The 68,999-nt window shown below is 31.8% G+C and overlaps 1 protein-coding gene and 1 long non-coding RNA gene across 2 annotated transcripts; both read left to right on the forward strand.

Annotated features, from left to right (window-relative positions):
• Positions 1 to 21,859: 21,859 nt before the first annotated feature.
• On the forward strand, positions 21,860 to 23,497 carry LOC143069412 (silk gland factor 1-like). Its single transcript, XM_076244026.1, has one exon. The coding sequence runs from the start codon at positions 21,909 to 21,911 to the stop codon at positions 23,130 to 23,132; it is 1,224 nt and encodes a 407-aa protein (XP_076100141.1). The 5' UTR covers positions 21,860 to 21,908; the 3' UTR covers positions 23,133 to 23,497.
• Positions 23,498 to 30,346: 6,849 nt separating this feature from the next.
• Positions 30,347 to 45,486, forward strand: LOC143069413 (uncharacterized). The gene is made up of 4 exons (XR_012976390.1): positions 30,347 to 30,665; positions 39,449 to 39,529; positions 39,927 to 39,998; positions 45,303 to 45,486. It is a non-coding gene; the product is annotated as an uncharacterized LOC143069413 (long non-coding RNA).
• The last annotated feature ends 23,513 nt before the right edge of the window (positions 45,487 to 68,999 follow it).

Raw genomic sequence — 68,999 nt, forward strand, 5'->3', positions numbered from 1 at the left:
ACATGAGTTTTACATGGTATTAAGCAATGTCAAGCTTAAAATAACAAGTTGTCAATTTTGGCCGTTCCCTATATTTCCATATTTAATTGCATATAAATGATATTGGAGATGAAAATATGCTTCTTTTTGCCAAAATTCTTGCTGAGATATGATTAAATTTGAAGCCTGGATGTAACAAGACTGTTGCTTTTAATTGTATATGTAGAAAGTATGGTCTGATGCAAAGTTTTTTCAATTTACTGTTTAAAACCTGCATGGAATTTCAGTCTTAAAATGCCAATATTTTAACCACCAGCCATCCAACAGAAGAAAATAAAGGTATTCTGTGAAACAGACAAGTTTAAACAACCAGTAATAAGTTCTTTTCATATAGATTCAGTGCAATCTGTTTAAAGAAATACAATTTTAAAGTGCATAGAACTTCATATTTCACTTGCTTCGTACGGACCGCTAGACCTAGACTATTAAAACAGCTCATTTTATACTCTTTTTATGCTTTTATCCACTTTTCTTTGTGTTCAGAGTTCACAAATGAGTAAAGCACATGAAATAAATACCACAAACACAAATAGATATCAGAAAAAAATTGTCAGAGAAAAATTAAGGATGCTGATTTTGCAAAAATATTGAAAAAAGTGAAAAAGCTACTTTTTGGGCATATTGGCTGAAAAGTGACTTTTTTTTACAAATTTCTATCAAATAAAAGTGGAAATCATTTCTTCTCCTATAGTTTGACAAATCAATACCAATGGATCATTCAGAGAAGTTGTCAAAATATAAATTCAAAATTTGCTGAAATGCACCTCTTAGGCCCGAGACCACAATTAATTCCTCTATTAGTTCTTTATAACGTTTTGTCTCATAAAAAAAAATTGAACTGTTCTTTTTGGCAGATCTTTTGTGTGTGTAATGTACAGTACAAGTCCAAAAATATGTCCAAGTTTCAGAAACATTGCATGTTTACAACTTACAAATTTAGCCAATACACATCCATACCCCTATGGACAAGTCAAGAGATGTTCCGAAAACTGTAAATATCACCTTTTTGCACCTGACCTAATCACTCTTTCCATATCAAAATCAGTTAAAATAAAACATCTAAAAAATTATTTCACCTCTCTTCTTTCATTTCCACCTTATAAAAGCTAAGAAATGTTTGAGAAAAGGAAAGAAAAAAATTTAAGAAGAAATACACTTAAATTAAAGGGAACTATATTCGTGAACAACGAAAAGCGGGGTCATTAATTGTGGTCTTGGGCCAGATGAATTATCACGTTGTGATTGGTTAAACGCCGTCACGTGGTGACCCCCTATGAGACCGTATGGGGTTAGTAAGTTTCATATGGGGTTCATGACGCGTTAATGGCGACTTCATCTATTAATGTTGTTGTGTTTCTTTGTTTATTTTTCAACAAAACGCCGCAGAAAAAGTCCAGCGTCCGATAAATTCGTTATACTGTTAACTGTTGACCCCCTACGGATCCATAGAGGGTGAATAAAATTCATAGGGGACTTGGCCTCCGGCCTCACCCCCTATGGATTTTACTAACCCTCTATGGATCCGTATGGGATCAGTAGCGAACCATATAACTTATAATAGTCGACACAACATGCAAACCGCAGAACAACAACGAACACACTCTGGTCAACGACAAACACCTCATGATATCAAAAACAGTGACGCGCTTACGTAACTTACATGCAATCTCGAAAATTATACAATTATTTTCACAATGCTCGTCCACACATGACAATATTGTTATGAAAGGGAAACTTTATAATAATTTGGACTACAAACGATAAAACATAACAGATTATCCAACCGAAACCATAACAAATCATAACAGAAACATCAAAAATGAATACGTAAGTGTTGGATGTACAAAATACCGAAACACGTCGTATAGCAATGCAAATTCAAACTCGGTATATAGTGCGGTGACTGAAGGCCGATTTTTTTTTAATTTAATCTCCCCACCGAACACACACCTATATAATATATCATTGGAAAGAGGAAATCGTGTACTATAATAATATGCCTGTCGTCAAGACTTGATATGGTCACATTTTTTTAAAATTGAGGTCAAAGGTCATATGTAAAAATCTGTGAAAATTTGAGAGGGTTTCAATTTTGACATTTTTTTATATTTCTAAACTCTACCTAAATACAAATGATACTGTTTTGGATTTAGTAATGTTTGTTATTATACATAAACCTTAATCATTGAGATTTTTTTTATCAATAAAATCGTAAAACGACGTTTTATAAACAAAACTTCAAAAATCAAGTTTTCTACCTATAAAATGTTTAGAGCACCTTAACCTTCTGACAAATTTCAATTTCAGGTAAACATCAAGTGTCATGCAGGACAAAACTTTAAAATTATTTTTTAATTTATCATATTGGGTGAGGTATCAAACCAAAGCAATAGAACACTACAGTCAAATATGACCTAAAATTGAATTTGTGGATACTTCAGGTTTTCTTATAGACTACTCGTTGCTTTTGTGTTTTTCACAGTTATTATTGCTTCCATAGTATTATCTGTTGTTGTGTATTTTACTCTGGTTAAAATCTATTACATTATATGGTTTGTACCTATATCCCCCCTTTTTTTCCTTGCAACGTACCACAAACTTCAAAAGTATTCCATATAAAAAAAGAAGATGTGATATGATTGCAAATGAGACATACATTAACTTACAGTTATAGGTCCCGTACGGCCTTCAACAATGAGTAAAATTCATACTGCATAGTCTTCAATTCCCGAAATAAATAATGTAAAACAAACAAAAATTTAACAGCCCGATTAATGTACAAAATAAATAAGAAACACACAAATATAGTATATAGAAACAAAAACAAACACTGCATTACCGTCTCGTGACTTGAAACTGACACATACAAAATGTGGCGGGGTTTAACTTTTTTCTCTAAGGGTGCGCCAACACTCTCCTAACTTGGGTGTACCAGTGCAACAAGCTTGATACCAAATCAACCATTATCTTCATCATCTTCATTTTCATCAACCGTCACAAGACATGACAAGACACATGAAAGGTTCTGCTCAAAGCAAACACGTTATTTTGAGGTTTTTTTTACAAGTATAGACAAGGTATTGTAGGAAGTCCGAAGACATTTGTTCCTAAAAAAAAAACCAGCTTCAAGCTTAGGAAGGTGTGATGACATCCATATGCGTGTCTGCAAAGATGCTGAGGAAACAAATATACGAGATGTACACACTATCTTGAATTCGCTCATTTTCATGGTTGGCAACACATTAGATAGCGTCGCACTTTACTTTAAGAAGCATAAAATCCATTGGCATTCAATGTTTCAACAAGGTGTTTTGAACCAAACTCATGGTACATTTGTAAAACCAATCATAAACAAGTGAAACTGCGAGCTACTGCTCACTGATGATACCCCCGCCGCAAGTGGATAATATTAATAGTGTAAAAATATGCAAGTGTTCGGTAAACAGGAAGTTGTCGAGTGATGAATCTGAAAACGCATCACACGGTATAGCTGACTTATATAAATCCTGAAACCAAATTTCAGAAATCCTTGTATTGTAGTTCCTGAGAAAAATGTGACGAAAATTTTCAACTTGGCTATCATGTGTAAAATCATACAAGTGTTCGGTAAACAGGAAGTTGTCAAGTGATCAATCTGAAAACGCATCACACGGTATAGCTGACTTAAATAAACCCTGAAACCAAATTTCAGAAATCCTTGTATTGTAGTTCCTGAGAAAAATGCGACGAAAGTTTCATGGGACGGACTGACTGACGGACGGACGGACAGACAGAGGTAAAACAGTATACCCCCCTTTTTTAAAGCGGGGGTATAATGAAAAAGAGTAAAACAAAATTGGCCACACAAACGATTGACTTAACAATTGCTTAGCATTTACGCAATTTCTCTGGTGCCATTTCCTGAGAATAGTCTTGGCTATATGCAGTTTCATCAAGTAACTATGAAATGAATTGTAATAAATACGAAGACATTGACTGAATTGAAGAAGGAAGAGACAATTTATCCGAAGTTGGGTATTCATCTTTAGAGTTTCGATGTGTTTTCTAAGTATACTTGCAGCGGAATGAAATATCTGTCCGTTATTTGTGCCTATTACCGTTGACATTGAGATTTTGAGGTCAGTTTTCAATTGCCTAGCAGCTGATATGGCATCTGAAATAGTTATTTTGCTACTATATATTATGTTATATTTGCCTTGAACTTGTTGAAGTTGTTTGACAACTGAATTTCTATAGAAATCAATAAGTTTAGACCGTATGTTACAAGTAGAATATTTTAAATTAGAGTCAGTCGGAAGAAAAGATCTATATTTATCAAGTAACGGTGTCATGAGGAATGACCATTAAATCGTTGTCAATAGCCAACATAAAATTAGTAAAAGCAGTATCGTGATCTGAGATATCTGCTTCCACGGGTTTGGATTTTTTTTGGGTCTTTTTTCGTTTTTAGCAAATGATTTGTAATGCAACCAAAATGACAGAGTGCTTGAAGTTTAAAAGATGGACGGAAAAACTATTTCAATTTTAACTTTATCTGACACGGATAAAACATTCTTCATACGCTCATCTGATTCAAACTTGAGTAGTTTTTGATATTTCTAAAATGTTTTGTTGCAACAAAAGATACAAGCGCTCCAATTGAACGACTGCATTCTAGAACGCATACAAATACTCGAAACTGAGGGACAACAGTCCGATAATTGTATGTTGTCATTAAATATCAGATAAGAAGCTTTCTCGCTCTTAAAGGGGGCACAAATATGTTAACTTGTGTAACTTTCGTAGCATGAACGATGATAAACTGCCTGCACGGAGTTCTTCGAATTAACAGCTATCGCATGAAATCACAGGCACTTGTTTCTGTCAATATGGGGTTTACTATCCATACCCGTACGGAAAATCACAAGGGTGATTTTTCGTACGGGTATGGATAGTAAACCCATATTGACAGAAAAGCATAAAATTGAACGACTTTTGTCTTTTCTTTGGACTTATTGGAGCAAGTTGCAACGGACTTGACATATCACGGAATATTTACTGAAACTATCCGTCAATTATTTTGATTTTACAATAAGACTTTTCTGACAAAGTATATTTAATGTTTTATAACAAAAAAAATAGAATATAAACATATACAAACAAAGTATGTTGCTTATACGTGCACTTTAATTGAAAATATGTGTATATAATAGCGAAAAAGATAGTAATTTCATATATCAGTTGAGAGTAAATTGTTGACTAATACACAAAATGTGACGGAAGGCAAGTGATTGAGTTCCGTGTTGAAATTGAAGTTTTTAATCCATTCTTTTTCCATTGATTTCTTATGTTTTTTTTCATATTTTAGTTCCGAAATTTTTATCACTAATTAGTTTTATGAAATACTATATGCTTAAAATATTATGGGATAATTTTTATTACTAATATGAAGAAGAAACTGAAGTTTGTGTCTGAATTTGCAATTAAATTACCTCAATTTTAAACAGTCCAAACTTCGCAAATTTTATAGATTAGAAGAAAATAAAATACTGAATAGAATATTTTGACATATAAAAATGGCTTCAGGAAAAACTATTTCAATTAAATGTAAGCAAACGTACACAATTTTTCATTTTGAAAAAGGGGGGTTGAAACTCTCCAATATACTACTAGTCATTAAAACGACTTTTTAGAAAAATGTGACCGTACGAAATTCTGACGACAGGGCAAAAACTAAAGAAGAAATATTTGTCTTTAAGTTAAAACCATTTTTAGCCGTGTGTTATTTGGGGAGATTAAACTCGCGATCTAGACGACTTTTTACACTTCTGTCACCGCACTAATACCAGCATAGGCGGATTTAGGGGGGGGCCAGGGGGCCCTGGTCCCCCCTTTTTGGGAAAAAATTTGGTTGCTTATATAGGGAATCACTGAAGCGTGACTGGAGCGGGCCCCCTCTTAGGTCAGTCAGTGGGCCCCCACTTATGAAAATTTCTGGATCCGCCACTGACCAGTCATATTCGGGAATATGACAATGGTGGTATTGAAAGGTTGAGAAGAATTTCAATAACGACTGGGTATCAGTCTATTTAAAACTCGGTATAACAGTCATATTCGGGAATAGGTCACTTTCAGTACTAAGCAGACACACGACAATGATGTTTAACTACCTCAGTGTTAATGGTAATCTAACCATTCGGTTCCAGTATTTAAAATCTTTCAATACTTTATGGGAGGATTTAACATACATAAATGAAATACAAAAATAAGAAAGCAATGAATTAGGTTGTTAAATTTGAAATATGCCTTTTTGTACTTCTTTGTTTAAAATTTGTTTGTTTTGATTGTTTTTAAGATTATAACACAATATCCTAATTTTGACTTTTTAACCCATTATTTCTGTTTGTTTTGTTCACGCATCATTGTCAATATAATGGAATTTGATGGAACTGTCGTACTAGTGAGAGGTTTGGCGCTATAAAACCAGGTTCTAGCTTTATAAGAAAATGTAAGTACCAAGTCAGGAATATGACAGTTGTTATCCATTCGTTTGATGTGTTTGAGCTTTTGATTTTGCTATTTGAGTTGGGACTTTCCGTTTTGAATTTTCCTCGGAGTTCTGTATTTTTGTGGTACTGTTTATCATTATTCAATACCTGTATAGCTACTAATTTTATCAATTCAGTTCTGATTTTTTTCAGTTCCGTAGTGATTTCGGCAGAATTGTTTCAGTATGGATTGCATAGGTACTGTCTCGGTACTGAACATTTAATTTAAACATATTAATTTATAGTGGATTAGGAAACAAGTTTTGCAACTTATATTAATCCCTTTCCACTTTGTGGGTCCGAGTGCTGCTTTGTAGCGGCATTAGCCTGCTTTTTTTTTCGAAATCTATAAGGGTGTCTTTATCGTGCAAGAGATATGGCTCTCCCTTAACACGGGTCAGCCATTTATATATCGTACCCTTCCGACGGACTATCATCGTTTCCTCAAGACCATACCCGCAAATGGTGCCAAGAGAGATCCGAAAATTCAGTCCCTGAAATTTTCATCCTGGTACAGGAATTGAACCAGGAACCTTTGTGTTAGTAGTCCGATGCACTAACCACTACACCACGGCTCACGGTTTCAGTACTGTTTCAGTACTGATTTCACCAGTAATGGTTCAGTACAGATTTTGTCAGTACTGTTAGTGTATCAATTTTATTTGAACTGTTTATGTACTGATTTTTTTCATTTACTGTTTTAAGTAAATACTTACTTTTTAGTGCGCACCATATATCTGTATCAAAAATAGTTGTTTTATATATATGTATAGCTGCAGCAGTTGATTTGGTGTTGTTTATTTTTATTAATGTGTATGCATATTATTAAAAATATTGGGAACTGAAAACTAATGAACTAGGTAAGTATACATGTAGTATCGTATATTGTGACCTACTATAGCGTATGACGCTTATTTATATTTTTTGAATTTTGTATATTGTGTAAAAATCTCTGATTCTGTGTTGTCCTCAAATAATTACATTAGATGTATGTTTCATTATAATATTTTATTCTGATTGGCTAACTGCACATCACGTGTTATTCCGTAAGCAGTTGTAATGCTCAATACAACTTTTCATTCATGATAACACGTGCTCCAACAATAAAGTGCACAGGTGAATTAAATAATAAAATATATAAAATTCGTGTTTTCGTGATCATAGCTAAAAAATGTAATTATAAGTATTGAATGCTTCTTTTTGTAACTTTATAGGGTTGTAAAAGCGTTGACCGTGCGTACATTTTTAGAATGAAGCGCTTCCGCGCTTCATACAAAATGTACTTCGGTCAACGCTTTTACACCCCAATAAATTTACAAAAAGAAGCATTCAATTCTTAAATGATTAACGGGTCTAAAAGTGTCTACTGTTTCAAGATTATTGCGATAGATAAGGCTCAGGTTGTTTTTAGTGTCACTTATGTATTTGGAATCGAAAACCCTCCAGGAGAACCCGAGTCCGACGGTTTTAGGTGGGGTTCATGGTGTTCACGATTTATTTTTCAATGTCATTATTTTGTTGTCTTTCTTCGACAATGTTTTTTTAAGTTCAAGGGCATCTTCCTAATTTTTTTTGATAATTTCATAGTTTTTCAATAGTCGCATTTCGATTTAAGACATATTCAATTACTCCAGCTTTTCTCTTACTATCAATACAAAAAAAAAACATTTCTAGATATTCAGTTCAATTTCAACCATCCTAAAATAAACCCTTTGAATATTACATCGGTAAAACGAAAGCTTAATTAAAAATAACAGTTAATATGTCACTAAAGGACAATTATTATCAATACCGCTTAGACCCTGAATAAAAAATCATTTTCAATCCAGTTGACAAGATCAAATGAATTATGAATTTTGCAATTTGAGCAAAATACAGTTGAAGTGGTTAATTGAAACGTCAGAGAAAAGAGAACCGATATATTCAATATCCGAGGTACTTCTACGTGCAGGTGTTTAATGCGGTCCGCCCTCTCGGGTGCATTATATCACAGATATCAGCCCTGTATTGATTTTGACCTTATTTTTCATAATTTTTTTTACATTGAGTTTTTTTCGGTGGCAGGAGATCAAAGCCCGATAGAATTATATTGTAAGGCTCAATTTGTCAACTTCAATAGCTCAAAACTGTAGGCAGGCTATACCTTTAATTTTTACCACCACGCCTCGTTTTAAAATAGGTATACATTTATGATTTAAGAAAAGTAATTATTGAGTTTGAAGTATTCCATATGATCTTTACAAAATTTTCTTGTACGTGAACACAAATAATAATTGTAAAACGATGTTCTCCATTGAAGTAAACGGCGGCTCGTATTGAATAGAAAAACGAGAAACCCGAGAAAAAAAACTTAAATCCTTTTTATTCACAACTGTCTATTTAAATATAATATAAATTTTCTATACAATAAGTCATACTATTAAGAGAATTGTTCAAATAAAATCGTGAACATAGTGTAAATACATGTATACAATCTGGAGTGAAGATCGTCAAAAGCCATCTTTATTAGGCTGTACAAGTCACCAGGGAAAACACTGTTTATTCTCAAAGTACCAATTTGTTTTCAATGCTTGGTCTAAAAAACTTATTTCTTATTATGGACAAGTATGGTTTAGTCTTAAAACTCTTGGTTGTCGTTATAGACAAGTGCTGATTGGTCTATGACTGTTTAGTTCTGGCGTCGTAGTGATGCTTGGTCTTAAAACCTTGTTTGTTCATATATGGACAAGAGCCGATTGGTGTAAAAATCTGTATTTAAACATCATGATTATGGACAAGTGCTGCTATGTCTAAACATTTAGTTTGTTATGACGTCGGATGTTTGGTCTAAATACCTAATATGTAATAAAGAACCAGTGCTGGTTGGTCAAAAAACCCAATTTACCACTATAGACACGCTCTGAATGTTCAAGGTCTAAAACATTAGGAAAACGTCGCATATAAGGCAGCAGTCCTTTTGCGGCATTAACTGTTTTTCAGGGGTATCATTTGCGCCAAATTCTGTTTTCCAAATGTATCATTTGCGCCAAGTTACCTGTATACACACATATATCATAAATATTAATGATTAATATTTATTCGCATTTTTGTCTTAAAATGTATCATATGTTCGGAGATATTTCCCCATGAAGATGACCATCTGGAGAGAAATGACTTGAAATGCATAAGTCCATGTACAGAGAGAGAGGAGAAAACTTATTGCTTTGCTGAATATTTATTGCAAGATATACCAAAAGAGAAGAAAAAAGAAGTTTTTGCTGATTATATTTTAGTCTCATATGTTGATGACACAGTGCATTGTTCCCGCCATCCGTGTGGGCTGAAACTCTATCTACTGCAAGACGTACCAGTGATGGAGCAGTAGCATTCCACGGGAATTATTATGAACTGGTGTGTGCATTTCATCCTTCAATGTTTGTCTTATTGGACTATAAAGTGAAGTTACAAGCTACTACATACATTGAATTGGGAAATGCCAATGCAACAGCAGTAAGAAGAAAGTATGTTTCAGAAAAGAAGTAAACTGCCGGTTCCAAGTCCGAATAAAGGAATAGGGAAGTCATTTTTCTTCTAATTGACGCAATCGTATGTTTTATTTTTGGCGCAAATGATACCGTGTAATTTTAAAAAAGGTGGCGCAAACGTTGCATTGGAGAAAAAAGTTGTGGCGCAAAAGGACGCATTTTCGGCGCAAACGGATCTCTCCCGCATAGGCATGGAAAACAAACCACTTTTATTACACGGTTCTTACAAAAGTCCAGTTAACCAGACTAATACAAAGACATACAGAACAGAGGACAATTATATCATTTGATATTATAATAGGAAGATGTATACTTCATTATTTGAATAAAAAAAAAATCTGTTTAGTCCTTTATGACAATTATTCTATTTAAAACCGATTGTGTTGTTACTGAGATGTACATTTTGCTATATAAATCTACATCATTTGAACTTTGGTTGATACTTGTCTAATTGGCAATCATACCATGGGTTGAAGTCATAAAACTTTGCTCAGTGTTCGGAGCACAAAAATCATGCTCGAAACATGAAATCAAGCATTTTGATTGGTTGATTCTCGAGTCTGAGTACAAAAATCGTGCTCGAAAGTTTTATGACCGCAAGCCCTGATCTCCTTTTTTATATAGATTTCGAAAATAAGAGGCAAATGCATATCAATAGTCTAAATCAAGATTAGACAATCTGGACCTAATTTTGCCACATGGTCCTAAAGCAACTTTTTTGTTATATTGGACAAATTTACTGTTACAACACAACGTCCATGATTTTGCATGGCACGTGTCACGAATTTATATCATAATTGTTTTCCTAAAGCTCGTAGTATTTCATCAGAAAACAAACATAAAAATTATTCCTCGATCTGTAATGCATATTGCAGTGCTTATCGGACAGTTTTCACATATTTACATTGGGGATTTTTATAATGCAGACACCATATTAATCAAATGGCTGAAATGGTTTTATATAGAACAGAATGGCCGGCGGAGGATAAAAACTCTTGTAGATATTTATATTTTAATAAAATCCTGATTAATTCCAATAATGAGACAATAACGCTTTGGCTTTAATTTCTGTTTTGGTTGGCGTTTAATCTGCAGAAATATTTAAATTTAATTAAACAGTTTAGTTGAGCATCAATCACACTGTTAACAACACCAGATAATGAGATCTAAAGAATTCTCGTCGCCGCCATAAAGGAATAGAGATACTCCTCAGCAAGATTTATTCGTGTTGACAAACTTTCCACAAACCATTTCGTCATGCAAAGGAAAAACTCCACACCGTCGCAGATTGTTTATTATTCGTTTATTTCAGCAATAAAGCAATTAAAGCTGTCAACAAGATTAAAGCCAACCGAAGGCGCAATCTTCAAATATCATATTTGTTTGATACAAAAAGAACTTGGAAATCTACCCTTAAGTATCTTCCCTCGTTAACAATTTGTCAAATTTTAAGTAAATATATACAAAAATATACATCAATATTTTTTTTATAATTCTAACACATATTTTTAACTACTTATACACTCAAGTGTGTTGTGCATTATTATAATATGACTGACGGATATGAATGAAATTGTAGTTACTTGTTTCGTATCATGTTATTTAATGTAATTTTTAATATGTACACAAAATTAAATATTATTTTCCTTTTTCTTATTGACCTATTCAAGCAAATAGAATTGAGTGTATTTGAACTGAGTTAGGAAAAAATTGATATGCAAATGTTTATTTCATGTCGACTTGAAGAACGCTTACGGGATGTAGAACATGTTTTTTTTCTCTGTATAATGACGAATATTTACATAGTCTTCTCATTACATGACAAGTCTGGTAACTTTAATTGTGAGAGTATATCGACTTGATGTAGAATGTGTTTACCGTTCTTTTCTGCTCCACTTGTAAGCAAACATGGCGGACAAAAGGACCGCACATGAAAAGGTATTACATTGTCAACATCAGGATTGTTTATTGTCGTAATAGTCAACAATATTAAATAACTTGAAATTGGAGTGAATTTCAATGCCAATATTTATTTCACAATACAAAATATATACAAGAAGACAAGATAAAATTGAATCGAGAAAGATATCATAATGAGAATAAAACCCGCTTTATTAGGCCATGTTACTTTGGTTTTGATCTCTATATGTTGTACTCCTGATTGCAAGGACATTTGAACGGAATGAACAAATGTTGTGTTTTTTTTTTGTGGATTGGAAAATACTATAAAGCACTTTTTGTTTCAAATTTTTTTCATGAAATTTTGCCTCTTAAAAGTCAAATTATGTTCTGTCTATATAAAATTACCACAGAAAATTGGAGGGAAAAACACACTATTCAATTTAGGGAGCTGAATGTCTTTCCCTTTACTGATCACTTTTGTAACTGTAACTTATAATATAACGGGATATGTGATTGAGGTATAAAGTCACTTATAAGATCATGTTTTATGAAATGATATTCAATAAAAACTTAATAAAACTCGCCCATTTTTCCCTCCGATTAATTTAACAAGAGTTTTCGTCTATTTCACAGCGAGAACAAGCCGCTATACGTCCACAAGATGGTAGTGTTTTCACTTGGTGCGCTGAGGCGCACAGATTTGATTTCATGCTAAATAAAGCAATCATTTCTGCTCAATTTAATCTTAATCCTATTTAGAGTGTTGTAACAATGAAGGAGTGATTTAATTTGAACGTTATTTTAGCATGTTCTTTCCTGATTATTTAATGATTTCTGACCAGAAAACAAAATACGGCAATAATTAGAGAACTGATGGCTCTTGTTTTACAACGTTAAATGAAAACTTAAGTTCAACAACCCATCTGTTAAAACGGAAAAAAGGGAATATTAAATCGAAACCATTCTTTCATTGAGAATTTGCGTTTTAAAATAGGTTTTAAATCTGCCAAAAGATGGAGTGGTTTACACGCTGCACCTGAACGTGTCTGACCCGAGAAGAGAAAGCGAGCAACTGTCGACAGACCATGATGAATATCCTTACAATAGATGTCTTAAGAAGTGTTATAAATGTGATCCATGCTAATGAAAAAACCTGCTTGAATTATAAAGATGTTTTAACGAACGCGGCACTTCAAATCACCAGCTTGAGCGGTACGGTCAGACTAACCGTGAGAAATTACTAGTTTATCCCCAAATTGAAAGCTTAAGATTTCTTTACATTGCTAATTCATTACGAAAGAGGAATGCTCATTTGCTGTGAAGAGGAAATTATACTTCAAGTCTCTATTTTAATGATTTATTTTGAAAAAAAAGATACAAGCAAAAACTATCACGAGAAGAAAACCAGGAAAGCTTACCAAATTGGTGCCATGTAAAACATCAGATTAGTACCATCTTGCCTCTTGACCATAAGAATTTATGGTACAAAAATGTGAAATTAAGAACGTTTCATTCACTACTTTCCACGATAACTCATTGGGCCAAAAACAAAATTCTTGTATCGTGTCCAAATATTCAAACCGCCAACATTTGCCGTTTATGCTGATGCGGCTAACAGCAGATCAAATGTTTCACATTCTCAGAATGATAATATGGTTGTTCTTAAGTCAAATATATCATTCTGGATACATTTTTATATAGTCAATGTAGGCAGTTTGCGCACACTTTAAACTGGTTTACCCCAACTACGTTGTACAAATTTAGGCTTTCTGGATCAGTATTGTTCGTTCTAATTTGTCTGTATGAAAATAAGAAGATGTTGTATATTTGCCACTGCACTATTTGTTAATATGTTTTTTTTCGCAGATTTTTGTTTTAAAAAGTATAGTAAGTTTTGTCAGTTTAAATATTCAATTATGTGTTTGTAATTTCTGTTATTCTTTATATGCATTATATCCATTGAATTTAAGCTATGACAGCATTGAGTTGTATTGTTGTCAGGAAGCTGATGTGTCTTCCGCAGCTTGTTTTTGGAATTTTATGCTTTGCTACGTTGTTTTTTTTTTTAGATAACTGGTTCATCTGTTCATAAAAAAATGATCGTGTATATGTTCACTCTCCAGACTTCATGTGACTTACACCTATGCTTTTTTTAATCATATACCCCCGCTTAAAAAAAGTGGGGATATACTGTTTGACCTCAGTCTATCCGTCAGTCCGTCTGTTGGACCGTCCGTCCGTCCCATGAATATTTTCTTCGCATCTTTCTCAGCAACTGCATTACAAGGATTTCTGAAATTTGGTTTCATGCATGGTTAATATAAGTCAGCTATACCGTGTGAAGCGTATTTAGATTCATCACTCAACAACTTTCTGTTTACCGAACACTTGTTCATTTTACACATGATAGCCCAAATTGAAAATTTCGTCACATTTTTCTCAGGAATTACAATACAAGGATTTCTGAAATTTGGTTTCAGGGTTTTTCTGAAATTTGGTTTCAGGGTTTATATATAAGTCAGTTGTGCCGTGTGATTAGTTTTCAGATTCATCACTTAACAACTTCCTGTTTACTGAAACATGTTGGCGGGGTATCATCAGTGAGCAGTAGCTCGCAGTTTCACTTGTTAATTTTAAAAAGACTTTTATCTGTTTTTTTGCATGGACGTATTTACTTGTACATTCTTTCAGAATATACATGCAATAAACAATATGAATGTATATAATATATATAATATATAATATAATAATGTACTTACAAAAAGTTCTCAGATACTTATGATGAAAGAAGAAAACCTTTAATACAAGAAAGATGGACAATAGCAGTGCCAATGAAAAGAAAAACAAAAACAGTGCAAACAGAACACACACAAAAAATAGTGCAAACAAAACAAAAAACAGTACAAACAAAACACAAAAAAAAACATGCAATGCAAGCAGAACACACAAAAAAATAAGTGAGACGAACTGTATCATCAGCATTATGTAGTAAGTGCTTCGGTACTGCCGTGATATTTATAAATAACCTTTTTGAAATAGTCTGTTTAAGAAAATGAAATAATTAAGAAACTAAGGTTCCATATCCATCTGGTAAAGTTGACCTAAAATGAATTTGGGTAGTATTTTTAGCTTCCTTAGAGGTCTGCACAAGTTTCGGTACTTATAAATCCTTGGCTTTCGTTCTTTGTTTTGCTTTAAGCGTTTCAATATAGGTTGAAGATAAAAAGTGCTTCGGACGGATAGCACTTATAAAATGTTATTTTGAATTCTTTAACCTCTCTCTAATCAATAATCGTCAGTAACTTCATGTACGCTTGAAGAGTAAGCTATCTTGTTCAACTTGTGGTACCCTTAGTGTTGCTAATTTCGATGTAAAAATTCGTTGGTGACGCCGTACTAAAAAAGGGTAGTAGTAAAGTAGCTGCTGTGTATTGGTGCATGTTTTTTGGCCCATGTTAAGTTATGGTCTTCTTTTTAAAAAAATGGGTGCTTGATTAAGTCCATAACCAGAAACAATTGATTTGATATATATATATATACATGCATAATTTTTTCGTTATGGGACCAATAAATCATGTTTTAATCCAATTTTTACATATATACATTTTTAATATCTTTAGCATGGCGCTTATTGTAAGAGATGCATGGCATTTTGTTAAATTCTTTCTGTTTTTCGCGTTCAACTGTTATTCATCATTTATCAAGGTTTTTTTTAGATATAAATTGTACAATATGATCTAATGTTTGTCGGACAAGGGTATATAGTTACACTTTCATTTTTTAATTTGTGTATGTCATTTATAACAAATCAATATTAAATATCTTTATTGTCATTTAAACACGTTGAATGTTCGAAACAGATTATTTATTCAACAAAAAACAAACATGAATTATTGTATAAATACATAGAAATGAAGAGAAAAAAAAACAATCGCAAATTCAGCTGTTTCTGTCCCCATGCAGTTCTAATTGGAGCCGATTAATTTCACGTGATTTTTTAATTAAATTTAATATATTTTGCAACAGAAATATGCAATACATTTATCAAATGCATATATGGTTAAAACGTTTAGGTGCCTGCAGAAAAGTACAATAACAAAATGATAATATATATCTTAGGTGCTTGTTAATTGAAATTTTGAAAAGATTTCCTGTTTTGAAAATAAAATATAAAATGGAAAGGCTACGCGGAAGGGATTTGTCCACACTTAGCACGTGTCAGCTTGCGATCAAGATGTCAAAATTCGTCAATGGTGCTCTAAAACTTCTCCAATTTTATTTTTTATATATAATCCGTTACTTCATACCACCTAAGATAAACTTTGAGACCCTAAGGTATTAAATGTGTCAGTACCTATAATATTTTAACACGGTATAAATGGACGAGTAAAGTGGCTTGTAATAGCCCCATTGTTCCCTTTATTGGGTACACACGGTACAGTTAAGCTGACACTGTAACCTCAAATTGATTTTATTGTTTAATATTTTAGACATTTCTATAACTAAATCAGTGAGGATGTTTACATTGACAGTCAGCATATAGTTGTTTATTTTGTTCTCTTTCTGTCTTTTGTTGTGATCAATTAAGTTTAAACAAGCATAATGTTTAAGTATTAAACTATAATAACAATAACTGCTCCCTGGTTAGGCCTGAATCGTGGCTTTGCTCGTTTCTGGAGATGCAACATATGAAAAGAACAATGAAATATAAACATAAACAAACCATATGAAATACACTGCAAACATTCGAACGCAGTAACTAATCATATGAAATACACAGCAAACATTCGAACGCAGACGATGTTGAAATAGTGGGAGCAATGTAAATAAGAATGTTCGAAATCTGATTTTTTACAACTCTTCACTGTTTAGTATTTGAACAAGTTCAATTTTATTTATTCGGATTACGGAAAGAGACTTGATAACACATATAATTTCTTCAATTTTGTAGCTTAAGAATATCATAATCATTATCATCAATTTTGATTCATTAATTAATAAATAAATATTTATTTTTATTTATTTATTAATTTATCTATTTTTATTTATTTATTTATTTATTTATTTATTTATTTATTTATTTATTTATTTATTTATTTTTATTTTATTTTATTTTATTTTTTTTTTATTTTAATTTTTATTTATAACTCTTTTTTGATATTAAGATCAGATATAACTTCCTAATTTTCCTTTTTGCATTGATGTTAATGATGATGGTAATGCAAAAAACAAAACAAAGGGGCGCCCACATTCGTGCAAAATTAGCATAATATTTTATTTTCCAAGACATTGTTTGCTTAATCAAATCATATACTCAATAACTGTCGAAATGTGATTTAAGAACATCATAATCCATTGCAATATGTTGAGTGAATGTTTATGAATTACTAAAATTAAACTTAACAACCATTAAATTCTAAGTAACAGATGTCGTATCTCGCTCTAATCTCTTAAGAAGGTTTTTATCTTTTAATTATTGTTTATCATTTTATAACACATATTGAGATTTTTATTAAATTTTATCTTGTTGAAATCTACTGGTCAATATCTATAGTGATATTGGCAGAATTTTATACTCTTGCATGGTCATAAATATGAAAATATTGAATAATTCTGTGGGGTAATTTAATGTCTCGATCATTTAGTGAAACTACAGAAAGAATATAAGAATGTGTTTTTATAATATATCTCATATTTGGGTATTTTGAACTGCTAAAGACTCTTGTTCTCTATCCTTTTTGATGCCTTTTCTCTCTCGCATTGATAACAGATGGTTTTTTTTTGTTGTTGCATTTTATCGCTTTCGTTTTCTTTCTTTTTAAAAAGAAACTTGACAAAACAAATTAAGACTGACACTCGTTTGCATGTTATAATTCCTTGTACAATTTATTTTAACATACATTTTTATTTCAGTTGTATATTTCAATAAAATCGTGTTACAACACTTAGCCGTTATTGTTACTTTCTTCCGTTTTAACAGAAAATGTAACAGTTTCGCAAGTAAAGTGAAGTGTTGACACTTTGTCCTTGGTGTTAAATCAAGCCCAAAGCTTCATAACGGTTTCCTATCTATAATGTTTTAACAGACTTCTAAAAAAATAAATGCATGCAATAAAGTTCAATCCATGTTAGGCAATCTAAATTGTTTGACAATAAAACTTGTTTTTCGACACAAACTGAAAAAGCATGTCCTTCATAACCTATCCTTTAAAATGTTCTATGGACTTCTATTGCTCAATCCCAGGTGCTTATGTTTTGTAATTTCACCTAAATTTGTTGCCAAGGATACGTCTTAATTTTAAAAAGGAATGGAAAATAACAAGAATTGTAGAAACGAAGGAATACCTGAAAGTTTTGGGCATTGTTATTAGTCCTTGGCCAGGTGTGCTTTGCTATTGTTATATCTGGGTGGTATTTGGACACATCAATTTGTATGCCATAATCACATGACGTGATGTAAAATGTCATTCATACTCCACCAACAAACATACGTATCGGAGACTTTTTTTTATAATGTTAACGTGATTGACAAGAATCCCATTAGCAACTTGAATGTACAAAAATTCGAACAAAATACTATTCTGTCTTCATAAGTCTTGGGTAAACAGTAAATTAGATTTTTCTATCTCAAAACTAAGTGTCTGAGGATAGGGGGATAGTGTCTGACACCAGCATAGAAGGATGATCTAAGACTATGTAAACAGTTGATGACATCGGACTTGTGGCTGAGGTTCAAATTAACAATTTTATTTATAAATAATGAATATGGGACTAATTTGTTTCTTTTTAGTTTAGTTATGGCACGTGAACTTTAAAATCTCTTTACTGGAGAGCTGTGGACCGGGCTTTGGAACCAATTCTATATGCGTGCCATCATATGCTGACGGATGGCATAGTTGCTTTGTATAAACCAATAAGATTTTCCTGTGTTAGATTGTATATATTTTTTGTATTTTGTTTCAGCTAAAGAGATTTACGTCTACTACAGTTGAACGTTTTGGGAGGGAAATTCTTTATCACATAAATCTTCTATAGCTGAAACTGTTTGAAAATTGGGGGGGGGGGAATATGTGCTAATATGTATGTTGGAGCTAACCCTTTTATATCTACGAGTAAAACAACACAAACAAACAAGCTGTCAACAAATCTCTCTTTTTACTTTTTGTTTACTCAGGGTTTCGAATATTAGGTATACAAACAAGATGGCCTCAGAAAACTGTTTTCCTGTATGTTTACCAAGTTTGAATGACTGTTTACCTTACTGTTTGACTATGATTATAGTGGTGTTAATAACTTTCTCTCTTTCTTTCTTTCTTTCTCTCTCTTTGACTTTCTCTTTTCTATCTCCCATAGATGTTCGATGCATGTTTTTTCAAGAGAAGTTGATTTTTATTTGTTTGCCTACGAAACCTTTTCAAACTAAATTAATGATTGGGACCAATAAAAAACATATAACAGGAACTCATATTCTGAAATTTATTCATTTCAGTGAATCTTCATTGACGTGTAAAAATCACATCGTCCTACAATCAGATTACCTGTACATCAGGGACCGCAGGTAAACGGCGTGATTTTTCATTATCGTCTGCTCGATGGCATACGTTTCATTTGTTCCATCCCAAGGGTTTATCGGCACTTGTAGAAATATGCTTCATGACAATTTTATATTAAGTAAATTTCATTTATTAAAACTCTCTAGAGAGGTACCGAGAAGAAGTTGCAATAATCTACCTGTCTATATTCCTCCTATTTCGGCATCTCTCTTTGAAGTTCTTAATTGCATTTGTCACAATCATCAGATCGTACTTTTGTTGATTAAAAGTTATAATAAAAGTGATGCGAAAGCAATAATGCATAATAATTGTTAAAAAAGCACGTTATATTATCAGGATAAATAAATACTGCTTTGCACTAATTGCCCAAATGCTGTCTGCTTTTGTTTATTTTTACGGTGTTTGGACATCGTTTAGAACATTGCATTGTGTGTTAATTTCTGCTGTAAAATAAAGAAAATTTACCACATAAGTGGTGATTAATAAAGATAAAAGAAGGGGGATTTATAACAACCCTCATAAAGAAATTGACTAGTTTATAGATGCCGACTAATTAACACTGTGAAGATAAGTAGGACTGGTATGTGTATATCTGTAACACAGGTGTGTGTTTATATTTGGCACCTTTACTGGTTCTGGGAACTTTGTTGTGCCCCTTTGTTTCAAGTTCTTATTTATTGTTTGTTTAAAGTTATAGAATTTATTTAAAGGAATGCAATTCTTATGCAAAGAAATCAAGAAAATGAATTCAAAGCAACTTTAATAATTAAAATGACTGTGTCTAGTGTGCAGATATGTCTTGGTGACTTCATATAGTTTCCCCAAACCATTGAAGTACTAGTACTATTTTCAATATAATACTTCTTCGGTCAAAAATGACGGTTATTTTTGAATTTCTGTTAAAAAAAAAGAAAAAAGAAAAAAAGGATACGTATTTAAAAAAAAAAAGAATAGAAAAATTTACAAATATATTAGAAAAAATAACTTCTTTTTAATTCTTAAATAATCTTTAAGGAGATTGGAATATTAGATATATGCTGATTAATATATTGCCCCCCCCCCCTTTTTTTAAACTACCCGGTGTATTTTTGATTATATCATTCTTTGGCAATTTACATATTTATTCGTTCTGAAAATCTCAGCAATGAAATCCTCTAAACAAAATCAGTTTAGTTCCAGGACAATTTACCAATATTTCTGGGAAAACTGTGACAATCAAAAATGATGGAAGACCTATAATTTTTGCTTTATTTGGAATGTAAATGAATTTAACTGACAAGATAAGAGCGTAGCACCTGGACAATCTACAAGGCTACCTAGAAACCGTTTCATCAAGTTCTAATTGATTACAATATTTCATAAATGATCAGATTAGAATAAAAGCCTTTTCCGTACCATAATGCTCTCGGCCTTCATTTATATTTTTAATCGGAAATCGTTTGCATTGAGTAAAAAAGTGTATTAAATTACTCTTTTACACTGTATTAAAATCCTAGAGATGAAATTTTACATGTTAATTGACTAATGAATTAATTAAATCATTAACTAGCTCCCGTGCGGTAACTTATATTTTTTCGTAAATTGCCCTAAAGAAACCTACCTGTGCTTATCATATTTTTATCATTGTTTTATTGAAAACGTCAGGGAAATTTCACTTTTTATATTTTTCTTATCGTTAAATTATTTACTGATGATCAAATTTTATTTTTTTATTGATGAATACAATATTTTATCAAGGTGTTAAAGTTGTAAAACCCTTGTGTCCGAACCATAAAAGGTAAATTCTGCATAATCCCAGGTGCAGCACTTGAAATGTTTAACAATCACATTCAATTTATTGATAAGCGATGAGTAAACTGATAGATTAACATGATATTAAAAAAAACTATTTACAACAATTAAAATAAACTTTGTAACAATTAAAATCTATAATTCTACTTATAAAAATAATTCATTAAAGAATAAGTAAATTCACCTTACTCAAACCAAATATTTAATTAAAATTTTTTGTCTATAGAAAATATACAATTCAAAAAATTTGAAGCGATTTTAGTACTTTTTGAATTTTATTTTTTAGCATCGGTTAAACAAAAATATACTTTACCTGAACAAAGATTGGTCGCGAGACATTGTTAATATTTTTCCACTAAAATAGATGATGGACATTTTCGAGTGATAAGAACCAATATAGAGTTCAATAAGTGGGCGGGGCTTATAACGTTCCTCTATAACAGTTGACACTTATCAACTAATTTGCATAAGTGGGCGTTGTGGAAATTTGACTAGAACCAGGTATATTTACCCAGGGTCAATTCAGTTTACAGATATAACCAAGAGTGTTTTACAACTATTTGTTGGTAATTATGTACGAGAAACAAAGTTTGGATTGCCCGCAGTCGGGAGACTATTTGACAATGTTGTCAACTAAGTCTCCATACGACCCCAGTTGCAGCAGTGGATATACTATGACATCTATGCCGAATATGAACAGTTATGGGACAATGGGATCTATGGCTATGAGCAATATGAACTATTCTCCTCCGAACATGGGAGGTATGCCGCCACAAGCAATGTCCAGCATGGGTATGGGTATGCATGCAGCATCCATGCCACCCGGTATGAATTCTATGAATTCAATTGCTTCAGTGAATGGAATGGGAAGTCTACCACCAATGAATGGCATGTCGAGCCCTATGAGAATGGAATCGTTTAACAGGGCCCAGGCTATTAACAGGGCACGGGACAAAACGTATCGCAGAAGTTATACACATGCAAAGCCGCCATATTCTTACATATCACTTATCACTATGGCTATTCAACAGTCACCGAACAAAATGTGTACGCTTAGTGAAATATACCAGTTTATTATGGACTTATTTCCGTTTTACCGTCAGAATCAACAAAGATGGCAGAATTCTATCAGACATAGTTTATCTTTTAATGACTGTTTTGTTAAAGTTCCGAGAACACCCGACCGTCCTGGAAAAGGCAGCTACTGGGCTCTTCATCCCGACTCCGGTAATATGTTCGAAAATGGATGTTACCTACGACGACAGAAACGCTTCAAATGTGTAAAGAAAGAAATGATGAGGCAGTCATGTTCCGGAGATGACGATGATAGTTGTAAGTCACCCGACAGTAGAGATGGATGTTCCCCATCACCGCCACCACCACCACCACAAAATCACGTGCCGTCAGGACATGAGATTCCGGAAACTAAATCGGAACCATTAAGTAATGAACACAGTGCGCCAACACCCGTCCAGCAACATGAACGCCACGATATGACCCCGAACATTCGACATATGCAGCATGATATAGTTTCGCAGGGTTACAATCACCCCGCTGGTCATCCCGCCGGACACTTAAATCATCCTCACTCATTTAATCATCCGTTCTCTATAAATAGTTTAATCACAGACAGTGCCAAAATGGACATGAAAATGTACGAAATGCAGGGATACGGAGGTTACAATCCCCATGCTATGGCGCTACCGCCAATGTCTAAAGACTTATCACATATGCCAGTACCGGACAATAATGGCTATTACAAAACATATGCACCTCATAGTGTTGGTAGTTTATAGAGAAAAACATTCAATTTTATAGCTGTAAACCAAAGATTTATCAATAATTTGTGTTCTGCGTTAGCGATGTGTGCTTCGTGTTTTTTCTTGAACATAGCGAGCCGCCGGTGAACAAAAGTTTGTATATTTTTGCTTTTTGTCCTTTAAGAAGTAGAGGAACTATTCAGAGACAAAAGAGATAGAGTGCTTTTTCTCTTAACTATAAATAACTATTTGATGGAAAAGTGATATTTTTATTAATGTAGAAAATGATATTATTTATTGAACAGTACACAGAATATCGTTTCGTAAGTTATTTTGTAAAATTATTAAATGTAGAAAAAGATATTTTCATGTAGATGTTGAAATATATTATTGAAACTTGATTGCTATTTATTTATTTGAAACAAACTCATATATATATCAAGTTGGGAAGATATGGAAATATTTCTTGAAGACTACAGAGAAATTAAAACGTTTTGATAAAGAAAATAAATAATAACTTTATTCGAAATTATATTTCGTAGGTTATTGATAAAAAGATTGAATAGAAAGGAAATTATCATTGGGAATTTATCTGTTAACTTCCTGTTTACAAATTATTTCAAATTTTACAACTTTAGAAATATTTCAATTTCTTTCCACCGAAAAACTTCACAGAATGGCGCCACTTTGTGTGAATCCAAGCTATGTCCAAGGCCTATCTATCCACGCTACGATTTGTCATGTACCCGTCCGTAATATCAGTTACTGGCGACTAGCGGGATATCGTTGCTACGCACACTAAGACGTTTGATATTTTATCTCCGTTAGAAGGAGATAGGAGTTTCGTCATTAATTCACGTACCTGCCACAAGTTTTAAATTTAATCATTTTGTTGTTAAAAAACGGGAAAATATTTTCGTCTTATTCAACATCTCCCACTTAAGAGAAAGCAAACTCTGTCATACTTCTATTTCCATTCGGAAAAAGGTATTTGATATGTTTTGAATTTTCGACAATACAAGAAATTTCTTTCCAATTAGATAAGTATTTTCTCACATCTGCATCGGAACATAGGGCCTTTACCATTAGTTTTAAGCTGTTTTAATGTACTGTTTACTTTAAAATTACTTAAGTTGCCGTACACCTGGTCAAACTGTAGAAGTATACATAGAAAAAACTAACTTCAGGGTACTATGGGCGGATTTTCGGTCTTTACTTAGATTTTACAGGTGTTGAATGTATAAAATGAGGTGTGATTAGGTGAAAGTTTTTGTATGTGTTATACTTTAATGTTGTCAAAACTATCATTCTTCTTTTAAATGACATTGGAAATTTAATCATTTATTTGACAATAAAATAATTCTCTAATTTCACGATGTTTATATTAAAATTTAAACTTTAACCACGATGAGAAACCGATTTTTTCTGTGACTTAAAATTTCTTAAAGAAATATTTATAAAAATCTAAACATGTTTTATTTTGATATAATGTTACAGGAAATTGTAGCTCCAATCCTGATTAAGTGAAAAGCAACTTTTTATTTTTATAGAAACAAAATTCTTGTTTTGATTCTATTTTATTCAGAAGTTCGATTATTAATTCAAATATGGACAGTGTTAAAATACAATTTTGTATAAACTAAATTTTGAAGATATTCAATTTTTTTTTACTGAATATTGCATATATAATAATTTAATTTCAAACTAGATCTACCAGTAAGAAAATGAAACAGCAAATAAAAACAAAAATCTCGAAGCGGTTACATAAATGAATATATTTTCAGTTTCATGCACTTTTAAAAAATTAAGATATTATTTAAACTGAAAATTGATTCTCTCAAATTTCAAAATATGGATTTATAAAGCTTAATTCACAACAGTTTTGCATTTTAAAAATATCAATTTTATAAGCGATTATTTTACCATGTAAATGTAAATTAAAATTTTCTAAGTAATTTGATAGATAGGTTGACATTGATATTTCAATCCTTGTATGCAGTTCACAATGGAAATGTAACTGTATACACTTATACAAATCTCAATATGATTATAAGAAATGCTGCATTGATGACGTAGCAACACAGCTACACAAACAAAAAACCAAGATATATCTATATTTCAACATGCAATCTTCAACAAAAAAACTATTATGATTTCCAGAGACTGGTTTCGAGATGGGTTTTTTTCTCGTTTGTCATTTGGTTTTCTATATTTTGAAGATACGCGTTGTTTGTGTTTCCGTCCTACATTGTAGTTGGAAAAAAATGTTTTTTACTCTAGAGGTGTTTGTTTGTGGCATTGTTGATTTGTTTCCTTTTCATTCGTGTATTCCTCAATATGTCTGAAGATGGAGTGTATTATATTATTTTAAAAGGGAAATGCAAACAGTAAGACGTCGGTGGCTGCTATGTATCGAATGCTGCAATTATAAAAAGAAATTGTCTGAAATTGATAACGTACATACGAAATTCAGACAACTAAGAATAATATTCTAAAACAACACTAATCAGAAAAGGGATATACATGTACAATAACAAAAATGAACTACGAAATGATATATAATTATTAAATACATCATATCCAACTACAAAAATAAGTCAAAGACTTTAGAACACATTCAAGTTTATTCATTTACTATACCTGACGAAAATTCATGTAACAAAGAACAATTAGCAAGACTAAGTCTATAAGAAAAATGTGTAATACAAAATTTGTGTATGTGTCTTATGTTTGTTTTTGTCGTTGGGTTGCTGACTTATTGTCGTATTCTTACATTTTTCAATTCTTGTTTTGATTCTATTTCATCGTGTCTATGTTATTGTCGCGTTTGTAGATACAGCATGTTTACAAGGACCATTCCGGACTCGTACATGTTATAGATAGGGACAAATCTGGACCCAATCCTTTTCACAGATTACCACAATTTCTGTTCTTTATAGTTGTGCCCGTCACTAATAAGATAACGTTAAATTTATTGACATTTTACAACTAATGGTCATTGTATCTGATAAATAAATGCAAGATAATCTCACGGGGTCCAAATCATGACAACGTTCAAAAGGACATAATGCTAGCCAAAAAATAAAAATATAAAATCTTAAATTGAGAATTGAAATGGGGAATATGTCAAAGAGACAACAAACCATCCAAAGAACAGACATCAAGTATGATCAAAATAGTCAGATAACTAAATTGTTGTTTTTATTCATGATGCCTAAGTTTTCAAGTTTCAAGATCTAAATTGTCTCAATATTATAAAATGAAATCAAATTACACTTGCATCTTGCTGTTTTATGGTCATATAAAAAAGTTAGGCTGTATAAAGAAAAACACAAAACAAAATACATTAATCCTTGAATATGACATCACGAGAAGATGACGGAGCACGAACATAAGTTTCAGTGAGAGTTAGAAAATTCTATACTGCATATTATGAAGGAATTGTATATTTAGATATTTAATTCCTTGATATAATATGCAAAATGTCTTTACAAAATTTTCAAAAGTAAAAGAAAAGTAGTACCAATATCGGAATCAACTATCAAAACTTCCGGCCTTCCATTTCTCCATTATATATTAGTTATATAAAGGTATATGGTTAAACACTTTGACAGTTTGGTTGCATCACTCAGTCACGTTTTTGTTGTAGAAATTTTGGTCAGGCGTTCCCTTATATTAAAGTTAAGAAGAAAACAAAGATATACCATGACAACGGCCATTTTTACTTCTCCTGTATTTATATTTTCATACTGAAGTTTTAGCTAGTAATCATCATACAAACTGATTGCGAAATTCATATTAAATGCTGTCGCATTACTTTTAATTTTTGAAGGGTTCAAAATCTGGAACATTGAATTGAAAATCAATTGACGTGTTTCTGAACAGGTTTTATTCCAGGTATAGAACATTCATCAATAATGACATTCTAGAGAATAAAAATTTCATTCAAAAACTTTGTAGTTTAAAAATCGAAAAGGATTTTTTTTAGATCCCAAAATTAAGACATGATAATGATTTAGGTGTTGGTACATATATATTGACGATTTATCCTCTCTTTTTTTTTTTTAAATTGCATGATTAATAACGCTTATGTCCCATATTTTACACTGCGTGGGAACAGCTTCAAAATGATTAATATAAAAAGGCGTGTAATACTTCAAAAATGGCAAAGCTGAAAGGAGTTATAACACGGTTATTTATAAAAAAAAAATGAAAATGGATTCTCGAACATTCTCTGCAATTTGTAACATTCATCAGAGGCAACACACAAGGAATACAAAATCTCCCAATTTCTGTTCTTTTTTTTTCTTCAAAACAATTATTTTGACCTTCAAGTGGTGCCGATAGAATTGACATCAGTTCCGGTTATGTATGTGTTTTTCATATGTAACCGGAAGTGATTTTTTTAGATGAGGTTAGGATGTGTTTCTAAAATGCTTTTTGGATTGTAATTTTTTTTTTCTTATATATCATTTATTGATATCATAATACGGTTGAACATACTGTCATTTAAAGAGAAATAAGATACCAAGCGACAAACAAAAACAATAAGTCATACGGAGACAGGCAACACCGTGAAGAAGAAGAAAAAAGAACACCGGAACCATCAAAAGAAAGGGACGTCCTTGTTTCTCACTTTCGGCCAAAATTGCAGGATTTCCCTATTTTGTTCTATTGGTTTTATAATACTTAAAACCATTTTTTATCGTCAACATACACCCGGATAAAGCGAAGACTGTCGTTAGGAAGTATAGCTTGTCGTATACCCGTATAGAGCACATCTTTGGGTGTTTAGACTGTGCAATTTAACTGAGTTTTCATTATGTAAATATAGTTTTTTTCACGGAAGCATTCCATATAATATTCAAACATTTATGTATACATTAGAATGATCTGTGTATATATAATTTGTGTTTGCATGTTTAATATGATTGTGTGAACAAGATATCGTTGTATTTGTATTTAGTTTAAAATATCTTTTCTGTTGACGTTTTGATTTTCACCTGTTTAAGACAGCTAAACATTGTAAATCAAATGAGAAAACTTTGCACAAACTGTTTTTGTATTTATTCTATCTTATCTGTTCAGAGCACACATCTCACTGTTTATATGTATAATTTAACTTGGATTAATAGCAAAAAGTCAATAATTTCGCGTGACGAGTATTTGTTAACTAGAATACACAAAAACGGCGATAATTCTGTGGATTTAGGGAATAGGAGCAAACATTTTACAACAGAATAACCGTCAAAGGTCATATTGAAGCAATCTTAAATAAATTTGTTGTTTCGATAAAAAATAGACAAATTAATAATTTGCGATATGATGAAACAGCTTGGTGCAAACAGCCCTTGAAACCCTATGTACATAACAACGTGAAGATTTTCAGTATTTACAATAGACAAACAATCAGAGAAGCACATTACTAGAAGTACGCTTGTGTCAATCGTGTAATCTCGAACTTCATCAATTAATATTTTAAGGTTAGCAGAGTGGCTCTACCACGTCATATTGAATAGACAAAACGTTTCAGGAACGACGATGGCACGAGTTCCGTTTTACGCTAACATTGTGCATGATATTGGAATCATTTTATAATCGGATGAAGCTATTCTATTTTTACATAATAAATCTGCGGCGGATAGAACGAACAGAATAGTCGTAAAATCTTTTTGTGTGTTTTTCTGTTATGTTCTTAAAATGTATTTTACCGTCAGCCATGTTGTTTCATTGAGACTTGTGATTCATTTGGGAAGGATTTATTTAATCATGAAAAAGGGATAAAAATCACGTTATAGACCAAGCCTGAGAAAATTTTAAAATTTCTATTTTTGTGAAGTTTGAACTCGTTTATATCTGTGTACTTTAGACGGAGTATTAACTAATTTACAACATGGACTTCAGCCGGGTGGTTCTGTAATCTCAGTCTACGTTAAGATAGCAGTAAAACTTTGCTCTCGTGATAAATCTTTACTGATAATGTCTTCCTCCTATAATACCGCTGTTTAGATTTTGTCCCAATTTTCTCCATTTAAATCCGTTTGAACGTTATACTGGCCCTTCCCTGGGTAATAAATTCATTGCTATACCCTTGACTTATATTACCCGCGCGATCATAACTACGTGAGTTATACTGCCAAGCAACGTGTCAGTGATATTATTACAATATGGCTGTTATAAACTATATCTACATAGACTTAATTTCCGTTCACAAAACCACGCTATCTAAGGGTATATAAAATGCATTGAGAACAGAGTTGATATGCCATATCTATTTGGCAGGTTTCTAATCTGCACCTTTATACAAAGTTCACGTCTTGGTTATATGATAACAGAGTTACTACATTTTAAATAGACAATCAGAAATATATTAATTACTAAGGATTATCAACTTTTTGAAAGCACAACCAAGAAATTTAGACGACTGAATTCAAGTTAAAGTTTTCTTTCTGCAATATCATGATTGACGAGTTGAGGTTTCCACACCCATCTGACTAACAGAAATGCGAAACTTAAAATATTTCTTATTTTTTGTAATATTTGCCGTAAAAAAAACTTCGAGAATGACGCGCATTAAATAATGATTGCAGACCTCCTTATGTGAAACAATATTGTAAAACACGAATTCTTAACAAGAAACAAAGATTTTTAAAGTCTTTTTAATATTCTAATATTTATTACCTAAGCGTCAGATGATAAGATGTTGTAAACCAAAGACGGCAATAAACAAACAATAAACAAGAACGGACAATATTTACACCGTGGTTTTATGGTGGATTTTACAAGATCTCAAGTACTGCCTTTATTGGAAGGGATATATAACTTGTCAAATGACATATGGGCTCTATATCCGTGACAGGAAATCTCAAAAACTTATAAAAAGCAGGCAGCTCATGGTTTCAGAGTAATTTAGAATTTTTATATCGGTCATATCTAAGTCTCCATCCGGTGTCCCTGGGTTGGTCGGACATGGGTAATCCTTTGTGAAGGGGTAGTAAGGTTAGTTATAGGACTATGTCGTTATCTCCGTACTCAACATACCACATTCTCTAACTTCTCTATCTTTGCCGAGGTGCGTCTATAATAAATTTATTGTCAGATCAATATAGTTAGTCAATATTTTGTGTGTATATAAACATTGTTTTACAAATAAAACCTCTACATTTGACTGGCTGTGATTTTTGTCTTAGTTTGTTTTGTATATAATTTTATCGCCCCTCTCCTATGCTATCCTTATGTAGTCTGTTTAACTCATTCAGTTGTTTAAGTTTGACTCTTTGGGGAATTATACTGATATCTGTCTTTTATTCTTCAATTTCTTAAAATGTTTCCTTGGATTTAAGATTTAAGATTGTGGGAATATATATCATATTATGCCTCTGTCCGTTAGAAAGTCTGACAATCAGCAACTTTGCTATAGAATGTTCGAAGGATTATTTCAATTTGTATGGTATTAAAACGGGTGCAATGTGAAGAACAGACAGCGACCAGATCAAACAGCAATGCTTAGTGACACCCTCAAGCGGGAAGTGAATATAAAGTTTTCACAGTTGTTATTGAATAAACAAGGTTAGAAGTCTAATAAAATTGCTCGAGAAGAGGGGAAATTGCTGTTTAAATTAATGAATTCATTTGACCTTTTATGCGATTTTTTACAAGATTATTAAATTGGTGAGACGAACCACGATCCTCAATAATATTGCTGTCGCTCTAATTAAATAGCCCACAAACAATTCCGTGTTTAACATGTGACAAATTGGCTTAAGTCAGATTATAGAAATTTTGACATTTTATTTTTATTATATTATGTGTATTGCTTTTTCTCTGGAATAATTTGATAATAATACCCAATGGGATGTTTTCTAGAAACAATTGCACTGGAAATTACAAGCGGAAGTTGTTTTTTTTTATTATTATCCAAACAAAATTGCTTTGTCGTTTCTGTTATGGCTTTGTCTGCTCAAAACTAGAAACCACATCTGAAAAAACTGGTAGCTTTTTCTGTTGTACATAGAAATTATATGCACGTTATCTTAAGGAAATCCATGTTCAAATATTAATTTGTTTTCAATTTTTCTGGAACAAAATAATAATTAGTTGTTGGGGAAACGTTCGTACGATTATCGGAGAAAAAAGGAGTTGAAAACAGACTAGAACTCAACACATGGTCTTAAGATTAAGATATGGCAATGCAGAGAGCTCAATTAATATTAAAACAAGTGAGAAAAGCTCAAATAAAGTAAATTATGGAAATAACCTTTAACGAAATTTATAAATTATAAAAAAAAAATGGGACTTCTAATTCCGGGCTTCGTCTCGTGGCAATCCGACAGGGTAAACGTGATAGAGCCCTGTTATGTATTTTTTCGAAGAACAGTCTTGACACGCTGAAATGAACCAATTTGTACAGAAATATATTTGTTATATGCAAAACTTACAATATGTAACTTTTATTTAGGAGTGTAATGCATAAGAATTTGTGAACAATTCTTTAAAACTGAAGTGCAATAGTATAAGAAAATGCAAGCTCACTATGGTAAATCAAGCCACTCATCCCTAAAATTCCTGTTGTATCAATGTGTTTCTCGGCTTTTAGCATGCATAAAAGTACAAGTAAAATTGTATAAAGAACTATCCTTTTATGTTTAATGGAAAAGTTTAATGGAATGCTAAATGTTATGCGTCATTCTGTTTTATCACGATACCAGTTATGGTGTAAACAACAATAAATGAATAAATTCCACCCTTCTTCTTATTTTCGTATGCTGCTGTAGTTGCTCGTCCAACTCCCATCCGTGTTTTGTATGAAACAATTTATTTTTAAACAAGATGTAATTTATCATTTTTGATTTACCTTAAATATCTATGTTTGTAAACATCATGCACTTTTGTACAAACACGGAACTCGTACATCCCTTTATGTGGTTTTGATTTGTGTATTTCAGAACTATTTAGAACTTGTACATCCCTTGTGTGGTATTGATTTGTGTACTTTTAGAACTATTTAGTGCTTATAGTTGCCTTTACACAAAACCGCCTGCAATCAGTTAACTGCAATACCATGCATATATTTTTTAATTCTGTAACTACTACTTATCAGTAGTGTATTACTAAAAAGATAAATACCATGCTTAAAAACTGTTAAAGTGCGTTTGTTACACTGCATAAAATTCTTATTTGTCTAACACGGATGCGTTTTCGGTTTTTTGTACTTCGGAATTACTTGATTTTTTTTTATACAAATGAATGTTAGAAATATTGTCTTTTATTTTTTTGTTAAAATAGAGTAGAGGCTTTTTCTAACTGTCTTTTTTTAAACTTTGCTTTTGTGTTGTTTCTCATACATTTGTTCCAGGTTCGGGAGAGGATTGAGCGCTCGCACGAATGTTAGATTATGCCACATCCTTGATGTGCCTGACTTAAGCCAGGAGCCTGTAGGTCAGAGGTTGGTGTCGGTTGCTGTCTACCATATATTGTCTTTGGGTTTTTTTTTATCATAAACTAAAACGCCAGTATTCTCCTTTGTAAATGGTCCATTTTGGTGGTTTGTGTTGGTTGCTGTCTTTCATCTTCTGTTTTTTTTTTGTTTTTTTTTTTTATCATAAACCAAGCCCTCAGTTTTCTCCTTTCAACGGTAAATGTTTCCATTTTGACGTTACAGTCTAGTTTCTTTACAAAGAATTCGTGGTGGTCTTTTGCACTTGCCAATGCACGGTCTGTCTAATAGACCGGTCTTCCCTTTTCTCTCACCAAAGAATACAGTGATATGAAACGGTGAAAAACCAAAGCAAACGGGCGATAAAAGTAAAAAGTACAATGACCTTTAGCCAGGTGAGAGAAACCTACGCTATATTCATCTGTCAAACCTAAGTACTCCACTTAACCGCCATTAACGGATGAATCTATACGATAGGATGATTGGACTCAATAAGTTTGTTTTCATTTTAACAATAACAGTTTACATGGTTACCATTAAAACTTGTCAGATGCATTTTAATAATGACATTTCGTCCTACTTTAAGTTCAAGTGCCCTCGGCCATTGCGATTTGACAAGCATGTTCTTTCTTCAACATCCCACAATAAATGTGAATGTAAACTCCAATTTTGAGATTTAAACCATGACAAAAATTCAGTCTGAGATCAACTTTTTTTAAAATAAGAACAGGGTTTCTATCTCTTTTATGGGAATGAGAAAAAAAAATTATAAGTTATCCATATCCGGTATCAAACTGAAACGGTTACAAGGTTTTTCGATATGCTTCGACCTTGACCCACTTGTTTTTTCAGTTACTAGTAACTATAATTGTTGCGTTTTCGATATGATGTCCAATTTTCAAATTCTTTTAGTGCATAGTCGGTAAGATTTTCGATTTTTTTTTTAATGAATTAAAAGTATAAGCCACTGCATTTGCATTGATATACGGGTATTATTTTTAGAAAACGAACACTTTTCAATCAATGGAACACGACATCTGATTATCCAGTTTTACATCATGCATTACAATTACATGGGTTTTCAATAAAAGATGAGGTATAAGGTCGTCAAGTTTTTATCCAAAGAAATATATGGATATCTTTAAATATTCATAATATTACTTTTTCATTAATTTCTTCATTCGCAATTTTTAAGGTTTCAAATTCATTAAATATGAAAAAGTAATTCTGATATTTCTTAGTTATTCATTACTGTATTACTTTCAAAAGATTCAAGTGGAAAATTGGAAGAAAAAAACTAGAATAATGATAAAACTTATAAGAAAGTGAAGCATGTGGATGCTAGCAATTTGTGCACGTGACACATACCTTGAAATGAGAGTATCTAATTGGATGAAGAAATGAAACAAAGACAATGTTCAATTTTGATTGGCAGTCGGCAATTGTAGGGAATCTGCTTTGTGCATATATTTCCTAAAGATAGACCTCTACTTTTTAAATATATTTGAATAGCACATGTCACCAACTACAAAAAAAAACAGTTAATGATTTGTTGTGGTCAACAAAAGCAATTCGGTTAAAATGAGTAAAACCTAGCGTACCATGATTATTTCTCCATGTTTAGAAGCATGTATCATCACTCAATCGTCAAACAATCAGCAAAACAGACTTTAACGAGAGCAAAACAAAACTATACAACTATTTCACGAGAAGAAAAATAAAACAAAAATGTTTTAAAATATTATCGATCAACAAAGATACCGGAAAATCTTCGTGATAATGTTAAAATTACCAAGTTTACAAATGAGGAACGCCATTAAAAGTCTGTTCTTCAATCAAGCTAATATCATCGCACAATCACAATAACACTCAACGATAATTAAATAGCTTTAGACTAAACACGAAGTTTTCTCGGGTTCGTGACGGGAAATACGGATAATTCGTTGTCAGTGATTAGATCGTAGGAAGCTTAACATCGCCATCTTTGTTATGTCGGAAATGTAAAGTCACTCAAAACATTTATCTAAATGTGATAAATTATGCAGAAACTAATAAGTCTTAACACAGACTGAAACCCCATTAAAGCGTTTTTAATCAAATTTGCCATCTGAGATATGACAATGCGGCATGGCAATGTTATCGCTCCAAACATCGTGTACTGTGTAAATCTATAGGGTTACCGAAGCGGCTCTGTTGCAAGATTATAAAAAATATGAGATACCCTTTAAAACAGATACCCTAATATGAATTAGAACATTGGGATAAACGTAAACATGAGATAGCTACCCAACAAAAAACATACAATACTGACAATAAGTTTTGAATAGAACGAACTCCAATAAACCACGAGAACAACATAAGATGTCGAAAGTCAGAGATACATTTTAGAACTAGAGAAATATAAACCATTAAGACTTGAAGCATTTGCATTTATTCCTGAGTTTTATTTGTTCATTATTGAGTGTTTTAAGATTAGTCACGTTGTTTGTCTTTTCGTCTTTGTTTTTTTTAATTTGCCGTCTTTCGCCTTAACAATATGTAAACAACACAACGTAGTGAACTTATAAGTAAAATGACCATATAGAACTCGCCATTTTAATCGATTTACTGCTATTTGGTGTGTTTAAGTAGACGTTTTTATTCGCGAAGCTTTACATCTAGTCAGTCAGTGATAGTTTTCTTCTTTTCGGAGTCGTTTATGTCTGACATCCAAGCTATTTAAAACTTGAAACAATACATTCATAAAAGAATCTCTGTTTTCCAGGTAGAAGAAGTATTTATCTAGAGAAATTAGAAACACCTGATCGTTGTAAATCTAAGTTTGACCCTATTTTGTAAAGATATGAAGACGTATTTGTGTTGTCTTGTTTCAAGTGTTCGGTATATATCATTTTAAATAACAAGTTTATCAATTGGACTCGCTTTACCTGGGCGTTTAATCAAACGATGACAGCGATCGGAAGTGAGGTCTCATGTACAGATAATCTGGTTCCTCTGCTTACTTAACGGGGAACCATGTCAAAAATATGACAGGAACCGGTAGTGATGACTTGTTACTATTTATCTGGTTCTGATCGTTTAATTCATATTATTGTTCGATGATATAAAACAGGAACCAGATCAATGTATGTTCGATTTGAATTGACTGCCGATGTTGTGCGCACGTGCGATCGTTTAATTTCACGGAACGTCGATTCCCATACACGTGTATGGAGTGAGTTAACCAACAAATCTGAAAGAAATGATCTTTTATATTTATAATGTGGCTAAAATTAGTAATTACAAAATAGAAAGGATGAATTAATATACTTTATAACACGGCATAGGGTTGAGGTGAACGAAGTTAAAATAATATTTAATCTAATTCCATTCTTTTATCCATTAAAGACTAAAAGGCACCAGCCGTTTTATAGTTGGTGATTTTATGTTGATTGAGTTTTTTTTCTTCATTCAAGCTCAAACGTACTTTTTCTTTAATTGCATTTTTTCTATAACATATACGAGTGATGTTATGCGGGTAATGTTAAAAATATCTTTCCCAAGTGTAGGACAATTTTCTTCAAAATATAGTAATCCCTACTGTTTAAACTTGCGCCATCCATTCAACCTATATGCGACCTGCGCTTACTTACAAAATTGTGAGTATAAAACCCTATGTAAATTGTAAGATTTATCATGTGCAGGGGCAAAAGTGTTCACCAGACGTGAATGCTTTTTGACTATTTTGTAACCATCGCACACATAGTAATTGCATGTTTCTCATAGGCTCAGCACCAACAGTTCGGAAAGCAAAAGTCTATTATGTAAACACACGTTTAGAATTTGTCTTTATTTCGCAACAGACGTTTATTAATGAGTCAATTATCAGGAAATTAACTTAATGGATTAAAATAAAAAAATAAGTCTTACAGTTCAATATATTATTGTTATTTGAACGCTAAAAAAAAGACTGTCGAAATATACTTTAAAAAAAAATGTTACCGAAACATAATTATATATGAGACGTTAAAGTTATGCCTCAGTAGTATTGATATGTTTGTTTCTGAAAAAGATAAAAGATAATAATAGACGTTGATGACCATTTAAGCACAAAGAAGAAATGAATTTTATTCACGTAGAAAATGTCAGATTTTCAATAATGTATTTTTAAGGAGAGATGGTCAACATGAAAGACCTGCATAAAAATAAACTATTAAGTATTGCCAACTGCATTGTAATTTTTTCGTTAACAACATTTGTGAATAGGCGAATTATGGGGCATCTTCGGTTTTAAACCTCAACGGTCATTGCAAGTCACGAATCGTCAGCTTTCAAATATCTTGGCAATTGTTTTACTTTAAGGATGTTAGCACCTTCCAGATGCTCATGTTTGACAGGACGAATTTGGAGTTAAATCTATCTCGTTAAAGTTTTATTCTAAATCATTGGATTAAATATTAAAATAAAAAGTTATTTAATTTAAACATTTGATTAAATTTTGCCCTGAAAAAAAAATGATTAGGGTCAGATTCCATTCCATTAATATTTGTTCATTTCAAGTCATTGTACATCAATATGTATAATAGTAACGAACGGGTAAAACCTCCCCACTCCTCCACAAAGAAAATGGTTGTGGAATTTTAACTCATACCACTTTTTAGCAACCAGGACAAACGCGTCGGGTGTCTTTAGTGAAAGTTTGCTCGTCACGAGTCTAGGAGGAATCCGATCCTTGCATGGTCGACCCAAACAGCATGGAAAGTCATAAAATTAGTATGTTCTTCTTCCTTTCTTCAACAAATACGTTGCATTTAGCATTGACAGCACAGTCTGTACGACTCGAAGTCAGAATAAAGTCTCCGTGTAGGTAACTTCACTATTTAAATAAATTACCCCAAAGTATGCCAATTGCCGCCTGATAGACAAGATTTGATGGTTTTCCAGTCTTACTGGACATTAGCATTTATGGACAATGAACAAATCTAACAACAACGCAACATATAAAACAAAATATTTTTCACACTATATCGACAGAATCGTAGTCTGAAATTATCAATCAACTTATAAGCTTATATGAAATAAACATTTCTTGTTACATCTCGTTTAGAACGAGATTATACTTATGATAGCAAACACGTTAAAGTTACATGATACAGGGTAATAAGATTTTGTTATTAACCCATAAAGACCTATTATCACCTTTGATTTGATCTTTATCTTATTTTGAAAATAACGGTTCTGATATATAAACAGTGATTTATCCGTGTCCCATTCAACATGGCGGTTCCTTTGGTTGATGACCTTTATTCATTTAAAAGTATTAAATCTGCCTTTTTATTATCCAAATAACGCATTAATAAATAGAAGAAAATAATTATTTGTATAATAGATCAGTTAAATGTTTTTCTAATGACTTTCACAAGAATAGTATATCTCGCCACTACGGTACAATACAGTCAAAATAAAAGAAAACAAAAAGTAAAATGATTTTAGCTATTTGTTCTTCATATACACTTACAACTGTAAATATTATCAATATAACAGGACAATTATATGTATAAAGAGAAAATGCACAATTGAAAGAATTATTAAATACGTAATGTCGTCTGCGTTCTGGTTGTTTTCGTGATCATAAGGATTACCACTTGAGCACTCGTAGACTATTTAAACTGAAAAGACAGAAAATGGTCCTTGTCGCTAACATGTAAAACTGCTTTGATATTTTGGGAATTGATTGACTTTTCATTTTAAAAAGGGAATATGGACACTGTTAGAATTGCCTGTTGTTTTTTTATTGATACCACGTTGCACATTTTTGATTTTAACCTCGAAACTTAATATATTCTCGTAATTTTTTACAGCTTTGAAAGAAATTTGGGACAGTTCTAGAGGCGTTCGTCCATTATTGACACAATTCATTGTCAGTTTAGCCACCCTGTCCAATCTCCTTGCACCATTTTTTGTCTGTCAAGCCATCCTGTCCAATCTTCATATTTAAACGATATAACATGCAAGTGCTTGTTCCAGATGGGTGTTCCGGGGATAGAAACCCCCCCCTTTTTCGAACGATCAATGCACATTTGAATGGGAACACACGGTTGGAACACCCACCCCCCCCCCCACCCCCTCCCCATTTATCCCCCTTTTGAAAATGACTAGATTCGCCCATGCCATGTTACCATATAAACAAAGATGTAACGGTTGTATATGTGCACTTATAGTTGCACGTATTACCACAACATTTGTGCGCATTATCATTACATTTAAGCGAACTACTATCGCATTTGCGCATTAAATTATCTTATAATTTGCGCACATACTGTTTATAATACGGGGTCGTACAGATAAACAGTTCATTTGCGCATTTATTTTACAAGTAAATAAAGGTTACTTTTAGAATGTTAACAGGATGCATCATATCGTATGAAAATATAACTTGTTACTTCCAGAAGTTTAATTTGGTTCTCGGCTGAGTGTTACACTTTGTTCATAAAACGTCTCTTAATAATATGCGGATTCCAGTTTACCGAAAGTTATAAGTTCAGTGTGGTCTCGAGGTAGTCTTGGCATATTCTTTTGGTTTCTTGGGTTTCTATCTCATTAACGTTTTTCATAAAGGTCATAGGCTTTTTCTATCTTTTATTTTGGAAATATTTATAGAGAGTTCTTTTTGCAATTTGGACGGAATAAATTAATTAACGTTTTGTCATATGGACATTTAAGAAAAGCTTGTGTCAAAAAACCGATAGCAATAAGATTTTTTCGATTGTTGGGTTACTTTTGTTTTTATGTTCACGAAACTGTGACGTAAAAATTCGAAAGTAAAAGTTTTTTTTCAAAATATCATCGAAAATATTATATTTATTTATTTTGAGGTTGTTGTTTTTTCTTGACTATCCATGCTTTATGCATTCCTATTTGTTATTATTATTTTTAGATGAGAACTTTTTTGCTCCTTTGCTTTCTTGTATGAACGTGGCAGCTATCCTGGTTGGCCTCAGAAAGACTGTAAATAGAGGTAAAACTTATTAAAAATAAATATGTTTAACCATTTCAACTCTCTTGTGTACTGTAAATATGAATATATAATATGTAATATAATTCATATTTGCTCAATGTCTCAAACTTAACAGGTTTTTTTATGCACTTACATGAGAAAAAAATGAATATTGCTTTCAGAGAGTTAATTTCAAACAAATTTGTATAAGATGAATTTTACAACAATTTTAAATCATATTGTTTAAACTGTTTATAGCTGTTTGTCTTGGGTAAATATGAATTTCTATTTGTACTCTGTACAGATTGGCACAGAACACATGTTTAATGAAAAACCATAGGCTTAAGATTGTCTAAAAGTAGGCAAAAATAGGAGTTTTTATTTCGTTTTTTATGATATTTTTTTTTACATTTTGTAGGGGAACTTTTATAAAACTTCTGTTAGCAAACTTGTGCTCGTTGGATTTTGGGATTTCGGCATTCCTCATTTTGTAAGTATAACTGTGTCCATGGAATGTCCATTTTCATAGGCCAGCTTAAAGTTTTAATAATTTGTTTTTGAAATGTTATTTTTGGGGGTAGGGGAATAGGCTTCTATTTCCATTTTAAAGATAAATCTATTTATATAATTCGTAAAATCGTGAAAATGACAAGGTAACTTAATTCCTGCATGGTATTCGGGGATTATCATATTTGTCATAGATATATGAGGTATTTTGTGACTTTTTTTAGTAGGTGCAAGACATGATCTAGACTCTAATTAGAATGGACAAAACATGTTTTAACTGTGTCTAATATCTAATCGATGTGTGAAAAGGAGGCGTTTTTACATCAAAATGATCTAGACTAAACACAATACCATCCGACTATACTGTTGTTTGTCATAGTGTTGTAGTCACAGTTTTCAAATTGAACTACATTTTTTTTTTTTTTTTTTTTTTTTTTTAATATTTTCCCTTAAAAAGATCATCCAGATTTTGATCCTAAAACACTAATATTCCGTAATTTTATGTCAAGAGGGAACATATTAATCAGAGATGTTTCTTAGACATAGTTTAGGCCTGTGACTTTTTTTCATCATCAGCAAATAAAAGAATTTACAATTCCATTTTCTCAATATCAAATTGCAGGCCTAAATTTTGCGTTATATTTCAATTACAAATATAAAATTGAGAATGGAAATGGGGAATGTGCCAAAGAGATAACAACCCGACCATAGAAAAAACAACAGCAGAAGGTCACCAACAGGTCTTCAATATATCTAAAAGAAGATGTGGTATGATTGCCAATGAGACAACTCTGTTCTTTCTGTCTGAAATAAAGGTTGCCAAGATCTACAACATAAATTGAAAATAAGCAACGGTTAGCACGGCCTTTTTTTTATTTCAAATTCATACTTTAATGAATAATTCCAAGCGTACACGAATATGATTTTATTTGACCATAAAATGACTTAATTTTGACGTATATCTTTTTTTTTAATTTGTCCTCTAGTGTTATGAAAACTAAAAATATTTTTTATCTTCAAAACACTGATCTCAAAGGGTCATTCTAAATTTTCATCTTCTGTTGTACTCAAAACAACACAAAAATAAATATCAGACCTCAAGTACGCAAAGTAACTACCCAAAAAAAATAATTGTATTTTTTTTCAAGAGTTTGATTAATTAATAAACAAAAGTATGAAGACGTACAACAATTCAACAATCTCGGCCGTATCATTTCAAATATTTACCATGTGTATCCTATTGGATTGAATTTCTTATGTCTAAAATGTTTTATTGCTTTTTTTTATAACTTTTGTTTCTGATTTTATGTCGAATATTTACAAATAAATTTACTCTCAAAATTGTACGGATTATTTGGTCAACCGTTATACGGAAACCGCATTAATTTGTGGTTTTATTTTACCATACTAATATCAAATTATTATTCCTTTATCGAAGTATTAATTGTATAATTAACTTTATTTTTATTATTATTCGGAGATTATTATGATTCTATTTTAATCTTGTTTATGTGTACTTATGGGTTTTGAAATATCCATTCAAGAAGATTTATAATTGTTATTTGGGTGAAAAAGAAGATATTTATGTGATTATCAGTTGTGGAGTTACGAAAATTATCTATTCTAAGTTTATTCCGTTGACACTTACCAAAGTAGAAAAAATCAATTATATTACAAAGTAAATTGTTTGAAATTTTTCTACCAATTAAAAAAAGATTAAACAATTAAAAGGTGTTTACAAGATTACACAATGCATTATGGGTACATTTCATTTTGTCCTTTTTAATGTACCTGTTCTTTTTTATAAAGCAAATGATTACTTTTGTTTGTAATTAACAAATGGACAACAAACAACCCTATTCAATTTCAGTATAAAACAAATTTATATATTAGCAAGTGAAAGTTTCAAAAATGAAAGTTTTTATTCAAAAGTACATGAGAAATTTTTGCCACGAGAACAAATGCCAAGCTTAAGTAAATATATAAGTAATTGGTGCCTGTGTCTCCATAAAGAGTTTGTCCATGTTGACAAATATTTACCCGGAAAACGACCATGTTTACTTATTACACGAAATCAATGGACGGTCCAAGTTCATATCTTTCATCTTGGGACTTTTTTGAAAACCAATTAGGACCGCATTAGTTTACATGGACTTTTATAATGTATGTTTGCTTATTAGCGCGGTGTTAGTGAATTGATTGAAGGTTTATTAAGACGTTAGGGATATACAAACAAAAACATCTTTACAACAAACACTACAAAATAAACATGTGCTAAATGCTGAATAAACTTCGAACTTTTGGAAGAATTTACTAAATTAAGTCTGTCACCTATAAATGTTTTCATACAAAAAGGTGTTAAAATTACACAAAAGTGATAAAATTCCACAAATATTACAGATTAATACAAATTAAATAGTCAAAACAAAGTTGTAGCTTTTTTCTCATGAATTTCTCAAAATTTGAAAAAAAAATATATATATATAGAAAAAGAAGTATTTTCATGCGCACTTGAAGGAAATAAAGCTTTGAATAATTATTAGATACTGTCCTCTTTCTTCTGAACAAATTGGTCTCTATTTATGATCTATGCTAACTTAAATTGAAACCTCATGTTTGCTTGATGCCTTTATCTTGTACATAAATTACTTTTATCTCACTTAAAGGTACTTATAAGCAACTTGCAAGCCGTTCTTTCGAATGTATATACTTCTCAATGAATATATGGCATCTTTTATTGTATACAGTTAGTTGCAGCTAGACTAAAAGAATTTAGACAACATGCAATGCAGTGCCCTATCAGAAAAAATAATTTAGAATTTGGATAAAATTGTTCCGAGTATACAAATGTCAGGAAGACAACGAAATATTAACATAAAGGGCAATAACATTTAAAAACATTCTAACAATAACATAAGACTTCATAATCCTTCCCCAGAAACGTATAGCAAACTTTTCAGAAAGGCAAAACTATATAAACCGACACCGCTAAGGTACCGACCATTCAATTTTAAACGAGATTTTGACAAAAAAAAATTTAGAAAAAAATATTTGTTTTAGAAGAGAAGCGAAAAATTCCTTATTTGTGGTATGATTTTTTTTAAATTAAGAAGAATTTTAAAAATGTTTGCTCCCATATGTTATCATTTTTTTTATTTTATTTTATTAGAGTTGATAATTACAAGGCGACAAAAAAATTAATGATCGATGCTTAACTTTATTAGTAATAGTCCGTGTATATTTTCCAGAAAACCAAAGTATTGTGAAAATCAAGAGCAATACAACCGATATACTGCAGACAAACAAACAAGTTAAAACTCATAAAAAAAATAGCAAACTTGTAATTTCGTGCGAAAGACGAATCATGGCTTTCGTCTATACATAAGACTAACCCGTGAAGCTCGTATCAAAACTGTTGGAAGGCTATTTCAAAAACGTAGTTGAAGACTATTAAACACCCCTGCAAATTTAGAAAAGTACTAAATATACAGGAAAGGCAATATATGCGCAAAATTTAGAAAAGCACTAAATATACAATATATGCATGACATTAGAAAATTCTTAGTTTTTCAAATAATTCAACATTTTACACAAATCAGTTAATTTACAAAAAAATTAATATATCAATGACGGTAAATCTGTTTGCTCCAGGGATGCGAATCACAATTTTTTTGTTAAAAATTAAAACAAAAACCCGATAAAAGATAAAAAGAAAGATGACAAGAATTAGATATCTGAGGACTGAACAGACAAAACTAACCAAACTGAGACATGTATATGTCTATACATAAGACTAACCCGTGAAGCTCGTATCAAAACTGTTGGAAGGCTATTTCAAAAACGTAGTTGAAGACTATTAAACACCCCTGCAAATTTAGAAAAGTACTAAATATACAGGAAAGGCAATATATGCGCAAAATTTAGAAAAGCACTAAATATACAATATATGCATGACATTAGAAAATTCTTAGTTTTTCAAATAATTCAACATTTTACACAAATCAGTTAATTTACAAAAAAAATAATATATCAATGACGGTAAATCTGTTTGCTCCAGGGATGCGAATCACAATTTTTTTGTTAAAAATTAAAACAAAAACCCGATAAAAGATAAAAAGAAAGATGACAAGAATTAGATATCTGAGGACTGAACAGACAAAACTAACCAAACTGAGACATGTATATGTCTTCACTAGACGCGTATCTGGTCCGAGACCACCATTGTCGTCCCTTGATTTTCGTTGTTCATATAGTCCCTAGTGTTGACAGTGAGTTACTTGCCATTAATATTTTATACTCCTTCCAAATTTATTTCTCCATGTTTAATGCCTCAAATTGCAAGAAGGGGGTGAAATTACACTGTAAAAAAATGTGGGTCCAGAATTTTAAAGGAAAGTAGTGATTTGGTCCAGCTGGAAAAGGTTTAAAATTAGCACTTCGGAAGCTGTCAAGAGATTTCAAGACGCCCTAAACATAAAATTGTCCATATTTTGAGTTAGAGACGATGAAGTTTTCTTTAATTTTGATATAATTAGTAGTACAAAACACTGTAAAAGTTTCTTTGAGAAAGCGCAGGTGGGATTTTTTTTATTTCCATTTATTCTTCTAAAAGAAATGCACTACGAAATAATTGTGGTCTCGGACCATCTTTACAATATGTCAAGTAAGCATTAAACTTTTACTTTCTCAAGTTCAAGTCTCGTCGTGACATAGCCAATAGCGGAGGTACTGACGCGGCGTTTAATTGCTTTCATTGAAATCAATATATTGTGTAAAGAAAATTCCGTTTTAAAACAATATATATCATTAAAGAATTCTAGACAAAATATGATTTTGATTAATTGTTATTCTACTTTTCCAATGCTTCAATTTTTTTTAACAATAACCTATTACGAATGAATTATATAAAGCTTAGATAATTAGAGGTTATAAAACATAAATTATTCATACAACCGTTATTGACTCTGAGTTTTATGTTTTATTTCATTAATAGATTATAAAAAATAAACCGAAAGCCGGCTGTGTCTACAGACTGTGCTTTTATTGAAGTTATCATATACACATAAAATATTTGTCCGTTGTAAATACACCAGATTAAATTGTAAACAATCCAATGATTTGCTTATTTCATTATTTTTGTTTAATAAAAACTTATTCCTATAGACTTTAGCTGAAGTGTACAGATATAAATGCCCATTTTATGTTCTTTTTATCATAATTTGTCTAAATGAGGATACGAGAACTAACTGTATTAGGGCTTAATGTAAAAACAAATCTTTTTTTTCAGAGTTTTTGTTTTTGAGTGAGGAGAAGGCTCTTACAACGTATAATACCGCCTAAAAGTACTTGGTTCTGTTTGGCTTTCTACATGCAACTGTGATGAAAGAATATTAATTATCGTTTGCGAATGGAAAAACTATTTACCAAGTTAAGGATTTATCATATGTGTGGATTACATACTTTTCAATTAAAATGGTTTGTATCGTGTTAGAAGTAGGTAAGATCGTTTCGAATAATGAAATAAAAAATGTTGAACATTAATTTGCAATTCTGTCTTTTTTTCATGAAAAATTGTAAAAATAATGTCATCAATCTTCTTATTTATTTTATATCGATTATAATTCTCTTTTTAAAGTACCATCAATAATTGATTTCTGCTAATTGTCCAGTGACAAATAGTTCATGCGTATTCACCTCCATAGGTGATCAACTGATCAAAATACCAAACAATCTTTATCCAGAAGACATTACAACAAGCATCTTTGTGAATAAATAAAAAAAATATTTGAAATATATCACACAGAGTCCCTGATTAATATATCCCAGTTTGAAATCTTGACCTATTGTAAAGACAAAAGTTTGATGACAAAATGTTAACCTTTACATGTGTTGTTTTTATGTGTGTGCTGTTGGGTTGCTGTTTCTTTGTTATACTATATACTTATCTCCCGTTTAGATTACTTAAGAGTATAGCAAGGTGTAGTTCGTTTGAAGCTCTGATTCCTTTCACGGATTTGGCTATACTTTTTGGACCTTTTGGATTATAGCTCTTCATCTTTTATATAAGCTTTGGATTTCAAATATTTTGGCCACGAGCATCACTGAAGAGACATGTATTGTCGAAATGCGCATCTGGTGCAAGAAAATTGGTACCGTTAATTTTATTATTGATATAGTGTACCAAGTCAGGAATATGACAGTTGTTTCCCATTCATTTGATGTGTTTAAATAAGGTTTTGATTTTGTCATTTGATAAGGGACTTTCCTTTTTGAATTTTACTTTTGAGTTCGTTATTTTTGTCATTTTATTTTTGTCATATACAAGCAATTTAAGATTTTAGATAAATTGGAAGTTAAAGCTACCAACAAATATGCCAGTATCAATTAAAAGCGTTGGTTACATGCATTATTCAGCTACATCAAAAATGGTGTATATTCAGAAAAAAAATCTATGTGTAAACATTCGGACAGCTCTTTATATGTATATTTGAAACGATATAATCTGAACCAAATTATTCAATTAGCTTATTATGACTTCGATGGAGGGTTGTCTCATTGGCACTCATACCACATCTTATTATATCTATTAATATGTAAGAAAAAAATATATATATATATATTTTAACAAAGCCAAGAGTAGAACTGTTTTTGACATTGCATGCAACGGATTTCGCATATAACAATTGTGCACTTTTGCCTAATTGTCAGTGTGCACTTTTTGCTTTATTGTGCACGTTTGTTAAGCAAACGTGGCAAAACAGATTTAATTTATTAGTATTCCCTTAACACAAGGCCGATGACGTATGTGATTGCAAAAATAGAGATAAAGCTGTTTTTGTGAATTATCTTTATTTAAATAAGCTGTTGATTTTTTCTTAGTATTAATTTGATATGCATTTTTTTTCTTCATTTTCTTGACTGATTTTTTTGTCAATGGCATATACATCATTTGAAAAAACATTTATTTTATAAATGACATGAATGCACGTATGATCTTTAGTTCACATGTTATAATATACTGTGTATTTTGATATTTTATACGGAATTGAAAAAAAACATTTTTTCTAAAAATGCCGTCCGCAGTGGCACAACAGAGAGAACTGTCCGTATATTTATAAGTAAAACAATTTCCATACATTATCTCAGAAAAATTATCACCTAAATAAATACAAAAATAACAAGAGTCATGTTGAAATACAAGACAGCTAACATATGATTACAAACATTATAAACAGTAATATCTAGATACAAAAATTACAAGACAGTCAAGTCAAAATATCAAAATTAATAGATGGCCAAGTCTGAATACAAAAATTCAAGACATTCATTGTCTATAAAACAAAAATTACAAGACAGTCTCGGTCTTGCTAGAAGTAAAAACAAAAAATTACAAGACTGGGGCCGGTTTCACGAAGCTATCCTAAGACATGTCATAAGATATATCTTAGGACATGTCTTATGATCCTCTTATGACTATCCTAGGACATATCTCAGACCTCGTCTCGAACCTGTCTTAGGATGATCTTAGCTAAGACATCCTAAATCTGTCGCAAATTCTTTAAATGTTCAAATATAAATATGATTTACGGAAAAAATCATGTAAATGTAGTATTCTTACCATAAGTTATTCTAAACGTATTGATTAATATAATGACATGATTTGCAAAATAAATATAAAAAAAATAAAAGTTATTTATATATAAATTATCTTTAAACAATACATCAATATAAATATGAAATTTTTAATGCAAAATTAAGAAAAAAAGAATATAAAATGATGACATTTTTTTGGTACAAGTGAGTTGAATTCAATTTCGACTTTATTGGTTAGAAAAAGGTTAAGGGATAAAATCGTGCAATCTTGATATCAAAACATCGAATTTTCATTGTTGACAAATCATGATAATCCGTCAATCTAGAAAGATAACGTTATAAGCAGGAACAGGAGAATAGATATTAGATAATAATAAGATATTTTTTTCAAAATTAATATAAAAAAATCAGTGTAATTTATATAAATAAACGTACAACTATCCTAAGACCATCATAAGACACCTCTCGCGTTGTCCTAACTTTATGACCAACTTTAAGAGATGTCCGAATTTAGGACCACTTTGTGAAACTCACTTAGGACTAAGATATGTCGTAAGACCATCCTAAGACATGTCTTAGTCCTAAGACAGCTTCGTGAAACTGGGCCCAGACTTATAGTCTTGTCTAAACACAAAAATAACGCTTGATAGTAATTCCTAAATTCCAAAATAACCAGACAGTCATTCTTAAATTACAAATTCACACAAGACAGAAATGGCTATAAATTCAAAAATTGCAAACTACAAAAATAACGATCGTGTTTACCAACATAATTATAAAGTTTCAGAATATACAACCCAATTTGAACAAATTAACAACAGTGCTGCATTTTCGTAAATTATAAAAATGGAAAATGGAATTTCATTTCACAAAGAAAGTCTTTCAACACGTTTAGTTCAAATTCAAAGACATTTAATGATGCTATTACGTTTTAAATTTCATCAACATTTGTTTTAATTGGATGTTCATTAATTTAAAAACTGTATAATAAAAATTAAAACAATTGTCATATAGTATAAACATGTGTCGACGAACAATTTTGACATTTCGTAAACTCACATGCAAACTAAGTGTGAGCCAAGGCTCCGTGTTAAAGCTAGCGGTACTTTGACCTATAATGGTTTACTTTTACAAATTGGAACTAAGATGGAGAGTTGTCTCATTTGAACTTATACCACATCGTTTTATATCTATTGGTTTCGGAAACATGATGCATCAGTTTGAATTCACATTTAGGATTTCTTTTTACAAAAAAATAAATGAAATCGAAATGCTATTAACTTTATTTGAGTTTTTGACATTGTATTGAAATATAACAACATCTAGTTTTACAAATTTTTGTTCAAAAATATGTTTTGTTCAGTAAAATCAGACACAAGTTTTAAAATTAGTAACACCTCTAAACACTTTTCCAATGAAAAACGTTGAAACCAAGACCATGCACATCTTCATTTTCTTTAGCTTGCACGGTGGATTTTGTTTCGAATCTCTGGTTTCAAGTAAATGTCCTCCCTATTTCTTTATTCAGACGAAAACTTAAAGTTACAAATACTCTTGAATCGGTAACCTGAGTCTTTTTGTCTTTTGTCTTTTTTTTGCTTTTCTTGTCGATTTGACGAGTCAAGCCCTTTCCAACTGATTTTACAGCGAGTTCTTTTATATATATATTTAGTTGTGTTGTTACGCCAAGTTAGAAATTTTAAATTCAGTGCTTGTCGTTTGTTACTTTAGTCAAAATTTTGGCGCATTTAATTGTTTTAATATAAATCATACTGTTGGTTTTTCTTGTTTAAATTAATTGCAGATTTTGCATTCTGGTGCTTTTAAAAGCTTAATTTACGACACTGGTTCCGTTTTTTTGTTGATGGCGTAACGCTCATTTGGTCTCTAATGGACCGTTAGTTATTGTATATATGTTGGGAATAATGAAACAGGGACCCCGCAAGTACCAGGAAAAGAACATTGCTGATCATCGCACGAAATTTTACAATTTCTTTTCTTTTTTTGAAAATTTTAAGAATGCATTTGAATGGCACCATCCCCACTCAGTTTTTAATGTATAAAAAAGTATCTGCAAAATAATCACTGCAAGCACTATCAAACGATCATATATATGATAAAATGAATAAAACAATACTACAGTGAAACCTGTATAATCCGACACACTGGAGGACCAGGAAAAAAAATGTCGGATTAAGCATGGTGTCGGAATACTCAAGTTTTTTCTGCAAGGATGGGTATATTTTGGGACCATGAAAATGTGTCGGTTAAAGCAGGATGTTGGAATACTCAGGTGTCGGATAAAGCAGGATGTTGGAATACTCAGGTGTCGGATAATACAGGTTACACTGTAGTACCAAGTTTGATATTTTTCTTGTTATTGTTTTTTTTAGAGTTGTTGGGTTTTTTTGTTGGACCTTTATTACAACTATATATATAGTTTCAGAAATCGGAGAGCCCTGGGTAAGCCACAGAGCCTCGACGAATACTTGACAAAATTTCACAAGTACTTATTTATGCAAAGTATTCCTTCTTACCAGCCCACACACACTGTTGTGTAAAAAAACACTGCCAATTAAAAATGGTAAATACAAATTATATTTTTATTTATCGATAGTTACATGAATAATTATTAATTGTTTCACTGAAATTTTATTCATATTTATATCTTAAGGTAAACTTATTTTATTTTAATTGTTTTATTGTACATAGAAAAAGCCATCGTTGGTCTATTTGGCCAAATTAAATACATAACATCGAGAATGAATTCATAAATTAAGCTGCTGATAGTTTCAAAAATTCCGCTAAAGAAAAGTTTAGTTTCTTTTCGATAATGAAAAGAATAACAAGCATCATAAGCATGTATACATATTCTTGGCAGCATTTTTTTTTTAAAAGAAAGTAACAATTTAACTTCAGGGTTGGCCAGGGGGAGGGTATGTTTTTTTTTTCTGAGTTAGATTTATTTATCGTGTTAGCTGTTTGCCTTCGATATAGTCTACCAAAATATTATTTTTATTTCATCGCGATCAACTATAAAATAAAAAATTTATGTTTATATATTGCTACCAACAATGATGGAAACTATATTCTGTTCAGAGTTCTACAAACCAAAATTCAAAAATTCAAAACCAAGCAAAAGCAAGAAATAAAAGACGTTGACTTGACAAAAGGAGAGGAAAAATCACAAAAATTGAATGAAATATTTTGAAAAATTAATTTTGAATATTTAATCCTTGCAGAAAAAGATTTTATTTTAATTTTTTTTATTGTTTTTTTTTTCACGGTCAATCAGTAAAAATAGGCCAAGAAGATGATACGAAAATTCGAAGGAATATTTATAAACGTATAAAGTGTGCATCTCGTATCTAACATCCATTTTTATTTTATTTTGTCGAAATAGTCTGTATTTGGTTTCGAATTCTATTTACCGCCTGTTATATATTCAAGAAATAAGACTATATATGTACTCTATTACATATATATCTCCGAGTAAAACGAGGTGACCTCTCTTAAATTCGAGTTCATTTATTGGTTGAATTTGGTTTCGGTTTTGAATTTGTTGTTTTAATTTTGTTTTTTGTTCTTGTCAGAGGAAATTCGAAATGACAATTATAAAACTGTATTGAAACCATAAAAAATCATTAAAAAAATCAAAGAATGGTCTCTCGTTTATATACGAGAGATCTTGTGAAGCTAAAACATCAACACATCCTTTTTTCCCATCTAAATCAGCCGTCTATTTTTTTCTTATGATGAAATTGATTCACAATCATTATTTACTTCTTTAGTTAATCATGAATTCGCTTTTTTTTTTTTTTTTAAAAAAAACAACATTTACAACAAATAAGAGAATTATAATGAAAAAAAAATTACGACCAAAAAGTTCGAGGTCCAAAGTACAGTCCACTTTTCTGAAATCGCCAAAAATAAGTAGGACGCAAATTGGTTCCAGACCTGTAAAAAACTCAGAGTAACAAGGCGTTTTTATTCAACCCTGGTATTAAAGTTTATATTTAAGGCTAAAATTGTTTTAAGCAGTATTTGGAGTATATATATATTTAAAAAAAAAAAGAAACAATTGTGGTATGATGGTCATATGTATGCAATGAAAAAACAACCCTTTAAATACAAAATGACGTAGAAATAAGCTACTAGTACTTTAGGTAACCGTATACTGACGACCTTTAACAAAAAAACAGAACTCATACTTACACACAAAACAATGAACTAAACATAAATGGGATATACAACAAATGACAACATGTCTTAACGGCTTGTGCTTCTTACATTATTTCTTGCGCGGAAGTGATAGCTTACTATAGGAAACTACTAGGCCTTATGTGGTCGGGTTAACTCAAGTGTGCCGGAATTTCTCGCTACATTGAAGACCTGTTGTTGACCCTCTGCTGTTGTTTTTTATTTGGTCGGGTTGTTGTCTCTTTGACACATTCCCCATTTCCATTCTCAATTTTAGTCATCATCGTTGCTTGTTTGGCCCTTATGGAACATATCAGATCAAATTCAATCTAATTACGAGTTTGGGGTAGAAACTGGCGATATGCTTTGACTTGGGTTCGTGTTACTTTAATCGTCGCTTTCTTGGTTTTTTTTTTATCATGAATATAAAAAAGAAGATGTGGTTTACTATAAGTGCCAATGAAACAGCTCTCCACAAGAGACCAATTGACACAGAAATTAACAACTATATGTCACCGTACGGCCTTCATAAATGAGCAAAACCCATACCGCATAGTCAGCTATAAAAGGCTCTGAAATGACAAATGTAAAACAATTCAAACGAGAAAACTAACGGCTTATTTATGTACAAAAATGAACGAAAAACAAACATGTAACACATCAACAAACGACAACGAAGCATTGTTTTTTCTTTCATTTGGCGTAATGTTGGTTCGGAATGATTTCGGCCATTCTTTGACTCTTGATTTTTATTTGACTCTTTTTTTACCTTATGACAAAATAATGTGTCAGCATTTTCTGTTGGTTTGGTACAAATAAAGAGTTGTGGTATTGTTGCCAATGAGACAACTACCCATCAATGACCGAACGACAAAGAGGTAGATCAGTTTGAACATAACGTCTGCACCTTGTTAAAATAAAGGGATTTATTTTCTGTCTTTTTTTTTAAATTTTTAAATATTATTTTTTTTTACAGCATATCATATTCAAATATATAATATAATCACTTACTCAGGTAAAATGCAATATGTTACAAAATATTTACTGAGTGACCATATACTTAGACCATAGAAACAGACTTGCGTCATTTGCTTGCAATCAATATGTGTCAAGTTATTAACCTCAGAATTATATTCTAAACAAACTCAGCATCAAATGGTAATTAACAAGAGGAGGAGGAGAAGCCTGCTGAGTTTATTTAATTTATTTTACTTATATACGTTTATATTCTATATAATAATCAGAATACGACAGCAGTTAATGATACTTTTACTTTCTTCTGTTTCGTTTCATTTGTTGCATAAGATACAAGTTCAAAACAAATATTTTGATAAATCTAAACATAATGGGACTTTACTCTTCGACCAAGTTGACATTAATTAGAGGGTTTATGCAAACGTGTATATTTTTGCATGTGTCCAAGGTTTCTTTGGAAATGTATGCATGGTAACCACCATTCTGTTTTATTATCCAGGAAAGCGATTTGATCTTTATTTTGAAACTCGAGATCTCTCTTTATACACAGCTACTTGGTGGTTAAACTAAATGTATGGTATGCGTAAAATGCTTTAAAAACTGTAAATAGAAGCAAAAAGGAATAGCGTTCAATTTATCACTATCAGACCCAACAAATTGATAATTGATAGATAAGTAAAATTAAAAAAGAAAATATCAATAAGAAGAAACTGTCATATATGTCAAATGAAAATTAAATAAATTTGGTGCGTCTATTGCGTTTTTTCTATGTTGAAATATGTAATTAGTAACAATCAAACTCACCCCACATACAGAAAGTTGCGGGGTTTAACAGGCTAGCGCCAAACCCTCCCATAACCTGTTACAGTGGTGTAACAGAACTATATAAAAACAAACTATAAAAAAAAGTTTCAAAGCGCTTAAATTATCAGAATGAAGCAGAAAAACAACTAACAAAAAAAAACAGACCGGACGTGGCCGTGTATATATACATCCCCACAACAAAACAAAGGCACTTAAATATAGTAAAGATCTTATACTCGCAGTTACTGACAATTTTTTCATCAAAGATTGTAACCACAGGATGTGATAGGATGATTCTGTTATCAAATAAAAGTGTCAGGAAAAATCATGAAAATAAATCAAAGCACATACAAAGATAAATAAAGATCATTAGAACGCATTTATAGTTTAGCTTAGGTTGTCACCTCGACAGTGAAGCCAAATTTCAAAAGACCGAAGTATATAGCTGAAAGACGATAGGCAAAATTTCATTTTTGTAGTTCAAAGTAAAGTCAAGGCCGTAACTACCCTTGAGGCAAGTGAGGCAATTGCCTCACTAAAATTTCGACACTGATTATTTTTTTTTTATATACATATATGATATATATAAATATAATAGTCATTTGTTGTTCTGTCTCAACCTTAATTTCTATAACTTGTCATCATTCCTTTGAAACTCAGCATCTCAACGGGTGATGTTTCTCGATTACATTAACCTAGTAACGATAATCATCATGGATCTTTAGTTAAAAACAGGCTCTTGCAGAAAAAGAAAAGCGACACTGAAGGTAAAGAAGGAATAATTCTAGTAAACAAGTGTTTTTTGTGAGCAGAGTCTGATTATTGCATATAACTTCGTTAGAACAATCAAAAAACGATAAGTAGACTGACAAATAAAGTACTGGTCTTCGGAAGGGAGCAGTCCTGTCTGCGTATTCATTTCTCCGTTTCACCAACTTTTGACAAATCAAGTACTGGGCATCGCAAGGGAGCAGTCCTGTCTGCGTATTCATTTTACGAACTTTAAACTTTCTCTTTACAGAAAAATGAAATATAAATAATATGAAACATGAATGCATGGATTAGTTTTTATCCATGTTTCTTTAACCTTAAAAATTGAAAGAATATCCCATATTCCAATTTGATATTATTGAGGAATGGTAGAACCTTTAACACAGGATTTTGTCTTTACGGCTTATTCGGGACTACGGAATTTCGTTTCTTTATATTCGGGGTTTCGGAATCGGACACCCCCAAACCCTAACCCCTAAATTTATAGATTCTGGAACTAAAATACCACCAACTATTTCCAGAAATAATTTGAAATTACGTAACTACATGTACAAACGTCAAAAACTCCATTCCAATTCCCCTGTACCCATATATACTTACTCTATAGATATAATCATATACATGTATCTTATCTCATTCTATCCCTAGTTTGTCTACTCTTTGTCAGCATAAAAGCGAGTTTATTATTTTGTAACTTCGACTGTATGATGGTGCTAACAGGAAAGCTTAATTCCCTTTCGAAAACAAAACTGTTACTACCGATGCTGCTACCGAATTGCTGATGGAGAAGGAATTGGAAGAAGACATTGATCATTGTGTTGATGATGATGTGCTACCTTTAGAAACACAGACTGCCCTGAAACGACTGAAAACTTGGAAAAGAGCATGCATGAGTGGCGAGAGATTGTGCGGTCTTGCCATGCTCCATGTTCATCGTGATAAGGATATCAGCAGACCAAATTATGATTCTGAAAAGATTTGACTGAACCGGCGAAAAAAATTTGGAAAACTCTACTGAATCGATGTTTGTTCTATGCTCTGGCAGCAGACTCAAATCAGTGATATTTGGATGATTATCTTGCATATAAATTTAAATAAAGTTGTTAAAAATTTGATGTTAGTAAAAGTCTTAAAATATGAAAAATTTATATAAAAATTGTCCAAATGCAAAACATTATCAAACTCTCTAAAAATGCCTAGAATGCAGGATTTTGCACCATTCATTTCATACCCTCCAAAAAAAAATTTCACCTCGCTTCGCTCGGCTCAATTATTTTGCCTCACTAAAATTAGATGCCTAGTTACGGCCTTGAAAGTCTATTCAATGTTGTGTCTTTTCTTCATTAGTGTCTCTATCCTTTTCCGTGTTTGTCTGTTTTGTCTTTTTTGTAAATGTCTGCTTGTCTATATGTCTATATGTTATTGTATGTTTCACCTCACGATTTTGATACAGAATTTGTAATTCTTTTTATTTTAGTTTGGTATTTCTATTCTTAATTATTTTTTTTATTCATTAATCACAAAACAAATTATTACAACTTCGTTCATGTGCATACTTAATAATAAGAGAATTTTTCTCGCATCATTAACCTAAAAAACACATAATAGGAAACATTATGATTTTTAAAGTGATATTGAATAGTGATTCCATTCAAGGTTTCAAGCCATTACAAATCGCCATCCTAGTGGAAGTGATGTTTCTGCGACGATCTCGCACCTGTTTAAGCCACGCCCATTTTAATTGTCAAATACCGGATCTTTATGACACTTTTAGCATTGATCAAAGCGATATGGTATCCTGATTTTATGGAATTATTGCACATCGCAAACAAATCACCTGCGTGGTCTTTGGATGGTTCTTGTCAATTACAGATGGAAACTGTGATAAAATACAATATCAATATTGAACAAAATACTTGTCATTCAAACAATTACATCGACATGAAAGATGATCTAAATCGCTTTTATTTGTTCGATAAATAATGAAATATTATATTTCACTTTTGAATCAAATTCGTGTTTCCAGTTTTATATGATTTTCAAGTTGATATTGTTTCTGCAATTAATACAAAATATTCCTATTAACTTATGTCCTTATGTTCTACATGCTTTGATACAAAATGAAAAAAAGCAAATACATCGTTTTATAGGCAAACATCCGAATAATCTAATAAAGAACCCCGCACACGCAAAGGACTTTTTAGGAATAGGCCTAACTTCTGATGAATTTTATGAAAACCAAATCCCAAGTCAACAATCAAGGCGGATATCAACTAGGTTTATCTAATTATACTATCTTGCATGGAGAAGTTGATGCATGTTGCACTGAAAAATTTTTAAACAACAAACTTTTTGTATATTTTATAAAAAACTGAAATTACAACGTCCTCAGCCAAGGAGTGGACATTCAACAGGTTTATCTATAATGATGCTTCGAACACGTACCTTTGCAATACATTTGTGTAATTACGTTTTCGGCATTTTCCTGAATCTTCACTTAAAATTTAAAAAAATGATATCCAGGAGAGCAAGTGTTGCATCCCTAACCAAGAATATTGTGTCTGAACAGAAAAGGGGGCGGTAACTTGCTTTCATTTCGTATAAATTTTTAAAAACACAGCATTTTGTTCTGACTATTTACAGTTTTTCGAAACAAAAAAGTATATGTTATTCACAGTTTGAATGTGAACGCATAATTTTATTGTCTGTGTGAAGACACAATCATTCAATTTCTACGTCAAATCAATTATAGTACGTCATATAGCTGAAATTGGCATAATAAAGTTGTCGAGAAAGCTCATAAAATATATTTCTCAAATTTCAATCCTTATATACTTAAGTACTAGTAATGCATGTACATCGTATGATAATGATTTATTGTTATAATATAAATTCAAAGCACTGAAAAACTTTCTTTAGATTTTACGAATCGGTGTAAATTTGTTGTACTATCTTTACTATGTTTTATTCAGTTATTCGAATCTTCAAGTTTTAGTAAGTTTTTAACATCGCATATTGAACGTGTGAATTAAATAAATTTTGAGTAAATTTGATGCTTTAGTATTTTCTTGTATGTATGTGTCTTATTCTCAATTAAGGACAAATACGGGAATTTACGGTCCATCCAGCTTCTTGATACTTGCTAGGTTTGGAACAAAACCATGCATACTAAAAACAGCAAATTCAACGGTAGCTGTCAGTATTCCTAAGAACTATGTATATCAATTTCAGTATATGTTTACATCTTCAAAAACCCTAATGACATACAGTTACAAAGGTGTCCGTTTCTTTGCACTACTTGAGGGTCCAGTCCTCATGAATATTCATAATGTGTTCATCCCGGAGAAACATATTATGCGTTTCCAAGTTCCTACTTTGTACCAACAATGTATCATGTTACAATACGTGGTTATAGATGACAAAAACTCAACGAAGATTAATTATCTCTGTCAAATCTCAATTAAAATATTCTATATTTAGGTAAAAATTATGGCGGACATAGTGCAGGAAACTGACAATATTTACAAAGCTATTAACACAGAGATAGCTGATACGTAATTAAGACATGTTTTCGTGGATAAAAAATAGATTTAAAATTACAACTCAACGTTTTTTGGTCTCGAAGAAGAATTTGAGATGGACAGCGCAATTAAGAAATGCCTGAACGACGAGCCTTTTCCCACATAAAAAGAATGTAGTTGTATATATAGGGGAAATCGAGATCAATTAGAAGGGTTGTTTTTTGGAATTTTTTAGATGTTATGATTGCATCTTACTATATATACTTATAAGATATGTAAGTATTTACTTTCTGTAATATTTTTCAAAGAAAATCAATTCTTTTGATAAGATGGGGCTAATTAAAGACACTGCCAATATAAAGATCTGCAAGACAATAAAAAAAAAACGACAACCAACCAACACTAACAAACAAAAACAAAGCCAAAAAAGAGGTTCAAGCATAATATTGCACATCTTCAAATGAAATGGTGAATTCAAAAATCAAAAATCTATAAAGGATTGCAATTTTTGATTTATTTATTTTTTTTGCAAATAAAGAATAGTTTTTAAGCAAATTATACAGGTTGACACTTAAACAATTCAACTTTAAACATATCTGTATAAAACACAAAAGTAGTACTCTTGATAAAACATTGAAGTGATCGATACTCGATTCCACTTTGAACCTAAAATATTAAACTTAAAAAATGTCTAACGAAGGAATGTTCGCTGATCTAAAATATATTTTCCGCATATCATCATGCACTAATCTAGAACTTGTCAACAGCCTGTTAATTTTGAATGACGTATAAATTTATGGGTAAGACAAGCCTAGTAAAAGTCTTCCTTTGTTTGGAGTTTGTCTTCCTCGATGAAAGAGATTTGCGGATTACGCATGTCGAGCTACAAAGACTATTTGTCTTTGTTGAGAGGCGCGAGATTCTCGTACACTAGAGAGAAAAGAATTGGCGTGTATACCTTCTTAGATTGGTTGGAATTCGTTATTCTTTCTTACTAAAATCTTCAGTAGTGACCGGTACATGTAGATTTAACACGCCTCGTTAAGAGGGGTGAAATTTTAAGTTAAAAGTAAACTAAAAAGTACCAAATATGTTTATTTTTCAATAGGCTATAGCACTATAGTTAGCATAGAACAATATCTTTATCCGATAAAAAAAAAAACCCACAACAACCAAACGAACAAACAAACAAAAACTATTTAAAAACAACATGATGATCATGGGAGTTTTTAATTTTCAACGACCTTGACTGGCTATACAGCACTTGCATGGTCGGTTTATGAAAAACTACACAGAAGAGAACAAAGTACAAACAGTTTGAATAATATCGATGATATATGGTATACTTAGTATATCAAATAAATTCAAGTAAAAACAACTTATTTTCAAGTTTCGCATATCCGTTGTATTTAAGTTTGATATATAAGATGACCGTTAAACTGTCAAACACGGTACAATCCCGCTGCTCAAGTGTTCAAATCTTGTCACAAACCAACGTCAGCGAGAGAAATTTACAATGGCCACTCTAACCTTCAAAATACACGTACGGAAAACTTTTATCATTTTTAATTAGGTTTGATCCAAACAAAGATATGATTTAAAAAATGAAGGCTAAACAATCTCCTTGAATGAACTCTTATAAATGTTATTTTAGATAAATTTGTTGGAATGAATTTGACACTTTTTTTAAGGATTATCGACGTTTTAAAACAGGTGTTAGGGGTGGAATCTTTAACACTGAAGAACACTACCGAATTTCCTCTATAGTCCAGAGTACAGATGTGAAGTGGAAATTTGATACAATATGCACTTTTATTACGTGTAAGTTCCAGTAGGAATTAGTGCCACCCTTTAATTCTACTTGGTAGGTCTTCTATTAGACCTTGTGGCGCTGTCGCCATTTCACTTTTGCTGTTTAATCCTTACGCAAACACGTCATAGTAGATTTAACTACTTCATTTACTAAACTTTTGTATGAGGGCTTCACTGAAAATCTATCCGAAGATTAAAAGACTAATTTGACACGCGCGTCAACCTTTCTTTATCAAAGATTTAATATTTCTATGATTTATCTAAACAGAAATGGACAACACTACATCTAAAAGTGTTGTTAATCCCTCTTTTTATTGTAGAAAAATAAAAGGGTAACACTTTGTTTGATAAATATTTTTTTCCCTTCTATTTACATTGTTAGAACATAGATTGATATGGTTGATCCAGATTACTATACGACTATCAATATATTTCTATCGTAACTTAGACCGCCGCCTCGGTGGTCTTGTGTTCTTGTGTTAGCCTGTTCGTCTTTTTTTTGTGAGGTCTTAAGTTCGATCCCCGAGCGATTATAACTTTTAGAAATCAAAAGTTGCTGTTTAATTTTTTTTTGTGGACACTCACAATATAGTAGTTATAGGGAACAGACTGGTCAGCTTCTTGTTAGAATTGTATGACAGAGTTGTCAAAATGTCTTCCTACGGACTAATACTTTGGACATGAGCTTACAAGAATAAATCCGACTCAGCTCGTTGGTTCAAGTTCAAAACAGACTATGTTCAATTTCACGACAATTACTGTTATCGTTCTTTTAAAAATGCACGCAGTTGGTTTGTGAATGTCCCAAGTGAGGAGCTTGTTATTCAGTGGTTGTCGATGGTTTATGGCTACCATATTTGGTTTCTGTAAATTGTTTTATATAAATAAGGCCGTTAGTTTTCTCAATTGATTTTTATATATATATGTTCCGGACCATATGAGTATTTGGACCATACGCGTATGGTCATGACCATATAGGTATATAGGTATGGTCGGGGTAATTAACACTCTGTTACAGTTTACTTTTAATACTTCTCAACTTTTCATATGGTATGACCGTTCATTAAAAAGCCGCTATCGTATAGATAATTTTATTAATATATTGGACGCGTACGCGTATGGTGGACCGTATGAGTATACGCATATGGTCATGACCATACACGTATGGTCCAAATACTCATATGGTCCGGAACAGTTATATCAATAGTTGTCAATCATACCACATCTCCTATTTCTATATAATGTATAGTTATTCTCCGGATTAAAGTTAAAAAAAAACAGCAGTCAGTCAATCAATATGTTGTGCAAACACCAAAGAGGCTTACAACGTCATAGTGTTCATGTCCAGTGATTCCTTATATTGTAAAACGATGTTGCATATTGTTGTTCACTTCAGCCTCTTCTGCTTTCTTCAGTTTAACATACGATAAAGTAGTTTTGGTACGTGTGCGTAATCAATGTTTATGGTACAATCATTTTTATTAGTGCTCTGATTTAAACGCTGTATACAAGGGTGTGTATAGTGCTGACCGTCTGTGCTTCATATGCCCATACTGAAAAGAAAGATTCATTGATTCTCTTGGACTCCAGAATATGTGTAGAACAAATGCTCTATAGATTGAATGGTGACTATACACGTTTTAGAACCCGAATAAAGTAAAATGTCCAACATTTTATTCTGATAGATGGAATAGAAATATTCAACTAGATAAGGAAACAATTCTGCTAAAATATATTTAACTTCCTTACAATTTCTTTTCTTCCTAGTACATATTTCATAAATTATGTAATAAGTGAGGGCATCGAGATTTATTAATATTGATAATGATAAATTAAAAAAAAAAATACTGAGACAACCAATCAAACAGAGCTTGAAAGACGCGGATAAGTATCCCAAATTGTTAATTACAGTTGCTATTTTTAGGAGACAGCAGTCCTTTAACGCCATTTTCTTTTTTTCAGGGGTATCATTTGAGCCAAATTTTGTTTTCTTAATGAATCAATTGCGCCAATATTCGGAATTCTTTTGAGCCAATTTATCTGTACATATATCTATCATAAATATAAATGATTAATACATATATTTGTTCTTATTTTTGGCTTAAAAAGTATCATATGTTCGGAGATATTTCACCATGAAGATGAGCATCTAGTGAAAATACATTAGACAGTCAATTTACAGAGAGCCTGAGAATAAAACTTATTGCTTTGCAGAATAGTGAATACAAGATATGCCAAACAAGAAGAAAATAGAAGCTTTTGCTGATTATGTTTTAGCCACATATGTTGATGACACAGTCGTTTTTTTCCACCATGCGTATAGGCTGAAACTATCTATCGCAAGACGTACCAGTAATGGAGCAGACGCATTCAACAGGAATTATTATGAACTGTTTTATGCATGATCCTTCAATAATGGTGTTTTTGAACAATAAAGTGAAGTTTCCAGGTACTTCATATATTAAATTGGGAAGTACCCATGCAACAGCAGTAAGAAGAAGATATGTTTCAGAAAAGGAAACAATTTGCCGTGTAAACTGCCGGTTCCATGTCTGAATAAAAAAGAAGGAAGTCATTCTTCTTCTTATTGGGGCAATCTTATGTTTTATTTTTGGCGCAAATGATACCATGTAACTTTTAAAAAGGTGGCGCAACGTAGCAGTGGAGAAAAAAATGTTGCGCAAAAGGACGCATTTTTGGCGCAAAAGGATCTCTCCCTTTTGGGGTACGGTAATTGGATGAAATGCATGCTGCTTTTGTATATTTGGATAAGTTGCGTTCAAAAAGTGGTTACACATACATAAATAGAATTTGAACTCCGAAATGTGGGAATCGACTTGCAGAAGCTATGGGGTTGGTCCAATTATAAAAATGGGCAAACATAGGTAAAACTTAACTCCAAATCATGTTTGATTTGATCAAAGGCAAAGTTACGTAGAATTCGGTCGTTCCAAATTGGGTGGGCTATCCGGAAATGGTATACCACAAGTAGGCTATAGTCCTTGACGTCAACTGTGGTTTCCTATATATATTGTCAAGAGGTCATGGAGGTGTTTAAAGAACAATAATATGCCTAGGGTTATTTCTCTGCACCTGGTAGACTTTTAAATCTCCAGTCATACAGATTGGTGTTGGAGGTAGAAAGTAGGACACTGCTTTGATAAATGTTATTACAATATTTATCTACTAGAAGTATTACTTTATTCAGTTAAAAGAATGGTATGTTAAATGTACCTATAAAAAAATCAGTAAGAACTGTTGTACCAATTTTTCATCGTCATATTCAAACTTGAATAACTTCATCTTTAGATTTTTTCATGAGTCGTAGGCTTTATTAATTACACGAACCCCCGCGGGACACAGGGCAATATAGAATTTGACCAAGTTTCGCAGACTGAGGTTTCACGAATCCCCTCCAACCCCAAGTAGCGTCTGTGTTTGTGCGGGAAGAATCAGATCTGTTTTGGGACAGTGCCATGCTCCAAACACAATAAGGCCCATTTAGCATCAATCTTTACTATAGCCCAGTAAGATCATTTTTGAGCCGATTCTCATGCTAAGTTGTTATACCCTCCTAAACTATTCATATACCGTGAAGCTTCTGCATCTGGTTGTCAAACTTTGTCCCCCCCACCTTTTCGTATCCAAACAAAGCACGTCGAAAATCACATTTGTTGTCTTATGTTATTTTAGTGGGTTAAATATCAACAATTATACTAAAAGTTCATGCAAAGATATTGGACATATGGAATAAATCAGTGCTCCCTATCCGATCATAAATGTAGTTTAAATGACCAAAAGTTTCCATTGACAAGGAAACTACCAAGCAACAAGACCAACATAGCACGCTTACAGTATTAAGTTTACACACTCCCAAAAGAGAGAAGAAAAAAAACCGTCAGATACCGTTTTGAACGTACCTAAAAACTATTATGCATAATTTTACGTCATTCCATAAAGGTATTATTTAAGTAGGTTGTTCAGTGTGAATTGAATTTGAAAGAAGCATGCAATATCCACCTATAGAAAATTGATAATCATCGCACTAAACATCACGCGCTTTTACATGTATATTTATGGTAAAATGTTTGATGCCGATTGGTTTTGTAAAAAAGTTGACATTAAATAGTATATATTAGAACAATTACTGTCGTGCGTCTAGGTAAATATGTGGTTAAATTGACAAGAAAACAAAACCCGGATATTCACTTCGGTTATTAGAGATATTAAATGGTTGCCTACGACAATCCACTGAAGACCAAAAGCCAAGGAGAAAAACAACCGTTTACTACTAAATCAACATTCCTGGAATGACACTGCGTCTTTACACTTTTTAGACACACTTGATTGGATTGTTATTGCTTGTTTTACGTCCAGTGACAAATATATAATGTGTAGTTTGGAGAAAGTAAATCTTTGGACTATAACCTTGTGCGCTTGGTCGGTTGGAAACCTAGTAATACGTATGCATATCTATCTCCCTGAATATATTTGTAATATTTGCCGCTGGACATGAATCAACCATAATTATGTCGATTTATGTTTATATTTTGTTAATTTCAGTGAAGTAACATCCTTGATTTACATAAAAATAAAATGATGTGGTATGTTGTCGATGATAAACTAAAAGGGCGAGGCAATATAAAGCACTTTAAGGCATTCAATAGAGAACAAAATTTATACTGTACAGTAAACTCTAGAAGATACTGTCATGACTAAATGTAAAACAATTTTCAAAAGGGAAAACCACAACTGGTTTATGCTAAAACAAAACCTAAGACAAACAACCAACGACAACCACTGAAATACAGATTTCTGATTTGGAAAGGCACACAAAAAATCAGATGGAACAAACATAAAAGAAAACATATCAAATTATTTTTTTTAAATCACAAAGTACTAATCCAAGAAAATTCGCAATTTCTGAAATTCAGTTTAAGCCAAATTTAAAAAAAAAAACGAATAAACCATATTTTTTTTCAGACTAACATTTCAGTCCATATACATCAACTGTAAAAAGTGTAATGTAGCTATGAACAGTCTGAAAAGAATGGTCTTGTCCAATGCCAAAATATAAGTATTGTCGGGATGAAAGACCCAAAATTGTTCATTACTGTATAGATGACAAATTTTTAGTTATGTTTTAATTTATTAAAAGAAAATCAATTTTAGTACCTATAAAGATCCAACCCTTTATGAAGTTAATTCAAAGAATTATTTAGAAATTTTCAAAAAAGCTTTTCTGCTTGCTGGCAAAATTGTTATACAAAAAACCTAAAATGGGTCAAAAATTTCCGTTAAGATCGCTAATTTTATAGGACGGTTTAAGTAGATCAATTAGAGCATGTTTTGTTTTGAAAGCATTCAAAAAAGGCGTTACCTATAGTTGGGCTTAAGAAAACTCTAATAAAGAAATAAGTGTTTCGTTAACACTTTAAATTTCTGAATAGAGAGCCATTCTGTAATAAAAAGAAGAACCTTCTAAATAATTATTTGACTGTGAAAACATCGTTTTGTAAACATTGTCTTGACAAAGTCAACATTTTAACTAAATGAAAATATTATCCACTTAAAGGAAAAATTGTCTCTAAACTCCTAAAACAACAATTCAGAACGGTTCGTATGATGACAATAAAAGCTTATTTTGTGTGTTCTGATTTTTAAGAAAACAAAAATAAAATGTTACAACAGATTATTACGGTGATCTGCTGGCTTTAATTACCATAAAACACTTTAAAAAAAGAAGATTTTTGCACGAATCTATACGTTTCAAAATAAAATGCATAGTAGATATTGTTTTCTCCACTTTTACTTCTTTGGAAAATTTCTGTTCAAAGTCCGGAATAAGATATATTTTTTACTTCGTCTCGCTGTTTAAAAACGTTTAATTTTAAAGTTTTTATAGATTTCCCATCTTAAAATTTACTTTTGAGATTTGTTTTAATTTAATCTGGTTTTTTTTAAGACCGGGGAAAACTTTCCTAATTCCGTGCCCCAAATGCTCTTCAATCTTCAAGTTCGTACTTTATTTGGTCCTTTTACATAACAGTTTTATTCGAGCGTCACTACCGAGTCTATTGAAGATTAAACGCGTTAATGGCTTCAAAATGCGATATGAGTGCCAATGAGACAACTCTCCATCAAAGTCACAACTTAGAGTAAACTATTATACGACAAGGTACGGTCTTCAACACAGAGCCTTGGCTCACATATCCCACTTGCTTTTTCTAAGACATGCTTTAAAACTATACAAAGTCTTATTTGTTGTTGTCTCAGTTATGAGGCTTATGTTGTATGAGGAGTCCGGTGATGATACGGCCTGTTATCTTTTTTCGTCTATTATTACTTGACTTTGTGAAACAATTAGAGAAAGGAGAGGTTTACATCAGTCCAAACATTTCGCCATTGGATTTCTGTCTCAATATTATATTTCTCGTATTTCCTTCCATAATATTTGCCACTGGACGTAAAGTGATCAACAATCACTCATTCTAGTAAGTCTTCTCGGGATTGCAACCGTTCAAAATGATCTGTTTCTTTTAACAATAAAAGAATAGAACATCTCAAATTTCTTTTGATGAAAGAAATATATCTTGAAGCAATTCTGTTACTTTATTAAAATATTTTTACAATAAAGTTGTCAACTTAAAGGGCAAAAAATTAACAATGCAAATGTGTTAAATTAGCTTCTTTAAAACCGCAAATGAACCATTAAAATGAGTTGACAAAATTCATAATAGAAGATAAAACATTCGATCAAATTAAAAACAGCAATAAAACGTCATCCAAAAATAATAATATCCGCTGTCATTTTGCCTTCCAATGAAGCTTGTCACAAACTTGTTTATTGATACGTCTGCTAATAAAGTCTTCAATGTCCGCCGCCGGCTTATTCAATGTAGCTAAATCATACAATCGAAGTTTAGTTCAGTTTATTGCATTGCTTGCACTCACAATTTGAACTTCATCATTGTCAAATATTGCTGAAAGGCGAAACTATATTAATTAATCCTCACAAATTTTCATTTTGTACAATAACTGCAACACTTTTTCCAATCAGATCGACAAACATTGTTACCCAGAGGGACACCGAATGGTAAACGTTTGTCGTCTGCGCTCATCAGCTGCTTTCGGAATCGTCATTTATATTACTTTTTACCTTTTCTATATTACGTTTTACCAGTAATAAATATTGGTACTAATTCTTCCCTTGAGAATATTATCTGTAATATGAAAATTAAATTTGTTATTGAGAAAAAGAAATAGTTTGACCAAATCTCACCCGAGATCGGTAAAAATCACTTGTGGTTTCATTTTCATTTCATACTTTTAATTTGATTAAAATAAGTGTCAATGAAACCTGAAATAATATGAAAAATACATTGAAATTGGTGATTGATGATTTTATTTTAATTGTAATTGAATGATTTTTTTTTCGCACAGGTGACTGATGAATATTCTACGATCAAAAGTAATTTTTGTAATTAAGGTACAACGCATTAAAAGTACAGAATTTCCACACACATATTCTCCAATGGTTTGAAAATCATCATTGAAGAAAGAAGTCATTGAATTTAGATATGTATCTAAAATATGCATTTACGTGCTTGTCTCTCAAGACGACCGTTACAAGTTGTGAACCAGGAAGGGTTGTCACGTTTAGAATGTACTTTCGCATTGTCTGTCAAATTTGCAGGGCATAAAAATGGAGAAGCTATCCTTTTACCAAGTGAGATATACCTCTCTAAGGCTTTTAACTTTCCACTGTCTTGTCATATTGTGAAGTCCCATTTCCTTATATATAGACACCTCTACTCTTCATAGGATAAGGGGTCATGTTTTATCTTAAATAAATTGTTGGATTCTTTATTTCTTGAAGAAAAGAAAAACAATTTGCTTTTGATGGAGAGTATAAAAAACTTTTTCTTTTGAAAATAATCTTTATAATCTTTGAATCTCTTATTCAAACAAAAAAATTCTCTGAAACAGACATTATCAAGATGCTTAATTTATTAAGAACAAATTTGTTACTTTTGGAGTACGTGATTTTGAACAAACTATTGGGATTTCTATGGGAACCATTTGTGCCCCTCTTCTTGACGACTTGTTCTTTAATTTTTATGAGTCTGACTTCATACAGGGACTTCTAAAGAAAAAAGAAAATAGTTAGCAATATCCTTTAACTTTACTTTCCGCTATAAAGATGCGGTTCTCTCACTAAATAATTCAAAATTTGGTAACTATGTTGAACGCATCTATCCCATCGAACTAGAGATAAAGGATATAACAGATACAGTTGAGTCTGCCTCGTATTTTGACTTACATCTAGAAATTTACAATGAGGGTCAACAGAAGCCCTCCTCCAGATGCGGAATTTTTCTCACTGTGTTGAAGACCCATTGGCTGCCTCTTGCTATTTTCGGTCCATTTTTGGTCGGGTCGTTGTCCCTTTGACACATTTCCCATTTCCATTGTCAAAAAAAATCTCAAACGGTTTATATTTCCAGGAAAGCTTTAAAAGTGAAGGTGAGCTAGTTTTCTGCTTTTTTATCTATTTTTTTTCTGAAAACATAGTTGTAAAGAATGATGAAGCAACTTTATGAAAGCTATTACATTTGAATTTATAAGAAAGCCTAGCCTTTCTCACTTAAACAATAATAATTATTAAGCATATGCCACGGGTTATAGGACTTTGCAGAGTTCGAACCCTGAACAGTTGGGGCAAGTTTGGACACAGCATTCAAGCTTGATACAGCTCTGAATTTGGATTTTGAATAAATAGTTGACATAAAATAGGTTTCTGACACAGAATGAATGTGGTCTAAGAACTTAAAAACTTTAAAACTTTAAAGTTTCAAATTGGACATTTACCTATTATGGTCCAATATCCAAAATCTGAATACATGGTTAGATTCAGCATATCAAAGAACCCTAACAATTCAATTTTAGATGAAATAAAATAAAATTCAATTTTGGACCCTTTAGACCTCAATGTGGACCAATTTGATAACTGGGCCCAAATATCAAAAATCTAAATACATGTTTAGATTCAGTATATCAAAGAACCCAAAGAATTCAATTTTTTGTGATCGTATAAAAATCTCTGAAAAGGACTTTATAAAGATATATATTTTGTACATTTGAATGAAATCTTTTTCAACAAACAATCAGCATCACTATGGGATCAAACTGTGCTCCTCTCCTTGTCAACTTATTTCTATACATGCATTCATAAGAAGAGCTTCTGAAGACCAATAAGAGAAGCAATCATTATCTTTTAACTTCACTTTGCACAATAAGGGATATCC

This window comes from Mytilus galloprovincialis, chromosome 3 (genome assembly GCF_965363235.1).
Source record: "Mytilus galloprovincialis chromosome 3, xbMytGall1.hap1.1, whole genome shotgun sequence".
NCBI lineage: Eukaryota > Metazoa > Mollusca > Bivalvia > Mytilida > Mytilidae > Mytilus > Mytilus galloprovincialis.

Excerpts from the sequence above, each read along its gene's own strand:
- LOC143069412 (XM_076244026.1), top strand. The coding sequence starts at position 21,909 with ATGTACGAGAAACAAAGTTTGGATTGCCCGCAGTCGGGAGACTATTTG.